This window comes from Zeus faber (genome assembly GCF_960531495.2).
Source record: "Zeus faber genome assembly, chromosome: 10".
NCBI classification, from domain to species: Eukaryota; Metazoa; Chordata; class Actinopteri; order Zeiformes; family Zeidae; genus Zeus; species Zeus faber.
Window position 1 is genome coordinate 32,692,269 of NC_137199.1, and position 71,556 is coordinate 32,763,824.

General features: G+C 46.3%; 3 protein-coding genes across 6 annotated transcripts in view; all 3 read right to left on the minus strand.

Moving 5' to 3' along the window:
• The window catches only part of fgf24 (fibroblast growth factor 24), a gene marked incomplete at both ends in the record, with an annotated part of 17,500 nt that extends 1,063 nt beyond the window's left edge, over positions 1 to 16,437 (minus strand). The window contains 4 exons of the mRNA XM_080008083.1: positions 10,178 to 10,284; positions 12,895 to 13,072; positions 16,270 to 16,306; positions 16,406 to 16,437. Coding sequence (XP_079864209.1) covers positions 10,178 to 10,284; positions 12,895 to 13,072; positions 16,270 to 16,306; positions 16,406 to 16,437 — 354 coding nt within the window. The remainder of the gene's footprint in view (positions 1 to 10,177; positions 10,285 to 12,894; positions 13,073 to 16,269; positions 16,307 to 16,405) is intronic.
• A 14,751-nt stretch (positions 16,438 to 31,188) lies between these two features.
• Positions 31,189 to 54,187, minus strand: npm1b (nucleophosmin 1b). 2 transcript variants are annotated; one of them, XM_080008076.1, is made up of 13 exons: positions 54,128 to 54,187; positions 50,966 to 51,048; positions 50,710 to 50,829; positions 49,915 to 50,008; positions 45,468 to 45,559; positions 45,115 to 45,179; positions 44,950 to 45,013; positions 44,663 to 44,728; positions 43,148 to 43,243; positions 37,122 to 37,199; positions 36,883 to 36,957; positions 32,670 to 32,724; positions 31,189 to 32,578 (listed from the first exon to the last, which is right to left on the minus strand). In XM_080008076.1, exons 1-12 carry the CDS (start codon positions 54,171 to 54,173, stop codon positions 32,671 to 32,673), a joined length of 933 nt encoding a protein of 310 aa, XP_079864202.1. In that variant the 5' UTR covers positions 54,174 to 54,187; the 3' UTR covers positions 31,189 to 32,578; position 32,670. The 2 variants fall into 2 exon arrangements, with proteins under 2 accessions (XP_079864202.1, XP_079864203.1); XM_080008077.1 differs by lacking the exon at positions 44,663 to 44,728 and having other exon boundaries at positions 31,189 to 32,724.
• Positions 54,188 to 60,547: 6,360 nt separating this feature from the next.
• The window catches only part of tlx2 (T cell leukemia homeobox 2), a gene marked incomplete at its 3' end in the record, with an annotated part of 13,856 nt that continues 2,847 nt past the window's right edge, over positions 60,548 to 71,556 (minus strand). The window contains exons 2-5 of one of the 3 annotated variants that reach the window (XM_080008074.1): positions 66,720 to 66,944; positions 65,243 to 65,480; positions 62,440 to 62,620; positions 60,548 to 60,856 (exon numbers count right to left, since the gene is read on the minus strand). In XM_080008074.1, the coding sequence (XP_079864200.1) occupies positions 60,845 to 60,856; positions 62,440 to 62,620; positions 65,243 to 65,480; positions 66,720 to 66,944 (656 nt within the window). Of the gene's footprint in view, positions 60,857 to 62,403; positions 62,621 to 65,242; positions 65,481 to 66,719; positions 66,945 to 71,556 lie in introns of those variants that run through there. The other 2 variants (XM_080008073.1, XM_080008075.1) reach the window with 2 other exon arrangements.

Genomic DNA, 71,556 nt, shown 5'->3' on the forward strand with positions numbered 1-71,556 from the left:
GTTGGTGTGTGGTGTGTGGTGTGTTGGTGTGTTGGTGTGTTGGCGTGTGGTGTGTTGGTGTGTTGTGTGTTGGTGTGTTGGCGTGTGGTGTGTTGGTGTGTTGTGTGTTGGTGTGTTGTGTGTTGGTGTGTTGGCGTGTGGTGTGTTGGTGTGTTGGCGTGTGGTGTGTTGGTGTGTTGTGTGTTGGTGTGTTGGCGTGTGGTGTGTTGGTGTGTTGTGTGTTGGTGTGTTGTGTGTTGGTGTGTTGGCGTGTGGTGTGTTGGTGTGTTGTGTGTTGGTGTGTCTTGTGTGTTGGTGTGTGGTGTGATGGTGTGTGGTGTGTTGGTTTGTGTTAGTGTGTGTTGTGTGTTGATGTGTGGTGTGTGTGGTGTGTGATGTGTGTGGTGTGTGTTGGTTTGTTGGTGTGTGTTGTGTGTTAGTGTGTGTTGTGTGTTGATGTGTGTTGTGTGTTGATGTGTGTGGTGTGTCTTGTGTGTTAGTGTGTATTGTGTCTTGTGTGTTGGTGTGTCTTGTGTGTTGATGTGTGTTGTGAGTGTTGTGTCTTGTGTGTTGGTGTGCCTTGTGTGTTGGTGTGTCTTGTGTGTTGGTGTGTCTTGTGTGTTGATGTGTGTTGTGAGTGTTGTGTCTTGTGTGTTGGTGTGCCTTGTTGTTGGTGTGTCTTGTGTGTTGGTGTGTCTTGTCTGTTGGTGTGTGCTGTGTTTTTTGTGTGTTGGGTTAGGGTTAGGGTTATGGTTAGGGTTAGGTGTGTCTTATGTGTTGGTGTGTGTTGTGTGTTGTGTGTTGGTGTGTCTTGTGTGTTGGTGTGTCTTGTGTGTTGGTGTGTGTTGTGTGTTCGTGTGTTGGTGTGTGTTGTGTGTTGGTGTGTGTTGGTGTGTCTTTTGTGTTGGTGTGGGTTGTGTGTTGGTGTGTGTTGTGTGGTGTCTGGTGTGTGTTGGTGTGTCGTGTGTGTTGGTGTGTGTTGTGTGTGTTGGTGTGTGTTGTGTGTGTTGGTGTGTGTTGTGTGTTGGTGTGTGTTGGTGTGTGTTGTGTGTTGGTGTGTGTTGTGTGCTGTGTTTTTTGTGTGTTGGTGTGTCTTGTGTGTTGGTGTGTGTTGTGTGTGTTGTGTGTTGGTGTGTGTTGTGTCTTTTGTGTTGGTGTGGGTTGTGTGTTGGTGTGTGTTGTGTGTTGGTGTGTGTTGGTGTGTCTTGTGCGTTGTGTGTTGGTGTGTGTTGGTGTGTTGTGTCTTGTGTGTTGGTGTGTGTTGTGTCTTGTATGTTGGTGTGTGTTTGTGCGTCTTGTGTGTTGGTGTGTGTTGTGTGTCTTGTGCGTTGGTGTGTGTTGTGTGTCTTGTGTGTTGGTGTGTCTTGTGTGTTGTGTGTGGTGTGTTGTGTGTTGGTGTATCTTGTGTGTTGGTGTGTGTTGTGTGTGCTGTGTATGTTGTGTGTTGGTGTGTCTTTTGTGTTGGTGTGGGTTGTGTGTTGGTGTGTGTTGTGTGTTGGTGTGTGTTGTGTGTTGGTGTGTGTTGTGTGGTGTGTGTTGTGTGTTGGTCTGACTTGTGTGTTGGTGTGTGTTGTGTCTTGTGTGTTGGTGTGTGTTGTGTGTGCTGTGTATGTTGTGTGTTGGTGTGGGTTGTGTGTGGTGTGTGTTGGTGTGTTGTGTCTTGTGTGTTGGTGTGTGTTGTGTCTTGTGTGTTGGTGTGTGTTGTGTGTGTTGGTGTGTGTGGTGTGTGTTGTGTGTTGTGTGTGTGGTGTGTGTTCTGTGTTGGTGTGTCTTGTCTGTTGGTGTGTGCTGTGTTCTTTGTGTGTTGGCGTGTCTTGTGTGTTGGTGTGTTGGTGTGTTGGTGTGTGTTGTGTCTTGTGTGTTGGTGTGTGTTGTGTGTCTTGTGCGTTGGTGTGTGTTGGCGTGTCTTGTGTGTTGGTGTGTTGGTGTGTTGGTGTGTGTTGTGTCTTGTGTGTTGGTGTGTGTTGTGTGTGTCTTGTCTGTTGGTGTGTGCTGTGTTTTTTGTGTGTTGGTGTGTCAGTATGTGTTGGTGTGTCTTGTGTGTTGGTGTGTGTTGTGTGTGTTGTGTGTTGGTGTGTGTTGTGTCTTTTGTGTTGGTGTGGGTTGTGTGTTGGTGTGTGTTGTGTGTTGGTGTGTGTTGGTGTGTCTTGTGCGTTGTGTGTTGGTGTGTGTTGGTGTGTTGTGTCTTGTGTGTTGGTGTGTGTTTGTGCGTCTTGTGTGTTGGTGTGTGTTGTGTGTCTTGTGCGTTGGTGTGTGTTGTGTGTCTTGTGTGTTGGTGTGTCTTGTGTGTTGTGTGTGGTGTGTTGTGTGTTGGTGTATCTTGTGTGTTGCGTGGTGTGTGTTGTGTGTTGGTCTGTCTTGTGTGTTGGTGTGTGTTGTGTCTTGTGTGTTGGTGTGTGTTGTGTGTCTTGTGTGTGGTGTGTTGTGTGTTGGTGTATCTTGTGTGTTGCGTGGTGTGTGTTGTGTGTTGGTCTGTCTTGTGTGTTGGTGTGTGTTGTGTCTTGTGTGTTGGTGTGTTGTGTGTGTTGGTGTGTCTTGTGCGTTGGTGTGTGTTGGCGTGTCTTGTGTGTTGGTGTGTTGGTGTGTTGGTGTGTGTTGTGTCTTGTTTTTTGGTGTGTGTTGTGTGTCTTGTGCGTTGGTGTGTGTTGGTGTGTCTTGTCTGTTGCTGTGTGCTGTGTTTTTTGTGTGTTGTGTGTGTTGTGTGTTGGTGTGTGTTGTGTCTTTTGTGTTGGTGTGGGTTGTGTGTTGGTGTGTGTTGTGTGTTGGTGTGTGTTGGTGTGTCTTGTGCGTTGTGTGTTGGTGTGTGTTGGTGTGTTGTGTCTTGTGTGTTGGTGTGTGTTGTGTCTTGTGTGTTGGTGTGTGTTTGTGCGTCTTGTGTGTTGGTGTGTGTTGTGTGTCTTGTGCGTTGGTGTGTGTTGTGTGTCTTGTGTGTTGGTGTGTCTTGTGTGTTGTGTGTGGTGTGTTGTGTGTTGGTGTATCTTGTGTGTTGCGTGGTGTGTGTTGTGTGTTGGTCTGTCTTGTGTGTTGGTGTGTGTTGTGTCTTGTGTGTTGGTGTGTGTTGTGTGTCTTGTGTGTGGTGTGTTGTGTGTTGGTGTATCTTGTGTGTTGCGTGGTGTGTGTTGTGTGTTGGTCTGTCTTGTGTGTTGGTGTGTGTTGTGTCTTGTGTGTTGGTGTGTTGTGTGTGTTGGTGTGTGTTGTGTGTTGGTGTGTATTGTGTGTGGTGTGTGTTGGTGTGTTGTGTCTTGTGTGTTGGTGTGTGTTGTGTCTTGTGTGTTGGTGTGTGTTGTGTGTGTTGGTGTGTGTTGTGTGTGTTGGTGTGTGTTGGTGTGTGTTGTGTGTTGGTGTGTGTTGTGTGTGGTGTGTGTTGGTGTGTGTTGGTGTGTTGTGTGTTGGTGTGTCTTGTGTGTTGGTGTGTGTTGTGTCTTGTGTGTTGGTGTGTGTTTGTGTGTCTTGTGTGTTGGTGTGTGTTGTGTCTTGTGTGTTGGTGTGTGTTGTGTGTCTTGTGTGTTGGTGTGTGTTGGTGTGTGTTGTGTGGTGTGTGGTGTGTTGTGTGTGGTGTGTGGTGTGTTGTGTGTTGGTGTATCTTGTGTGTTGGTGTGTGTTGTGTGTGCTGTGTATGTTGTGTGTTGGTGTGTCTTTTGTGTTGGTGTGGGTTGTGTGTTGGTGTGTGTTGTGTGTTGGTGTGTGTTGGTGTGTCTTGTGCGTTGTGTGTTGGTGTGTCTTGTGCGTTGTGTGTTGGTGTGTCTTGTGTGTTGGTGTGTGTTGTGTGGTGTGTGTTGTGTGTTGGTATGTCTTGTGTGTTGGTGTGTGTTGTGTCTTGTGTGTTGGTGTGTCTTGTGCGTTGGTGTGTGTTGTGTCTTGTGTGTTGGTGTGTGTTGTGTGTCTTGTGTGTGGTGTGTTGTGTGTTGGTGTATCTTGTGTGTTGCGTGGTGTGTGTTGTGTGTTGGTCTGTCTTGTGTGTTGGTGTGTGTTGTGTCTTGTGTGTTGGTGTGTTGTGTGTGTTGGTGTGTGTTGTGTGTTGGTGTGTATTGTGTGTGGTGTGTGTTGGTGTGTTGTGTCTTGTGTGTTGGTGTGTGTTGTGTCTTGTGTGTTGGTGTGTGTTGTGTGTGTTGGTGTGTGTTGTGTGTGTTGGTGTGTGTTGGTGTGTGTTGTGTGTTGGTGTGTGTTGTGTGTGGTGTGTGTTGGTGTGTGTTGGTGTGTTGTGTGTTGGTGTGTCTTGTGTGTTGGTGTGTGTTGTGTCTTGTGTGTTGGTGTGTGTTTGTGTGTCTTGTGTGTTGGTGTGTGTTGTGTCTTGTGTGTTGGTGTGTGTTGTGTGTTTTGTGTGTTGGTGTGTGTTGGTGTGTGTTGTGTGGTGTGTGGTGTGTTGTGTCTTGTGTGTTGGTGTGTGTTGTGTCTTGTGTGTTGGTGTGTGTTGTGTGTGTTGGTGTGTGTTGTGTGTGTTGGTGTGTGTTGGTGTGTGTTGTGTGTTGGTGTGTGTTGTGTGTGGTGTGTGTTGGTGTGTGTTGGTGTGTTGTGTGTTGGTGTGTCTTGTGTGTTGGTGTGTGTTGTGTCTTGTGTGTTGGTGTGTGTTTGTGTGTCTTGTGTGTTGGTGTGTGTTGTGTCTTGTGTGTTGGTGTGTGTTGTGTGTTTTGTGTGTTGGTGTGTGTTGGTGTGTGTTGTGTGGTGTGTGGTGTGTTGTGTGTGGTGTGTGGTGTGTTGTGTGTTGGTGTATCTTGTGTGTTGGTGTGTGTTGTGTGTGCTGTGTATGTTGTGTGTTGGTGTGTCTTTTGTGTTGGTGTGGGTTGTGTGTTGGTGTGTGTTGTGTGTTGGTGTGTGTTGGTGTGTCTTGTGCGTTGTGTGTTGGTGTGTCTTGTGCGTTGTGTGTTGGTGTGTCTTGTGTGTTGGTGTGTGTTGTGTGGTGTGTGTTGTGTGTTGGTATGTCTTGTGTGTTGGTGTGTGTTGTGTCTTGTGTGTTGGTGTGTCTTGTGCGTTGTGTGTTGGTGTGTGTTGTGTGTTGGTGTGTGTTGTGTCTTGGGTTAGGGTTAGGGTTAGAGGTTAGGGTTAGGGTTAGGGTTAGGGTTAGGGTTAGGGTTGGTGTGTTGGTGGTGTTGGTGTGTCTGTGTTGGTGTGTCTTGTCTGTTGGTGTGTGCTGTGTTCTTTGTGTGTTGGTGTGTCTTGTGTGTTGGTGTGTTGGTGTGTTGGTGTGTGTTGTGTGTTGGTATGTTGGTGTGTGTTGTGTGTTGGTGTGTGTTGTGTGGTGTGTGTTGTGTGTTGGTCTGTCTTGTGTGTTGGTGTGTGTTGTGTCTTGTGTGTTGGTGTGTCTTGTGTGTTGGTGTGTGTGTGTTGTGTGTTGGTGTATCTTGTGTGTTGGTGTGTGTTGGTGTATCTTGTGTGTTGGTGTATCTTGTGTGTTGGTGTGTGTTGGTGTATCTTGTGTGTTGGTGTATCTTGTGTGTTGGTGTGTGTTGGTGTATCTTGTGTGTTGGTGTATCTTGTGTGATGGTGTGTCCTATGTGTTGGTGTGTGTGTTGTGCGTTGGTGTGTGTTGTTTCAGTATGTGTTGTGTGTTGGTGTGTGTTGGTGTGTGTTGTGTGTTGGAGTGTTAGTGTGTGTTGGTGTGTGTTGTGTGTTGGTGTGTGTTGGTGTGTGTTGGTGTGTGTTGGTGTATCTTGTGTGTTGGTGTATCTTGTGTGTTGTTGTGTGTTGGTGTGTGTGTGTTGTGTGTTGGTGTATCTTGTGTGTTGGTGTGTGTTGGTGTATCTTGTGTGTTGGTGAATCTTGTGTGTTGGTGTGTGTTGGTGTATCTTGTGTGTTGGTGTATCTTGTGTGATGGTGTGTCCTATGTGTTGGTGTGTGTGTTGTGTGTTAGTGTGTGTTGTGTCAGTATGTGTTGTGTGTTGGTGTGTGTTGTGTGTTGGAGTGTTAGTGTGTGTTGGTGTGTGTTGTGTGTTGGTGTGTGTGTTGTGTGTTGGTGTGTTGGTGTGTGTTGGTGTGTTGGTGTGTTGGTGTGTGTTGGTGTTGTGTGTGTTGGTGTGTTGTGTGTGTTGGTGTATCTTGTGTGGTAGTGTGTGTTGGTGTATCTTGTGTGTTGTTGTGTGTTGGTGTGTGTGTGTGTGTTGTGTGTTGGTGTATCTTGTGTGTTGGTGTGTGTTGGTGTATCTTGTGTGTTGGTGTATCTTGTGTGTTGTTGTGTGTTGGTGTGTGTGTGTGTGTGTGTTGTGTGTGGGTGTATCTTGTGTGTTGGTGTGTGTTGGTGTATCTTGTGTGTTGGTGTATCTTGTGTGTTGTTGTGTGTTGGTGTGTGTGTGTTGTGTGTTGGTGTATCTTGTGTGTTGGTGTGTGTTGGTGTATCTTGTGTGTTGGTGTATCTTGTGTGTTGGTGTGTGTTGGTGTATCTTGTGTGTTGGTGTATCTTGTGTGATGGTGTGTCCTATGTGTTGGTGTGTGTGTTGTGTGTTGGTGTGTGTTGTGTCAGTATGTGTTGTGTGTTGGTGTGTGTTGGTGTGTGTTGTGTGTTGGAGTGTTAGTGTGTGTTGGTGTGTGTTGTGTGTTGGTGTGTGTGTTGTGTGTTGGTCTGTGTTGGTGTGTGTTGGTGTATCTTGTGTGTTGGTGTGTGTTGGTGTATCTTGTGTGTTGGTGTATCTTGTGTGTTGTTGTGTGTTGGTGTGTGTGTGTGTGTGTGTTGTGTGTGGGTGTATCTTGTGTGTTGGTGTGTGTTGGTGTATCTTGTGTGTTGGTGTATCTTGTGTGTTGTTGTGTGTTGGTGTGTGTGTGTTGTGTGTTGGTGTATCTTGTGTGTTGGTGTGTGTTGGTGTATCTTGTGTGTTGGTGTATCTTGTGTGATGGTGTGTCCTATGTGTTGGTGTGTGTGTTGTGTGTTGGTGTGTGTTGTGTCAGTATGTGTTGTGTGTTGGTGTGTGTTGGTGTGTGTTGTGTGTTGGAGTGTTAGTGTGTGTTGGTGTGTGTTGTGTGTTGGTGTGTGTGTTGTGTGTTGGTCTGTGTTGGTGTGTGTTGGTGTATCTTGTGTGTTGGTGTGTGTTGGTGTATCTTGTGTGTTGGTATATCTTGTGTGTTGGTGTGTGTTGGTGTATCTTGTGTGTTGGTATATCTTGTGTATTGGTGTGTGTTGGTGTATCTTGTGTGTTGGTGTATCTTGTGTGATGGTGTATCTTGTGTGTTGGTGTGTGTTGGTGTATCTTGTGTGTTGGTGTATCTTGTGTGTTGGTGTGTGTTGGTGTATCTTGTGTGTTGGTGTATCTTGTGTGATGGTGTGTCCTATGTGTTGGTGTGTGTGTTGTGCGTTGGTGTGTGTTGTTTCAGTATGTGTTGTGTGTTGGTGTGTGTTGGTGTGTGTTGTGTGTTGGAGTGTTAGTGTGTGTTGTGTGTTGGTGTGTGTTGGTGTGTGTTGGTGTGTGTTGGTGTATCTTGTGTGTTGGTGTATCTTGTGTGTTGGTGTATCTTGTGTGTTGTTGTGTGTTGGTGTGTGTGTGTTGTGTGTTGGTGTATCTTGTGTGTTGGTGTGTGTTGGTGTATCTTGTGTGTTGGTGAATCTTGTGTGTTGGTGTGTGTTGGTGTATCTTGTGTGTTGGTGTATCTTGTGTGATGGTGTGTCCTATGTGTTGGTGTGTGTGTTGTGTGTTAGTGTGTGTTGTGTCAGTATGTGTTGTGTGTTGGTGTGTGTTGTGTGTTGGAGTGTTAGTGTGTGTTGGTGTGTGTTGTGTGTTGGTGTGTGTGTTGTGTGTTGGTGTGTTGGTGTGTGTTGGTGTGTTGGTGTGTTGGTGTGTGTTGGTGTTGTGTGTGTTGGTGTGTTGTGTGTGTTGGTGTATCTTGTGTGGTAGTGTGTGTTGGTGTATCTTGTGTGTTGTTGTGTGTTGGTGTGTGTGTGTGTGTGTTGTGTGTTGGTGTATCTTGTGTGTTGGTGTGTGTTGGTGTATCTTGTGTGTTGTTGTGTGTTGGTGTGTGTGTGTGTGTGTTGTGTGTTGGTGTATCTTGTGTGTTGGTGTGTGTTGGTGTATCTTGTGTGTTGGTGTATCTTGTGTGTTGTTGTGTGTTGGTGTGTGTGTGTTGTGTGTTGGTGTATCTTGTGTGTTGGTGTGTGTTGGTGTATCTTGTGTGTTGGTGTATCTTGTGTGATGGTGTGTCCTATGTGTTGGTGTGTGTGTTGTGTGTTGGTGTGTGTTGTGTCAGTATGTGTTGTGTGTTGGTGTGTGTCAGTATGTGTTGTGTGTTGGTGTGTGTTGGTGTGTGTTGTGTGTTGGAGTGTTAGTGTGTGTTGGTGTGTGTTGTGTGTTGGTGTGTGTGTTGTGTGTTGGTCTGTGTTGGTGTGTGTTGGTGTATCTTGTGTGTTGGTGTGTGTTGGTGTATCTTGTGTGTTGGTATATCTTGTGTGTTGGTGTGTGTTGGTGTATCTTGTGTGTTGGTATATCTTGTGTATTGGTGTGTGTTGGTGTATCTTGTGTGTTGGTGTATCTTGTGTGATGGTGTGTCCTATGTGTTGGTGTGTGTGTTGTGTGTTGGTGTGTGTTGTGTCAGTATGTGTTGTGTGTTGGTGTGTGTTGGTGTGTGTTGTGTGTTGGTGTGTGTGTTGTGTGTTGGTGTGTGTTGGTGTGTGTTGGTGTGTGTTGGTGTGTCTTGTGTGTTGGTGTATTTTGTGTGTTGTTGTGTGTTGGTGTGTGTGTTGTGTGTTGGTGTATCTTGTGTGTTGGTGTGTGTTGGTGTATCTTGTGTGTTGGTGTATCTTGTGTGTTGGTGTGTGTTGGTGTATCTTGTGTGTTGGTGTATCTTGTGTGATGGTGTGTCCTATGTGTTGGTGTGTGTGTTGTGTGTTGGTGTGTGTTGTGTCAGTATGTGTTGTGTGTTGGTGTGTGTCAGTATGTGTTGTGTGTTGGTGTGTGTTGGTGTGTGTTGTGTGTTGGAGTGTTAGTGTGTGTTGGTGTGTGTTGTGTGTTGGTGTGTGTGTTGTGTGTTGGTCTGTGTTGGTGTGTGTTGGTGTATCTTGTGTGTTGGTGTGTGTTGGTGTATCTTGTGTGTTGGTATATCTTGTGTGTTGGTGTGTGTTGGTGTATCTTGTGTGTTGGTATATCTTGTGTATTGGTGTGTGTTGGTGTATCTTGTGTGTTGGTGTATCTTGTGTGATGGTGTGTCCTATGTGTTGGTGTGTGTGTTGTGTGTTGGTGTGTGTTGTGTCAGTATGTGTTGTGTGTTGGTGTGTGTTGGTGTGTGTTGTGTGTTGGTGTGTGTGTTGTGTGTTGGTGTGTGTTGGTGTGTGTTGGTGTGTGTTGGTGTGTCTTGTGTGTTGGTGTATTTTGTGTGTTGTTGTGTGTTGGTGTGTGTGTTGTGTGTTGGTGTATCTTGTGTGTTGGTGTGTGTTGGTGTATCTTGTGTGTTGGTGTATCTTGTGTGTTGGTGTGTGTTGGTGTATCTTGTGTGTTGGTGTATCTTGTGTGATGGTGTGTCCTATGTGTTGGTGTGTGTGTTGTGTGTTGGTGTGTGTTGTGTCAGTATGTGTTGTGTGTTGGTGTGTGTTGGTGTGTGTTGGTGTGTGTGTTGTGTGTTGGTGTGTGTGTTGTTTGTTGGTGTGTTAGTGTGTGTTGGTGTGTTGGTGTGTGTTGGTGTGTGTGTTGGTGTGTTGGTGTGTGTTGGTGTGTGTGTTGGTGTGTTGGTGTGTGTTGGTGTTGTGTGTGTTGGTGTGTTGTGTGTGTTGGTGTGTTAGTGTTGGTATGTGTTGTTTGTTGGTGTGTGTTGGTGTGTGTGTTGGTGTGTGTGTTGGTGTGTGTGTTGGTGTGTGTGTTGGTGTGTGTTGGTGTTGTGTGTGTTGGTGTGTTGTGTGTGTTGGTGTTGTGTGTGTTGGTGTGTTGTGTGTGTTGGTGTTGTGTGTGTTGGTGTGTTGTGTGTGTTGGTGTGTTGTGTGTGTTGGTGTGTTAGTGTTGGTATGTGTTGTGTGTTGGTGTGTGTTGTGTGTTGGTGTGTGTCACGTGCAGCACCTGGTGCGACCCTGTGATATAACCTGGGTGTGTTTCCTCCTCAGTGACCATCATGTGTAATTGACTGATGGAGTCAGGGCAGCTTACGTAAGGGGGGGAATGGCGGCCGCTTATCAAAGGGGTTTTGTTCACACAAACCACAGTGCGGCCTGGACCAATCAGAGAGCGGCTTCTAAACGCTCCAAGCCCCATCTCCTCCGTTGGGAACATGAACTGTGTTCACAGGTGGAACTCACCCTCCCGACGATCTTCCCCTTGTCGTTCATGCAGATGTAGTGCTCGCTCTCCTTCCCCTTGATGCGGATGTGGCTGCCGAACGTCTCCGTCTCCACCACCAGAAGAGCTGTGGAGGCAGAGAGGAGGTGGAGTCAGGCTCACCCGGTCCCGTCTAACTCCCGTTTAAACATCCGTCTGTTTGTCACATCGCAACGCGGTGCGACAGGATTCAACTTTTTTTCTCAAGGGTTAACATAAAACAATGTCCATGCCGACACGCCTTGTTTGCTCTGAAAAAACGAATTCAAAGTTGTTTCGTTCACGTAAAAAAACATAAGAATCATCCTCGACGACGTCTGCTCGGGATTTTCAAAATAAGAGTTGGGCGAATTTGCAAATCTCCAAACAACAAACATTTGTGAAGCGTTAAAACAACTTTCATTTGTGCGTGACTCCTTCCTGTCGTTTTCCAAACCCTTAAAACGCTCCTGGTTCTTCCTCTTTGGTGTTTTTCTCGCACCCGTCAAAGCCTCCATTTTAACCCCACGTGCGCCGACCCTGGTTGGCTGAACCGGGGTCTGATCTGAGGAACAACAGCAGGAGGTTTTGTGTTCCCTCCTCTCTGTGTTGGCTCAATCAGGAGTTAAGACGATCCATTTGTTTAACACACAGAAGCCATTCAGCGGCTCGGGGAACAGAGGATGAATGGAGGGAGGGAGGGAGGGAGGGAAAGAAAGACATCCCCTTAAAATACGACCGGAGGGCAAACTGGTGGAGGAGAAATCAGAGAGAATCCACCTGCTGCAGAAGGTCCAGCTACACCTCAAAAACACTGAATTGAATAAAGCCCATGAAATATACAGTATAATGACGGTGTCTTCCTTGTCTCGTCTTCAACAGAAAAGTGGAGAATAAATGCCCAAAAGTTAAAACATGCAAGGAATAATTAATAAATAAACACAGATAGAAGCTGCTGCATCATGCAAGAAATTGAGCATTTACTGAAACAATTTCCTGAATTTCCCCCATTAATTAATATTTATGTGGTTGATAAAGTCTTATCTTCAATACGGACTCTCCGCCCTGAGATCCTCAGACCTCTTCAAGACTAAAGTGTCCTTGTGGTGCCTGAAGGACTCTAATAAATGAAAGGTTTCTTCTTGTGGAATGAAACAGATACACGAAATAGGATCTTTCTCCATTTCAAAAGCTGTGTTCGCCCGTCACTCTGGTAGAAACGTCGTCACCCGGACCCTCGTAAAGAAACCGCCTCATTTCTTTAGCTCATCACCTAAATCCACCTCACCACAGACTGCCATTCTCTCTCACACTCAGGACCCGCCAAAGTCCTATAGAGTGCAGTCGGAAGTGTGCACGGAAGCAGGTGCGAGGCGTTGGCTGTGGAGCAGCAGCTTCAGGACGCCTCCGCCCGCTCAACCAACCCCCCTGGGCTTCACCAAAACAACACAAAGACACCACCGAGGCCCATCTTCCTGCTTAGCTGCGGCCGAGGCCAAGGCTCATCCTTCTGCACAAAGTTGTTCAGTGTCAAGAGTCACCCCGGGTGCCAGGTGCTAGGGGTGCGGGGTGCCAGGCTGCGGGGTGCCAGGGTGCGGGGGGCGGGGTGCCGGGGTGCCGGGTGCCGGGTGCCGGGGTGCCGGGTGCCGGGTGCCGTGGTGCAGGGTGCCAGGTGCCGGGGTGCCGGGTGCCAGGTGCCGGGGTGCAGGGTGCTGGCTTGCGGGGAGCCGGGGTGCAGGGTGCTGCCGGGTACTGGAGCATGATGGATAGTGGGGGGGTTGGATCTGCTTCCACTCAAACTCCAAGAATAAGAGGAAGGTTCAGCTCCATGCAACAGGTCGCAGCAAGGACGCAGGCGACATGCGACGCTAGAGAAGAGTATACCATGAAGTACGAGTACTGTGAAGTACGAGTACTGTCGAACACCACAGGAAGAGCTCTGTGTACTCGTTACACCTGGGAGTAACCTCCATGGGTCCTGCCTCAGATTCGTTTTTGTTTCACTCTGAACCTACATCCTTCCACCCGACTCCAAGCGTCGTGTGGCTTTATCTGAAGAAAGGTTCACATCTAATCTTCTCCATCAGACACTTTTCATAATCATGGGATCAACATGGCAGCTCAGTGACTTTGTGTTTCCACTGTGAGGAGCTTCTACAGCCGAGCTAAACCATCCCGAACATCATGACAGACCTGTTACCGCTTATCTTACTGGAGGTACTACCATCCAGGACAGAAGAATGCTTCATGCCACGCCCCGAGGTTCATTTTATGGAATCTTTATTTCCCAATGACGTCTTATTTAGATCCTTATCTCAAAGATCTTCTGACGTAGTTCTGAGACGGAGCAGGTGTCTCCATCAACTTTCCTCTGAACAGTGAGGTCTGAAATCACGTTCTCAGTAATATATACTACATACTATATACTAATACTACTACATACTAGTACAGCCGCTCCACTTCCTGTCAGGACATTGCCATGGCGACGCTGCATAGCCTTCGTCTCACCCTCACAATGCATTGTGGGATATGCTCGCCAATGTAGTGAGCCGTGTTTGATACTACAATATTTCATCAGCTGTAGAACATCCTGGTACTTTTGGCATTCTGTCTGATTCATGCTATGGTTCTAAAACGCTCCCGTGCTAACTTGGTGTGCTACGTAGCATGATGGCGTGTGATGGGGGAGGCAGCGGGTGAGGTGCAGGGGGTCTCGTACCATTCTTGCCGCCATCATCCCCGTTGGCGTTGACCTTCTTGCCCACGATCTGCACGTGCTTCCCAGTGGTCCGGCTGTACAGCTGGTAGATGCGGATCTGCTTCCGACTCAGGTCGTCGGGGTTCCGTGTGTGGTTCTCGATGTAGAACCTAAAATCTGCCGAACTCTGCTGGGACTCCTGGGAGGGGGGAGAGAGAGGGGGCGAGAGAGGGAGGGGGATGGAGGGGGAGAAAAGAGAGGTCGTCATGACGCAGGTGTTGATAGGAACTCTCTCTGCTGCTTTTATGGACGCCACGTTGTGCTTCAGGGTCTAAAACCTGCAGCTTGATTCAGTCGCAGCTTTCATCTGTGTCGCATTTATGAGCAGTAATGAAGCTCCTTTATGGGCCCGCAGCTCACTAAGGCCATCGAAATGCTGCTTGTAATGTGTCAGAGCAGCATGCGTCGCAGCGACACGGCAGCGTGTTGCCCGGGCCCGGGGCCGCATGGGGGATGGGGGCAATTATCCACCTGAAGCCTCCAACCCGCTCCGCCGACATCAAACAAATATCTGCCCGCGGGCGACGAGCGCCGTAAATTAGGAGGCAGCGGTGAAAACACTGCGAGAGAACAGAGAGAAAACATGGAGTTCCGGATCCTCTGGATCCAGGACCGTCGTGGACCCGGACCCGGACTAGACCCGGATCCGGACCTGACCAGGACCTCTGGGAATCGAAATGCGTCGCCCGGCAGCCGAGACCGGACGGGAAACGTGCGCTTTGGGACGACCTGCAGCCGCATTTCCAAGCCAAGACTCATGCGCTTCCACAGCTGCACGCCGCAGTAATTGCACAGTAATGGCTTTTTATGTGGCTGCTCTCAGGTGGCTAATTACACACACATTACACACACATTACACACACATTACACACACATTACACATGACATACCAACTCCTTGTTGTTCTAACCTCAGCAAATTAACAGCATTCAGAGAAGTGGCGGGAAATTACAGGAGAAAGAAGCTGAAACCTGGAGAGAAATCAGAAGATCTGAGAGCAGATCCTGAAGAGAGCCTGGTTCAACTGATATTCAACTAATATTCAACTAATATTCAACTGATATTCAACTAATATTCAACTAATATTCAACTGATATTCAACTAATATTCAACTGATATTCAACTGATATTCAACTAATATTCAACTAATATTCAACTGATATTCAACTGATATTCAACTGATATTCAACTGATATTCAACTAATATTCAACTAATATTCAACTGATATTCAACTGATATTCAACTGATATTCAACTAATATTCAACTGATATTCAACTGATATTCAACTAATATTCAACTGATATTCAACTGATATTCAACTGATACTCAACTGATATTCAACAAATATTCAACTAATATTCAACTGATATTCAACTAATATTCAACTGATTTTCAACTAATATTCAACTAATATTCAACTGATATTCAACTGATACTCAACTGATATTCAACTAATATTCAACTAATATTCAACTGATATTCAACTGATATTCAACTGATATGCAACTAATATTCAACTAATATTCAACTGATATTCAATTGATATTCAACTGATATTCAACTAATATTCAACTACTATTCGACTCATATTCGACTCATATTCGACTCATATTCGACTCATAGTCATCTCATATTCAATTGATATTCAACCGATATTCAACTGATATTCCATTGATATTCAACTCATATTCAACTCATATTCAAATAATATTCAACTGATATTCGACTCATATTCAACTGATATTCAACTAATATTCAAATGATATTCAATTGATATTCAACTCATATTTGACTGATATTCGACTGATATTCAATGGTTATTCAACTGATATTCGACTCATTAAACTGATATTCAGCTCATATTCAACTGATATTTAATTGATATTTTATCGATATTTAACTCATACCTGACTCATATTGATCTCATATTGAACTTGTATTAGAGGGAGTGCTGTGGATTCCTGTGTTGGGGATGAAGAACCCTTCCAGAACACAACACATGTTGTTTCTGTCTAATCTGAGGGGCTCCCTTAATCACAAGCTGGAGAGAGACGTAGAAAGCTCATCTTAAGATGGAGAGACGGAGAAAAGCGTTCTGCGGCAGGAGGAAAATAAGTTGCGATGGAGCACCTCGACGGAGCAGCCGCTACAGCCGCTCGACGGAGCTGATCTGCAGATCACCGCCACGGCTTGTTCACCTCGCGCCCAGCGATGAGCGTGATACCACTGAGTTCAGGGCTTTACACAATCAGGAAACTTTTCAATGCAAGAACATGTAATATTCACAAATAACTGGACAATAAAGAGCAGGCTGTTCAGCAGCTTTTGTCTTTTAATTCCATATTAAAGTCACGTATTAAGACGGCTGCAGAGCCTCGTGTAAGGAATCCAAATCCTCAAAGCTTCAGACTTAGCGGCCGTTGATTCGTCCAAAGCTCCTTCATCTCCGAACAAACATGGAGGAGCGTTTGGACGCTGCACGCCGCCGCACATGGCGACAACGCGGCAACACAACAACACGGCAACGCAGCAACACATGGTTTATCACTCCCCCCTTCAGAGCCTCGCAGTGAGAAATACTTCAAACATCGGCCACTTGACCCAAGCAGCTACAGTTTGGCCTCTCCACACACACACACACACACACACACACACACACACACACACACACACACACACACACACACACACACACACACGCACACACGCACACACGCACACACACACACACTGAGTCTGAGCCTCAGTGGAGTCTCTACAACGCAGCTCTGTGGAGATGGTCTCGGATGGTTTCAGATGGTTCTCTGGATCCAGACTCTCCATCGTCTCGGAGACATTTTGAGTTTGGGAGATTAAAGAGCTGAAGCGTAGGAGTTGGAACCTTAGAATCATCTATTTCACAATCTTGTTTCATAATGTTTCAACACAGAATTCAAACTTCCATCTAGTCTGAAGAAACTTTATGCATAATATGCATTAAATGAACAACTGTATTTCACTAGTTACATCCTCATGAATCCATATGAACTCTGCAGGTTCCTGCTGCAGGTTCCTGGTGTCAAGCACACAAACTGAAGCACAACGTTGCATTTAACGCCATTCATTCCTCCGGACAATCATTTCGAATTTGCAAACATTTACATTTAAAATGCATTTAGAATTTTTAAAATAACCCAAATTATTTTTGCTTGCGTATTATTTAATGGAGCACTCTGTCCATTCTGATGCCTCCAGAACTGGAAAGAGGGGAGAACGACCACAGAGCAAACACGATCTAAACACACACACAGAGAGAGAGAGAGAGAGAGAGAGAGAGAGAGAGAGCTGAACATACCTGTAGTTGGAAATATAGAACCAAAAAATGTAAACACCTGGAAAGAGAGAGGGTGGGGGTCAGTCAAAACACCTGGATGACACAAATACACAAATATGAAGTTTTTGGCGACTTCTGTTGGTAAGAATACACTTACAGGTAGATGAACCTGGAGGGAAAGAGAGACATGTTGGAGGGAGACACCTGCCTCCACCGCGGAGGGGCCTGGGGAGCCTGGAAACCTTGGAAATCCTGGAGAGCTTGGGGAAGCCGGGGGTCTGTTGGGAGCGCGGAGCCTCCAGTGCGCACTTTACGCGCGGCGCTCCGGAGGATCCTGAGAGTCCCAGTGCGGCTGTGGATCACTGCAGGGTGACATGAGGCGCTCCGTGGGGCCAATTTATATGGATTTATATCCAACAGATCAGTGCGCTCCTCCCCAGAAATCCAGAGATCTGCGTAAAGCGAAACCAAGTAGTGGGAAAAAAAAATATTTATTATTCTTTAAAATTCACCCAAAATCCTCCAGCGGCCAGAGAAGCTCCTGCGGGGTCCCGGGCTCCTCCTGCGGGGTGGGGAACACACCTTGCACCGCGCCTCATCCACTGGACGCTCCTGAACAAACCAGCAGGACGCGGCAAACCCAAAACCCGCGTGTCCGTCCCCACTCTGCGCCGATCCACGCACTGAGCTGAGGATCCGCTGCTGTCAGGGTGTGCGTGCGTGCGTGCGTGCGTGTGTGTGTGCGTGCGTGTGTGTGTGTGCGTGCGTGCGTGCGTGCGTGCGTGCGTGCGTGCGTGCGTGTGTGTGTGGTGTGTGACTCTGGTCACACGGAGCTTTTTTCCTGGTGGGTGGACCGAGCACCTGATAGGGCGAGAGAGAGAGACAGAGAGAGAGACAGAGAGAGAGACAGAGAGAGACAGAGAGAGAGACAGAGAGAGAGAGGGAGCCTCATTTAACTCTCATTATTACTCCATTATATACTAAATATAATTTTATTAATCATTATATTAAATTCTATTAATTACATGAATTTGTATTTGGAGGGCGCGCGAACAAGACGCGTAAAAATATCTCAACTTTATTGATGATTCATGGATTTACAAAAGTCCACTTTATGAAATGAAATGAAAACATTTTTTACTAAAGAGAAAATGTATCTCCGCTTGAAGCAAAATGTATTTCTTTATTCTTTAATTCATTAAATTTTTTATTTGATCATGAGAATTATTTTTGTTCTTTATTAATATTAATAATAATAATAATAACAATAATAATCATCATAATAAAAATTATAATAATAATAACAACAACAAAATACGAATACGGCTGCTTACTACGGTTATTATAGGTTAGATTTCATTTAATAATAGCAGTGATGTTATTATTATTATTATTATTATTATTATTGTTATTATTGTTATTATTATTATTATCATAATAAAATAAAATATTCTTCCAATGTACTGACATGTCTTTCCTCTGGTTTCTGTGTGTTTAAAGTCAGTTTTCTGGTTTTGTGGATTGGCTTCTCTCTGCCAGACACCATTCAAATGCAGCTTAATTGTTTTTGCGATAATGCGCAATAACTGATGTTCCATTGAAATCCGAGGTGTGAATGTGTTTACTAGCGCCTCGCAGGAAAAGCTTTGTGCTTCTTCTTTATTGTCCCGTTAAAACGGGGTTCTCTGCATTCCAGCTCCATTGATATTCAGATCATAACTCCGTGTTCCCCGCAGCACGTTGTCATTTACACTTTTATGATCTGATCCCGACGCAGGAAACAGGGTTGACAACAAACAGTAATTATCAGATATAATGAGTGAAGTCTAATGGATCAAACATCTTTCCTTTGGGTGTTTGCACCAATAAAATATAAAGATGCTTTAAGAGCTTTGAAAGTCCAGAGCAGGTCTTCCTCCAGCTGATTAAAGCGGTTTGAGCATAAACAGCAATTACCAGAAAACCTGTAAAGTCTAGTGACATAAATGCACAAAAGTGCGGTTTGAAGAAGAGCAGAGACACCTGCAGCTGCTCCTGCAAACGGAGGAAGAAACCTGCGTCCTGACACCTCCAAACGGCTCCAGGTTCAGTCCAAAGGTGAAGATGGGATTGCAGGAGAGACTTTATCTTCCATGTTATTCTCAGAGACAACTCAACCATGATGTCACTGTAAACAACGGTGAAAATGAAGTGGATGCAATCTTCAAACAAAAAAATATTTTTTTAATTTTCAGTGGAAATCACAGAATTGTAAGATGCATCTTCCCCCGGTTGGGTCTCCCCATGTGGTCTCACTCTCCCATCTGCAGCAACACTGTTCTGCAGAGTGATGGAGATCAGGTCTGAGGTGGAGATGCTGCCTTTCCCTGCACACTCAGCACACTGCACACTGCTTGTCCACTCCTCAATCCATAAAACAACAACCAGCAACAACAAAATTGTTCAATAATGTTTGTTTAGACGACAACAGGCTTTGTGGGCACGCTGGCACAATGTTTCCTCGGATCAGCGGGCATGCAGCAGTGCATGATCAGAATCAGAATCAGAATCAGAAATACTTTAATAATCCCAGGGGGAAATTACTTTGGGATGGGAATTACTGAAATTACTTTTTGGATGGGAGTCGGAGCAGGTTCGACCCCTGACCCCACGCTGCACACGGTGAGTGATGCTGCTGGTAAGGCTTTGGAAGTGAACCTCCTGCACGGTGCACGGGGCATGCTACATGCTACATGCTGCATGCTACATGCTGCATGCTACACGCTACACGCTACATGCTACATGCTGCATGCAACATGCAACATGCTACATGCAACACTCTGCATGCAACATGCTACATATTAAATGCTACATGGTGCATGCAACATGCTCCATGCAACACGCAACAAGCTGCATGCAACATGTTTCATGCTACATGTAATATATGCAGTGAGATTACATTTCACTGCATATATTACATTTCACTGCATATATGTATGGAAGTATGTATATGTATGTGACAAATAAAAATCTTGAATCTTGAATCTTGAATGTTACATGTTACATGCTACATGCTACATGCTACATTCTGTGCAGCTGAGTTTGTCCATGTGGGGGTGGGGGGGCAGTGTGAGCGCTGGGCGGTTCAAAGCCTCACGCAGCATTTCAGTCCCGACAACAGAAGTTGACAGAACGTTAAGTGAAGGCCAGTGTACCTCCCCCCCCCCCACACCCACCCCACATACACCCACCACCCACCCCCAGCCCTCCCACTCAGCACTTTCATCTCTGACACGTTGCATCAACTCAAAGGAGGAGGGTGGGGGGGGTGCACCCCACCCATCAGTTTACCTTTAAAACCCAGAAGCTTCATCAAGACAAACAAGCAAACAGGACAAACTCCTTCCTCTGATCTAACACACACACACACACACACACACACACACACACACACACACACCTCCCTACTGGAAGCTCCACCCTGTACTGGATTGTAAGGGCGGGGGGGGGGGGGGGGGGGTGCAGCACCTTGACCCTGCAGGGTGAGAGAGAAAAGATCCAGAGAACCCCCCCCCAGTCATTTGTCCCCCACCACACAATGTTTGCATGGAGTCATTAGCACACACACATACACACACACACACACACATACACACACATACACACACAGCCTGAACAGCCACCCAGCGCCACTTCAGCACTGACTCCAAAAACCAGACGTGAGTGGCGGCAGAGTCGGAGCGTCGGAGTCGGAGTTGAAGCGTCGGAGTTGGAGTGGGAGTTGGAGCGTCGGAGCGTCCGAGTCGGAGCATCAGAGCGTCGGAGCGTCGGAGCTTCGGAGCGTCCGAGTCTGAGCATTGAAGCATCGGAGCGTCCAAGTTGGAGCATCGGAGCGCCAGAGTGTCCGAGTCGGAGCATCGGAGCGTCGGAGCGTCCAAGTTGGAGCATCGGAGCGTCAGAGCGTCAGAGCGTCGGAGTGTCGGAGTCGGAGCGTCGGAGCGTCGGAGCGTCCGAGTCAGAGCGTCGGAGCGTCAGAGTGTTCGAGTCAGAGCATCGGAGCGTCCGAGTCAGAGCATCAGAGCGTAGGAGCGTCCGAGTCGGAGCATCAGAGCGCCAGATTGTCCGAGTCAGAGCGTCAGAGCGTCCGAGTCAGAGCGTCGGAGCGTCCGAGTCGGAGTGTCGGAGCGTCGGAGCGTCAGAGCGTCCGAGTCAGAGCGTCGGAGCATCAGAGCGTCCAAGTCAGAGCGTCAGAGCGTTGGAGCGTCCGCATCGGAGCGTCAGAGCGTCCAAGTCAGAGCGTCAGACCATCTGAGTCAGAGCGTCGGAGAGTCGGAGCGTCGGAGCGTCCGAGTCGGAGTGTCAGAGCGTCAGAGCGTCCAAGTCAGAGCGTCGGAGTCAGAGCGTCGGAGCGTCCGAGTCGGAGCATCGGAGCGTCAGAGCGTCCAAGTCAGAGCGTCGGAGCGTCGGAGCGTCGGAGCGTCGGAGCGTCGGAGCGTCGGAGCATCGGAGCGTAGGAGCGTCCGAGTCGGAGCATCGGAGTGTCAGAGCGTCAGAGCGTCCGAGTCGGAGTGTCGGAGTGTCGGAGTGTCGGAGCGTCCAAGTCAGAGCGTCAGAGCGTCGGAGCGTCCGAGTCAGAGCGTTGGAGCGTTGGAGCGTCGGAGCGTCCAAGTCAGAGCGTCAGAGCGTCCAAGTCAGAGCGTCAGAGCGTCCGAGTCAGAGCGTCGGAGCGTCCGAGTCAGAGCGTTGGAGCGTTGGAGCGTCGGAGCGTTGGAGCGTTGGAGCGTCGGAGCGTTGGAGCGTCGGAGCGTCCGAGTCGGAGTGTCGGAGCGTCAGAGTGTCCAAGTCAGAGCGTCAGAGCGTCCGAGTCAGAGCGTCGGAGCGTCGGAGCATCGGAGCGTCCGAGTGTCAGAGCGTCCAAGTCAGAGCGTCAGAGCGTCCGAGTCAGAGCGTCGGAGCGTCGGAGCGTCCGAGTGTCAGAGCGTCCAAGTCAGAGCGTCAGAGCGTCCGAGTCAGAGCGTCGGAGCGTCGGAGTGTCGGAGCGTCGGAGCGTCGGAGCGTCTGAGCGTCGGAGCGTCGGAGCGTCCGAGTCGGAGTGTCAGAGCATCGGAGCGTCCGAGTCGGAGCATCGGAGCGTTGGAGCATCTGAGTCGGAGTGTCGGAGTGTCAGAGTGTCCAAGTCAAAGCGTCAGAGCGTCTGAGTCAGAGCATCGGAGCGTCCAAGTCAGAGCGTCGGAGTCAGAGCGTCGGAGCGTCCGAGTGTCAGAGCGTCGCAGTGTAGGAGCATCGGAGCGTCCGAGTGTCAGAGCGTCGGAGTGTCGGAGCATCGGAGCGTCCGAGTGTTCGAGCGTTGGAGTGTCGGAGTCGGAGCATCGGAGCGTCAGAGCGTTCGAGTCGGAGCGTCAGAGCGTCCGAGTCGGAGCGTCAGAGCGGCGGAGTCGGAGTTGGAGCGTCGGAGTCGGAGCGTCGGAGTCGGAGTGTCGGAGCGTCCGGACGCTTCCAGAGTAGACGGCGTCGCCGTGGACTCATGTGAATGAAACCTTGACACCGCGTGGAGCCTTGGCCCCCGCGGCCGGGGAGCGTTTTGGGAAGGGAGGTGATGTCAGCTGTTTTCTCAGCTTTGTCATTTTCCGTCTCCCTGAACTGGACGCTCTGTGATTATTTGTGGGATGGTTTTAATAACGACCGAGCGGAGCAGGTCGCTTGTTTGTAATGCAGCGGAAAATTGGGGCTGGACCTTAAAGGTAGAGGCCGCTGCGAAGCAACGTTTATCTCATTTAAGAAACTGGGGCATAACTGATGAAGCCTCTTTGTGACTGGCCAGAGCAGTAATTTAGGGATAAATCTCAGGAGTAATGATTGTGAGCTCATTGTAATCTGTAAGTAATCAACGTTTCAACTAATAGAGGAAAGAATTTACCTTTAGGCTTGACTGCTCACGCTGTTCCACAAACGTGCAGCTCTTTGAAAGATGTTCTGATAAACTGTCCCGCGGTTCTTCTCAAAAACCAGGTTTTTTTAAGAGTTGTGTCTTTGGAGAAGTGGTGTTTTACAGACCTAGGAGCCAAATTCATTAAACAATCGCTCTTTAAAAAGTCGCTTTGAAGAGGCGCGGCACATGGAATCAAAGGGGGCGACGGCCCACCAGGCCGCTGCACCGGCCTCGCCCACGTCACTTGATGAGGACTTTGATTTTCAAGTCATTACCTTCACGGTTTCGGGTGAGAAGTACTAAGTGAGTGTTCAAAGGCGGCGCCTGTCAGAGGAACGTTGTTCTGATTATCACACGGAAAAGGAGTCGCAGGTCTGAGGCCGCAGAGCTCTTTCATCTCAGGTATCCGGATTACTTTTAGAGACCTTCTCACGGTTTACGTGACTCAAATATACGACCTGAACTATTACCTTTTATGCCGGTGAGACACCACAGCGCGTCCTCGGGCGGAGCCGCCTCGGAGAACGTCGGGCCCTGGTTCATAATCAACGTTTTTGGGTGAAGAATTAGGCGACCGGACGCCGTGGTGGTTAATGAGGTGGTGCCCCATCCGGGGGCTGGGGTCCGGTCTCTGTGTGGTCATACCTGCTCAAGGATCCTTGGCAAAGGTAATTAACCCCTTCAGGGAAGCCTCTCGCTCTGGCGGTGGAGAGGATTAAGAATCGTGTCAAGTCGGCAGCGACGATGCGGCAGCGACGATGCGGCAGCGACGATGGGGCAGCGACGATGCGGCAGCGATGGCGGAAGGTTTTGAAAAGATGTTCAGCAAGTTGCAAAGCAGCTTCTGCACCAAGTTCCTTCTCCAGATGAGGTCCGACAGCAGCTCGAGAGGACCCCCCCCCCCACCACCCACCACCCACAGAAAGCCGGTCTGAACCTGCAGTTCCTCCTAATGGCTTCTCCCAATCCATCCCCCTGTCTAGCACCTCTTCATGGGCTGCCCCCCGCCCTCCCCCCTTTGTTCTGACAATACACAAACGAGCGTTGAAACGTTGCAGCTCTGTAATCAGTGAAACATTAGCCTCCGGGCTTTGTAGAACGGAGAGAAGTGGGAGGGAGACAGAGAGAAAATCCATCCATGACCAATCACCTCTAACTACCTGTCTCGCGTTTTAGCTGCAGATGTTATTTGAAAAGCGAGGAGGGGACCAGATGAAGGCCAGCGCCGAACCTCCACCCCGCCACCACCGGGAGGAACCTTCCGCTGCGGGACGGAGCGGCCCGTCCTGGGAGGTTGTTTCAGCGTCCGTGTTCCTGCTTTGATAGAACAAGCGACACGCGGCGGCACATCCGGAGAATTTTAAGTTGAAATGAAGCCGAGGCCCGAGCCCGTTCGTCTCGCTGCCTTAGCGCAGGATCCAGGTTCGGAAAGTCAAAGCAAGACATCCAACCCATGAGGAAAATCTGGGGCGGAAACGTGGCGGAACTTTTACTTCCTGGATCCGGAATGCGTCCGTCTCAGGCCGGCTGTGACGGCTCCTGGTTATGGTTTCAGGTTGAGAAGGACATATGATGGAGGAGCGACTGGTTTTGTGGAGGACTCCTGGAGGAATGGTGACCGGGGTGTGTCCAAGGTATCTCCAAACCTCTGCACCTGCCAAGCACTAAATCAAGTTAAAAAAAAGATCCCTTTAACCCCGAAGGAGTGTTTGTTCTGTGGAGGTCATGAAATGCATTAGCAGGGGGGAACGGCGCAGGTCGGCGCTGGGCGGCAGGTAGATGTCATCCCTCCTCCTGCCTCCGCTTCCAGAAGCATCTTCTTCTATAACTCACAGGTTCCTTCCCTCCTCCCGGAGGAAGGGAGGACATGTCGTGAAGAGGCCGCTCTCAGATCCACGTTTACAAGATTGATTCCCGGACACGCTGCATGTTCATGGAAGCGTTTAACTTTGGTGTTACAACCCGTGCACAGCGTGCGTGACTGCCATGAGGGTTTAGTAGAACGTAGAGTTTCAACTAGTTTTTTTTATATTTTTTGGAATCATAAGTGGGTATGTATGCATCCCAAAACATTTGAACCCCAGTAAATCTGCCCGGCCCATAAATCCTGTTTAAAAGGCGTCATAGTTCCTGTAAAAGTCTTTCCGGGCTGCGTCCCTCAACGTTGTCCTGATGTTTCTTCTGGTGCATAAAGAGCTTCAGACTCTTGCATTGCACATTCATTTTATAATTAGGAGAATTCAACTTCAAATTCTGCTTCTGATTAGGTGGAATTAAACTGGGGAATTAGGGAAATGGAGCTGCTTTTATGAAGAGGCTTCACACAAGGAGGCAGAGTATTGGTGGACGTCTACACCAGTGAATAAATCAATTAGTAAAAAAAATATACGAACAGTGTCTTCAAAACTAGAGTTGTCACCATCGTCATTCCAGGGACTTTCAGAAATCCTCCTGCAAGTCAAATCTGTTGAATTAGATTTACATTCCATTTTTGTCAATTGGTTCCGTTGAATACATGTGACTTTATTTAGATCAGAGAAAGGACGAGCGATCCCGTCCAATTCCTTCATCTGAAAAGGGAATTTGTTGTGTTTTTTTGTTTTTGTTTGTGTTTTGTGGGTTTTTTTCGGCGAGGCAAAGTGCAGCTGAGCCCCGAGTTACATGAAGAGAGACACCACGCGAGGCGCTCGGGGCTCCCGTCATTAGCAGCGTCTCTCTCTCTCTCCCTCTCTCTCTCTCTTTTTGGAAGCGTTTGAAACTGACAAATTGCCTTGTCGAACTACATTTGTCTGAGTGAGACACCTTCGCCAAGTATCCAGAGAACCTGCAGCCTGGGGCCTGGAGGTGAGATGTTGGAGAGACGATAATCCCTGTCCACAGCCACGCAGCCAGAAGAGAAGAAAACACTTTTATCACTGTTGTACTGAACACATGGAGCTTGATGAAAAGGAATTTCCATCACAGTTGATGCTCTTTGGTTCAGAATAACCAGTAATAAGCCACAAAAAGCCAATACCAACAAACTTGTCAGGACTTTGTACAACACTGTTGTGTGTTTGTTCTTTGTAGAAAGACATTCACATCATGTGCCTCATGACATAACATGACAGGTGTTAACCCTGCTGCCTGCCAGTGCCAGTGATGCATCTAGACAGACCTGCGAAAAAAGAACTCTCCTCGAATGATCTTTATGCATAAACCGCGTCACTTGGCACTTCGTTATTCCTCCTCAGTCGAATGGTCGAACCCCATGACTAGTATTACTACTAGAGATAGCCTCCTTTGAGCTGGCAGGCCAATTCCTATGTATTAAACGGTTAGGAGGCTTCATAATAATATACGTCTTGATTAGAATAGAATAGAGTAACTTGAGGTTTACTTGTCAGTGGGGTTCCTGGCTCTTTAAAGGTAAAGATCTCGACCTTCACGTCTCATGTGATATGAGGATCTATTGGAGGATCCATCATTTTTTCACTTTTACCTGGATTCTACTTCTCTGCACTACCACCCTTTCCAGTTTCGTCTTCCAGATGTTGATGAGAGAACCACACCGAGCTGAAGGTCAATACTGGAGCAGGTGTAAGATGCACTGAGGACAGACCGTGGGCCCCCGCGCTCTGTCCGTTGTCTCAGATGGCACCAGGCTCTGCTCCGTTTGGGTTCATGTGGTTAGATACTTGTCTGAATCCAAATCCTCGGAAACTGGCAGGAAACCATGACTGAAACTGCTTTCAATGATTGAAGTGTGTCGTCAAAGTTGGAGGCGTCAATCGGTGTCTTCCAAGCACCTAATTAAGTCGTTTCAGGGCGGTTTCTCAGGCATCTGCAGGGTGGAAGAGCACTGAACCCTGTGGCTAACCAGGAGATGCAGATCTGATGGTTCTGCATTGCCGTCTGTATCAAACCCAATGAGGACTTTGAGCTTGTCCACAGAACAATGTGAGGGTCGAGCTCCGTCACTTTGTGAGCCCTTCAACGGCATTGCACTGCTGCCTCACAGCAAGAAGGTCCTGGGTTCGATTCCCGCCTGGGGCGCTGTTGGCACCGTGCTCCGGTGGGTTATCTCCCAAACAGGAGCCTTTCTGTGTGGAGTTTGCATGTTCTCCCCGTGTTCACATGGGGTTTCCTCCACCTCACGTCAGTAAGGACCCCCACCAAAAACATGCACCCATCATGGTCTGACCAGCGATGGACACTTATCACCTGGTCCCCGGGCGCGTCCACGTACGCTGCCCACTGCTCCTGGCTGTGCCCCCAGAGGAAGGACAAGCCAGGATGGTTCAAAAGCAGAGGAGCCATTTCACCGGCACCATCAAGCATGTGCATGTGTGTGTGTGTGCAAGCATGTGTTGTGGAGTGTCGTGTGACGATTAAAGACTGTTTCTTCTTCTTTCTTCTGATGGGACCTTGGGGCTTCCCAGTGAAAATGAAGGCCACATGAAGGTTCTTCAACTCCAATATTGTGTTGAGAAACAAACTGAAGAGATCTGTGAAGGCACAAAACGATCAAAAGGTTTCATGATGGTAAGTGGACGCCTCTTCTAGTCCAGGGGACTCAAGCGCTTCCAGGCGCTTCCAGACGCTTCCAGATACTTCCAGACGTTTCAAGACGCTTCAAGACGCTTCCAGACGTTTTAAGGCACTTCCGGACGCTTCCAGACGCTTCCAGATGCTTCCAGACGTTTCAAGACGCTTCCGGACGCTTCAAGACGCTTCAAGACGCTTCAAGACGCTTCCAGACGCTTCCAGATGCTTCCAGACGCTTCCGGACGCTTCAAGACGCTTCAAGACGCTTCAAGACGCTTCCAGACGCTTCCAGACGCTTCCAGACGCTTCAAGACGCTTCCAGACGCTTCCAGATGCTTCCGGACGCTTCCGGACGCTTCAAGACGCTTCAAGACGCTTCAAGACGCTTCCAGATGCTTCCAGACGCTTCCGGACGCTTCAAGACGCTTCCAGACGCTTCCAGACGCTTCCAGACGCTTCAAGACGCTTCCAGACGCTTCCAGACGTTTCAAGACGCTTCCGGACGCTTCCCCATCCTGCCTCATGTTCACACACGTTCATACATAAATGATGGAAGCAGCCATTCACGACCCCAACCTGCTAATCAAGGGTTCAGAGGAGCAGGGGATTGATGCCCCTGATGATGATGATGATGACCATGATGATGATGAGATGTGGGAGGGGCTTAAGAGGTTTTGACCAATCAGGGAGGAAGGTCCAGAATGTCTGACCAGTGGGGGTGGGGGGCTTGTGTTTACATGGTTTAGAGGAGGGAATGTGCACGAGCTGCTTGCCCCACACCTGCTGTTTTTTCGATGTCTTACATTTAAGACTTTAACCAAGAATATTTATTCCATAAACATGGAAAGAAGCCGAGTCGTTCACCGGCCCCGGTTCAGAGAGCTCCTCCCCCGGCAGGAGGGGAGCCGGGCTGTGGGTTCATGGGCAGAGGAATGCGGCTGACATCCTTGCCATATCCCGCCGTGGAGGTAATGCAGCAGCGTGTTGGCGCACGTCAAGCGAGCGCCTCCCCCCACCTCCACGCTTTAATAAGCGTGTGCCGCCGCCGCCGCCGTGGTGGAGTGGGCCGAGCCTCGCCACGCCGGGCCGCGCTTACGGGAAGACAGATGATCCACTTCCCCACGCCTCTTCCTCTAATTTAGACAATTACTTCCTTTCCGATGTCTGTTTCTCTCACACACACACACACACACACACACACACACACACACACACACACACACACACACACACACCTCGAACCCCTGCCCTCCCAGGTCTCCTGCCAGGAGTTTCCAGGTTCTCCGTCAGCAGCTTGGAGGGAGTGAGGAGGTTTCACTGGGTGGTGTTGGAGGTTTGATTCCCTGTGCTTCACAGCTTGAACGCATGCACCCCCCCCCCAAACGTGTATGTAAAGGCATCGGACCCGGAACGAGTGGAGCGCTTTGGGACGGGGACGTGGAATCCACAGATCAGATCCCGACACGACGTGAGGCCTTGACAGCTGCAGCCAAGCAGCAAGATGTTTGTACAAGGCGCTGAGAAGTGACGTGCGCGTTGCCGAGCTGTTATGAAGATACAGGCAACTGTCAAAAGCCAAAGCCTGGAAAGCAGAGAACCACAGACGATGACAATGACGGCTTCCTCTCCGTCTAACGTAAACATACCAGCGTGATCACCCCTTCCCCCGGGGCGTTGCTCATTGTTCCACGGCCCCGGCGCTGGAGACGTTGCTCTGACATTTTCCTTCACCCGCCCGGACCGCAGCCACGCCCCCCCCCAACGAGGACACCGGCCCGTCCGCACCCGCCTGCGAGCGCCTGCGAGCGACCGCGCCTGCAAGTGACCGCGCCTCCGTCTCAGAAGGAGCCCGTGCACCGCGGATGTTGTCGACATGGAGACCATTCGGCCCCTTCTTCCCAAAAACACTTGAAAAATCGAATATTTGAGGAAGGTTCCGGTTGAATGGGCGGCCAGCGGTGGCGGGAAGGCTTTCCACACAGGAAGTGATGTCATAAGAACATCAGGAAAACACAAGGTGAAGGACAACTTGACTGTACCTGCGAAAAGACATTTGACGGTGTGATTCACCAGCCAGTCAGTGCATTTTGGAAAGAATGACGGGGACCGGGCGTCAACACGACGCTGATGTTTCTCAGGGATCTCAGGAGAAAACACCTGAAGGGGTTGTTTGTACGCCCGCTCCTTCCTCTTCCCGCTCTCTGCGCTCAACACCCTCCTCTCAGTTTATTCCAGCGCTTTTGGTTTCTAAGCGAAAACTGGTGCAACAGCGCAGAACTGAACGGTTCTGGCCACACCTACGCTCCTGGTTCTGATGTTTTACTCTGTTTATGGTTAATCTGCATGTTTGAATGTGGTTCTGCCGGTTAAAAAAAGGTTTGATTGATTGACGGTACTTTATTGATCCTCAGAATCAGGAGAATGTACATGATATTTATGTACGTTAATGAGCCATCAACAGTACAAAAATAGAATAATAAAGTCATAATATTAATAAACAGCTCAAGACAGTATAATTGTTTTCATGAAATGCAAGAGATGAGGTTTTTTTTTTTTGAGGTTTGTGCAAAGCGGCAGTGTGGAAATACCTGCTGGCAATGACAGCAGGTATTTCCATCGTTAATGCTTCATTATAATACAAAATACATTAAAATATTTTATTATGAATATTAATCAATAGCGTTGATTCTCACCACTTACACAGCAAACTTAGCTGCATTGTGCACATTCAAAGAGAGATTTTTATATTCAACACGTTTGTATTTTTCATTTATCTTTATGATCCTGAATAGTAGCTCCTTAAGTCAGAACCCAAATGAGGAGCCCTGTATTTATTTTATATTTATTTATAAACCCTTATCAGTCCCACAACGGGGGAAATTGGCAATTTCTCTGCATTTACCGTCCTAGTATCTCAGGTGTCTAGGAGCAGTGGCTGCCGTGCAGAGGCTCCTGGGAGCAGTTATGGGGTCAAGTGTCTTGCTCAAGGACACATCAGCATAATTGCAGCAGTATAATAATAATAATAATAACAACAATAATAATAATAATAACAGCAACATCAGGGCTTGTCCCAATCGTACTGTGGCAGAAGCGAACACATTGCTTCCCTGGCAGTGACGGAGCTCACAGCGCCCCCTGATGGACGGAGGTCTGGACTAAGTGCTCCAACGCACCTGTTCCAGACACAAATACAAAGCAGGGAACGGTGAACCTGCCTCCCAGCAAAACACCTCCTCGACGCCGCCCGTCTCTCCCCGACCCCCTCCTCCCCCTCTCCAGACTGAGGCCGTCCTTTTGGGGTGAGACGCTCGTGCCGGTGCTCCCTTGGGCTCCAGGAGGAGGAGGAGGAGGAGGGGGAGGAGGGTGAAGTTGCATCATTGCCGCCACAGAAACGCCCGCCGACACTTCCAAGAAGTTCAGGAAGTGAAGAGCAGACGACGCTGAAACGTGGAATTTTAACTTTGCAGCTTAATCGGTACCGACGTCTAAAAATAAATGAAGTTGAATCATCTTCCACTGGGCTGAGGAGGTGGTTCTGTGTTTGAATACCACCGTGTGGACCACGGCGTCGGGAAGAATTCTGATAGTTCCATGAAGGAGGTTCTTCAAGTCCTGAAACAAACTTGAACTGGGACCTGAACGCATCCTAACTCCCCCTGGAGGTCCTTGAAGACTGTTCCAGGATCCAGGTCCAGGATCCAGGCCTTAGTACCTGAACAGGTTCTACCACCACTGTGGTTCTCACCATCTCCACGTCCAGGCTCCTCAGTTTGATCCATTTGGTCAGATTTGGTCTCCAGGTTCAATCCGATCAATATCTTTATCATCAGATCTGACCTTCAACAGCTTTCTTCCTCCACCCGTCTCAGCAGATGACTCCTGTCATCTTCATGAAGACTTTATTCCACGATTCCAGGACCTGGAAGCTTCTCAAGGAATTCAGGGAAATATACTGAAAGCCTCCAAGGCTGAGATGGAAATCAAGGTCCAGATGGTGTTTCCCCTTCAGGTCCAAACTGATTGATTCAGCATCACGGTCTCTGCAGGATGGACTGGGTATTAGCACCACCCAGTGGAGACACCACCCCTTATAACAAGGCGGTTTCTAATAACAAATACTGCAGCAGATTAGGGTTAGGATCCGTCGGCAGCGCCAGAACAACCACGACGGCCGAGGAAGTTTGGGTTTGGAAAAATGTCTTGATTTTGGGAGAATTTGAGGAGAACCAGCCGGAGAGGGCGGGTTTGGAACAACGTGGTGCTGCTTGTTCTGAAGAAGACGTTGGGCGACGGAAGATGGAGCTCTTCTCTTTTTCTACGTCATCGGGACACATGCACCACAACAGCCACTAGGGGGCGTTCCTCTGGGCGGAGGTGGCACCGAGAGTCCGTAAGTAAGTCGGGAGGTTCTCCGCCTCCTTAAAATGTGAGGTACAATCCTGAAATAAATGTTCAAAGTGACCGAAAAAATAAAGGAAAGTAACGACAACGTGACACGGAGCTTCTTGGGATTCACTTTATTGAGGCTAAAAGAAGGTTTTTAAAAAATACAAACAAGATTCAAACGACTGGAGGAGAGGACGGTTTGATGAGCACTAACTCCACCAGCGTCCTCATGCACCAACGGAAAACACACATTTAAAAAATATTAAAGAAGAAAGAAATGAGAGAAAAAGCTTCTTTGCACCAGAACCTTAAACGTTGGATTTTAGCTTTGTTACGTCTACACGTCAGATCACCAGGGTTTAGAACTGAATCACAATCAGCTGATCTCAAATCAAAAACTTAAATCATGAAGAACGGACGTCACTGAAAACAAACATCTTTCATCACGACAATCTGAGTGGAATTTAGAAACAGAAATATCAAATACAGTCGTTTCGAAGCGACGTTTTAGAGAAACAGCTCAAAAACAATGTCAATAAAACGCTCAAAATGCAGTAAATTCAGAGGAATTCAAGCAAACACAAGTTCTAAAGCTGCCAAACACGTCAAACAGACAATGGGAATATTTACAGGAAACGTTCAGACTCAGTTTGAACAAGGAAACAGATTAAAAAAATGAAAAAAACAACAGTTGATCTTTCCACGTTTCAAACAACGTATTGAGTCGTTTTGACACCGTTAAGATGCAGAAGATTTGAATTTTGTGGATTATTTGGGTGATGGATGCAACGTTTAAGTCATGACAACAAAATACACTTCACTCTTCTTCCTTAAGGGCTTCCGTAGAAAACCAAAAGGGTCAAAATGAAAATAACCTTCTGTGTCCGACGGAACAACTGGACCAGACTCTGTTTCCATGTTCATCAAAAAAACATCATCTGCATGGAAACACCAATCGCCGGGTGGAGACCTCCTGACCTCTCATTTTCAACAACTTCCTTGGTTCCATTCCAGATGTCAATTTTACAACATTTCGGGAGCAGTTTGGGACCATTGAGCTCAGCTGCTAAATTATCTTTTTTTTTTTTTTTTAATCATAAAAATGTGCACAACAAATAAAATACAATAAAGAGAAATAAAATAAAAAGTTCTACAGACGGAACTGAAAGCAGAAGCAACATTATCCTTCAATTATTTGTGTCATTCAGGGAAAACTGTTTATTTGGTTCGGCTTCTCCAAAACCTAAAAAGAAAATCCAAATGCAGCTTTTTACTCCCTTTCCTGTTTCATCTCTTTAAAACAACGTCCATGTGAAGTTAACAAAGAAAATCAAACATTAAACACAGGAGACGCTCTGGACCAATCAGCTCGCAGCGCAGCAGACCGACCATCTGATTGGACGTCAGGTATCGTTCACGCTCGAGTCACACATTCATATTTTTGGGAAACGTTTCTAAAGACTGTTGGTTCATAAAGTGAAGCTCGTCAATGTGCGGCGCTGCTTCCTGCCAAAGAAGAAGCAGAAATGAACGAAGGAGACAAAAAGATTTGAAGTAGAAACTGTCTGTGGCTGAGCTCCACCTGGACCACGCCCACCTCACTTCTTCACCTTCATCAGAGTTTGGAGGAAACCCCAAAGATCCCTGATCACCTGAGGGGGAGAGAGGGAGAACATTCATCTCTTTTAGATGTTCCAGACAGACAGATGACAGACAGACAGATGAGAGACAGACAAACCATGTGACCCATGAGTCACTGTGTGTGTGTGGGGGGGGGGGGTCACATGACACACACACACACACACACACACACACACACACACACACACACACACACACACACACACACACACACACACACACACACACACACACACACACACACACACACACACACACACACACACACACACACACCGGGATTAAAATCCCACTATTTCCTCTGTCGTATAACTCGTAACAAATGAGTTGAAACAAAAGGAATTGTCGTCCATCGTTGTTTATTTCATATTTAGTAGGAATTTGACTTTGCTTTTGATTGTTGATTCAACAGGATATTTGACAGAACTAAAGGGAGGAAGTGTCCTGGACGGAGATGATGCGACGCTCAGCCTCATGTGATGCTGTACAACCTGCAGAGTCAATCCCTACAATCAAGGGAGTGAGACCTGTGCACCTGTCAACAGGTAGTTTGGTCCACTCTTCCTGAGCAAAGCAGTCCAGCTGTGCCAGGTTTGAAGGGCCTTCTCCAGGCTGCATGGTCCAGCTCTTTCCCTAGATGAGGTTTGTTCTTACAGTGGGGAGAACAAGTATTTGATACACTGCTGATTTTGCAGGTTTTCCTACTTACAAGGCATGTAGAGGTCTGTCATTTTTATCATAGGTTCACTTCAACTGTGAGAGACTGGATCTAAAGCAAAAATCCAGAAAATCACATTGTATGATTTTTAAGTAATTAATTTGCATTTTATCGCATGAAATAAGTATTTGATCACCTACCAACCAGTAATAATTCCGGCTCTCACAGACCTGTTGGTTTTTCTTTAAGAAGCCCTCCCATTCTCCACTCATTACCTGTATTAACTGCACCTCTTTGAACTTGTTACCTGTATAAAAGACACCTGTCCACACTCAATCAATCAGACTCCAACCTCTCCACAATGGGCAAGACCAGATATCTGTCTCAGGACGTCAGGGACAAGATTGTAGAGCTGCACAAGGCTGGGAGGGGCTACAGGGCAGGAGGCAAGCAGCTTGGTGCAAAGGCAACAACTGTTGACGCAATTCTTAGAAAATGGAAGAAGTTCAGGATGACAGTCAACCTCCCTCGGTCTGGGGCTCCGTGCAAGATCTCACCTCCTGGAGCCTCAATGATCATCAGAAAGGTGAGGGATCAGCCCAGAACTACACGGCAGGACCTGGACAATGACCTGAAGAGAGCTGGGACCACAGTATCAAAGAAAACCATAAGTAACACACTACGCCCTCATGGATTGAAACCCTGCAGCGCACGCAGGGTCCCTCCGCTCGAGCCAGCGCACGTCCAGGCCCGTCTGAAGTTTGCCAATGACCATCTGGATGATCCAGAGGAGGAACGGGAGAAGGTCATGTGGTCTGATGAGACCGAAATAGAGCGTTTTGGTTTAAACTCCACTGGCCATGTTTGGAGGAAGAAGGTGATGAGTACAACCCCAAGAACACCATCCCAACCGTGAAGCACGGAGGTGGAAACATCATTCTTTGTGGATGCTTTTCTGCAAAGGGGGCAGGACGACTGCACCGTATCGAGGGGAGGATGGATGGGGCCATGCGTCGAGATCTTGGCCGACAACCCCCTTCCCCCAATAAGAGCATTGAAGACGGGGCGTGGCCGGGTCTTCCAGCATGACCACGACCCGAAACACACAGCCAGGGCAACGAAGGAGTGGCTCCGTAAGAAGCATCTCAAGGTCCTGGAGTGGCCGAGCCAGTCTCCAGGACCTGAACCCAATAGAAAATCTTTGGAGGGAGCTGAAAGTCTGTGTTGCCCAGCGACAGCCCCCAAACCTGAAGGACCTGGAGAAGATCTGTGTGGAGGAGTGGGTCAAAATCCCTGCTGCAGTGTGTGCAAACCTGCTTAAGAACGACAGGAAACGTTTGATCTCTGTAAATGCAAACAAAGGTTTCTGTACCAAATATTAGGTTCTGTATCCGTTCTTCGTGCTTTTCGCTGTGTGTTTTGGGTCATTATCCTGTTGGAGGACCCATGACCTGCAACTGACACAGAGCTTTCTGACGTGGGCAGTACTTGGCTCCAGAATGCCTTGATAGTCTTGATATTTCATTGTGCTCTGCACAGATTCAAGGCACCCCGTGCCAGACGCAGCAAAGCAGCCCCCAAAACACAAGCAAGTCTCCTCCATGTTCCACAGTAGGTGTGGTGTTCTTTTCTTTGAAATCGTAATTTTTTCATCTGTGAACATCGAGCTGATGTGACTTGCCAAGAAGCTCCAGTTTTGACTCATCTGTCCAAAGGACATTCTCCCAGAAGCATTGTGGCTTGTCAATATGCATTTTATTAAATTCCAGTCTGGCTTTTTTATGTTTTTCTTTCAAAAGTGGAGTCCTCCTGGGTCTTCTTCCATGGAGCCCACTGTCACTCAAAAAGCGACGGGTGGTGCGATCAGACACCGAACCTTGACCTTGGAGTTCAGCTTGTACCTCTTTGGACGTTGTCCTCGGCTCTTTTTCTACCATTCGCACTATCCTTCTGTTCAATCTGGGGTTGATTTTCCTCTTGGGAGGTTGGCTACAGTCCCATGGACCTTAAACTTCTTAATAATATTTACAAGTGTAGTCCCAGGAAAATCAAGCTGCTTGGAGATGCTCTTTTCACCTTTACCCTTAACATGCTTGTCTATCATGATCTCATTAGACAACTCTCTGCTTTGCTTTCTCTGGTTCATGTTCAGTGTGGTGCACACCATGATACCAAACAGCAGAGTGACTACTTTTCTCTATTTAAATAGTTATACAATATATAGTTATATAAATAATTTAAATAGGCTGAATGACTGATTATAAGATTGAAGACATGTGTGATACAAATTAAAGAAAACAGTTAGTTTGAAATATCACTATAACCCAATTATTTATAGTATTTTCTAAGAGGTACCAACAAATCTGTCCAGGCCATTTTAGAATATAATTGATCTCTTTAGCAATAATTGATCTCTTTTCACAGTGTCTTTGCTTTACTCCATGACATACCAAAGGCATGCAGGGAAACATGAGAACATTATTTTTAATTTCATCACTTTTCAGGAGGAATGAAGCCTTGTTTCAATGAGCTGTAAGAGTACGCGCGCGCCCGCCCGCCCGCCCGCCCGCCCGCCCGCCCGCCCGCCCGCCCGCCCACACACACACACACACACACACACACACACACACACACACACACACACACACACACACACACACACACACACACACACACACACACACACACACACACACACACACACTTTCATTGGGGTGATTTGAGACCATCACAGTTGGATTCTCCATTGGTGCCAAGTTTGACTTTCATCATCTGACGCTTTACAGAAATATTTCATGGAACAAATTCAGTTTGATCCAGAAATGGAATATTTCAAATAATTTGTGACTGTGGTGGCCTATCACACCGATCTATTCTTGGTATCGGAGAATAGATTTTACAGATCGACGATGATGATGATGATGAAGCCACGCCCTTAGCCTCCCCCGGGGGACGTTCAAACCTCCTCACACTCTTTACTCTTCATTCCCGCTCCCTGGTTGAACAATAAAGCAGCGTCCTCGCTCCGAGAAGCATTCAAGTTTAGTGAAGTAATAAAGATGGACCTTTTAAGGACCAAGGTGCATTTTGGGAAGGTGTTCAAACAGCAACGCTGTCCCCATTTACTGTTAGAATGGAGATGAAAAAGACATCTTGTACAACAAAATACAAAGAACACACTGCCCCCCGCTGACTCTGACCTGAACCAGCATTCACTCAGTCATCCCCACTCTCACCCCGTCATTCCCACTCTCACTCCGTCATCCCCACCCTCACCCCGTCATCCCCACCGTCATCCCCACTCTCACCCCGTCATTCCCACTCTCACCCCGTCATCCCCACCGTCATCCCCACTCTCACTCCGTCATTTCCACTCTCACCCCGTCATCCCCCCACTCACCCCGTCATCCCCCCACTCACCCCGTCATCCCCCCACTCACCCCGTCATCCCCCCACTCACCCCGTCATCCTCCCACTCACCCCGTCATCCCCCCACTCACCCTCTTCTTACCTTTGTGTCAGACAGTTTGAAAGCACTCTTGGCGTAGTTCTGGAACTTCTGCTCGGTCCTGGGCAGCGACTTCCCCTGAAAGCAGAGCAGATCGTCATGGTGACGAAAAGCAGATCATCATGGCGACGAGAGGCAGATCGTCATGGCGACGAGAAGCAGATCGTCATGGCGACGAGAAGCAACTAAGGTTTCAAACTGCGAACATGTTGGTGAGGAAGAGGTTCCGATGAAGACTTTACCTCCTTGACAGCTGTGGTCAGTTTGTTCTTTATCTCGGCCACAGGGAGAGACTTGGAGGCAGCGCCCACAGCTGGAGGCTGAATTTGAATAAAGAAAAAGGATTTGAAGGATGAGACAGACAGACAGACAGACAGACAGACAGACAGACAGACAGACCCTTCTGACCCATGACGTGCTTTCTATCGTGGACTCCCGCGTTAACCACCGAGCCATTAATACTGAGTTATTAACTTCTCTGTCCATAGTTTGTGAATTGGACGGGACACTGTGACCCAGTTATTTTTTTGGGTGGGTTGAAGCATCATGGGAGTAAAGAGGGAGCGGAAGGGCTCACTTTGGTTGTCATAGCAACTGCTGAGCGCCCGTTGTTGTTGTTTATTTTGAGCTGAATGAATGACATTGTTTGGTTGTGTTCATGAGAAATTCATAAACACAAGCAATAGATAGAACAACACACACACACACACACACACACACACACACACACACACACACACACACACACACACACACACACACACACACACACACACACACACACACACACACACACACACACACACACACACACAGCTTGTTGCTGCATGCAGGGCTCCGGCTGGAATTCAGTCAAATTGCAGGGTTTCATTGATAGTCAGAGACGTAGGAGATGGAGTTCAGAGGAACAGCCTCCTGGCAGAACAACACCTTCACCATGTCACTGATAGAACAACACCTTCACCATGTCACTGATAGAACAACACCGCCACCACTTCACTGCTAGAACAACACCGTCACCATGTCACTGATAGAACAACACCTTTACCACGTCACTGATAGAACAACACTATTGGGGATGGTAGCTCAGGAGGTAGAGCTGGTGGTCTAGTAATCTAAAGGTTGCTGGTTGGATCCCAGGCTCCTCCTGCTAGCATGCTGTAGTGTCCTTGAGCAAGACACTTAACCCCTCATTGCTCCTGATGGCTGCGTCCATCGCTGTTTGAATAATTGTAAGTCGCTTTGGATAAAAGCGTCTGATCAATGTAATGTAATGTAATGTAATAACACCTTCACCACGTCACTGATAGAACAACACCTTCACCACGTCACTGATAAAACAACACCTTTACCACGTCACTGATAAAACAACACCTTCACCACGTCACTGATAGAACAACACCTTCACCAGTCACTGATAGAACAACACCTTTACCACGTCACTGGGAGAACAGTCGTACAGCCTGTAGAGCTGGAGCAGAACTCAGGGTGACAGGTCTAATGGAGCAGTTTCACACTTGGGATCAATCCACTCAACAGAATGTTTGCAGGACAGAAAACAGTGAAAGGTTGAAACGCTGAAGCATTGAAACAGTGTTTCCACCTGTGAGAACATCTTGACGCTTTAAGCCAGAAGTGACAGTATTTTTCGATCGGGATACGATGAGGAATTATAACTTGAAAGGCTTGAAAAGCTTCTTTTTTTCAACCACTTTATGGGATGAAATCATCGTCTTTTTCCATTATTTTATAGCGGAGATCAAAAGGAACTGGGGGAGAAGAAAAACTTCTAAAAACTAAAAAAGCCAATAACATAAGCGCCTGGCTCGGGGCCAGACCAACGCACTACGTATTTATTATAAAGAGGCGGCACCCCTCGCAGGACAGCTGTGGCCCCAAACAGCTGACAAACAGCCTTTTCATCTGCCCCAGACGCTGATTACAGATGGAACTCAATAACTAGCACGCTATCATTTGATGCGAGCGCTCGTCTGCCGTGCTCGGCAAACACATGCCTGCGACACCTCTGCCCGCCAAGTCTCAAGTCTGGCCAGGGACGGTAATTGCCACTTTGCTGGAATGAAGGAGGGGGTCGCTGAGGAACCGTATCTCCATCCTGTGATCTGTTTACAAGGTGGAAGAGTCAGGGCGAAGGCATCACCGTCGGGGGCAAAACAGGGTTCGGTGTCCATGGCCAGCGGAGGAAGAACTCATGAAAATACTCTGACAGTCTAGTGAAAGTGAAAGTACCACATCGACTTTCTACTCAAGAAGAATTGGTGCCCGTGATGTCCTCAGTGTTCTCCACACGTAGACCTTACTCGGGCGGGCCTCCCAGGTATATTAACGGCCCCCAAAGTATATTTGGCGATTCACTTTAGCATTTTCTTTTTTTTAATCCGCCCAAGGGAAGGACGCCATCCGTGATGGATGAACTCGTGGACCCGTTCTCTGGTATTACATCAGAAGACGCTGACATGGCTCTCTGGTTAGAAAGCGCTCTAAAGCAGGATGTGATGGAAAACTGTAATTCGTGTTGAAAGCAATTCTGCGTTCACGAGAACTCGGAAAACTGTAGTTTGTGTCGGAATGTTGGAAAACTGTAATTCCCCCCCCCCCCCCACTAGCAACCACCACAAGTATATTTCAGACCTGTGGGAAACACTGGCCCTGATATAACAGAGCTGAAAACACGTCATTAAGTACTACTGAACCCTTTTTTCTGCAGATGATGCTCATGCAAATCCTGATTATAATTTACAATAAAATATTAGGTGGAGTCAGTCATTTCCAAGGGTCTGTAGTAGATTAATCATTGATGAGGAGTCCCAAATAAAATGTCATAAATCCAGTCCCTGATAGATAGAGATAAAGAGATATATTAAAACTCACTGAGAACTTTATTAGGAACACCTGAACACCTTCTTATTCATGCAATTATCTAATCAGCCAATCGTGTGGCAGCAGCGCAAGTGATACGTAACATCATGCAGATAGGGGTCACTAGCTTCAGTAAATGTTTACATCATCCATCAGAACGGGGGAAACAATGTGATGTCAGTGTTTTCCACTGTGGCACGATTGTTGGTGCCAGACGGGCTGGTTTGAGTATTTCTCTAACTGCTGATCTCCTGGGGGTTTCACTCACAACAGTCTCTAGAGTTTATTCAGAATGGCACCAAAAACAAAAAACATCCAGTGAGCGGCAGTTCTGCAGACGGAAACGCCTTGATGATGAGGTCAATGGAGAATGGTCAGACTGGTTTGAGCTGACAGAAAGGCTACGGTCACTCAGATGACCACTCCGTACAATGTGGTGAGCAGAACATGTCAGAATCCACAACACGTGGAACCTTGAGGCAGATGGACTACAACAGCAGAAGACCACGTTAAAGTTCCACTTGCGTCAGCAAAGAACAGAAAGCGGAGGCTGCAGTGGGCACAGGCTCCCCAAAACTGGACAGTTGAAGACTGGAAAAGCGTTTCCTGGTCTGATCAATCTCCATTTCTGCTGAGTCACACGGACGTAGGGTCAGAATTTGATGCCGAGAGCATGATTCCATGGACCCCACCTGCCTTGTGTCAACAGTCCATGCTGGTGGTGGTGGTGGTGTCATGATGGGGAATTGTTTGATGGCACACTTTGGGTTAATACCAATCCATCATGGCTTGAATGCCACAGACTATTTGAGTGTTGTTGCTGACCACGTTCATCCCTCATGGCCACAACCATCTTCCAGTGGTTACTTCCAGCATGATGATGCACCGCGTCACAAAGCAAAAGTCGTCTCAAACCGGTTTCATGATCAAGGCAATCAGTTCAGTGTTGTTCAGTTTCCTTCCCAGTCACCAGATCAGAACCAACAGAACCTTCAAGATGTGATGGAATCCGTTCGCAGCATCAATGTGCAGCTGACAAATCTGCAGGAACTGTGTGATGCAATCATGTCAACACAGAGCAGAATGTCAAAGGAATGTTTCCAACATCTTGTGGAATCCACGCCAAGAAGAACTGAGGCTGTTTGAGAGCAAAAGGAGGCCCTACCCAGTATTAGTATAGTGTTCCTAATAAAGTGTGAAGTGAGTGTGTGTATAATATATATATATATAGCCTTTTTTTTTTGCACAACTGTAACGAGACTGTTAAAATGTAGCACACTATAAAAGATATTTGCTTTGAAATAAAGTTGAAAGTCTCTGAAACTGAATATATTCATTGAAGTACAGATACTTGAAAAATGTACTTAAGTACAGTAAGAGGAAGTACTTGTACTTGGTTACTATCCAACAGCACTGGACACCTGCTACAGTGCTTGTCGCTCAGTTTCCTGGAAGCGGCGGCTGGGCCGTTTGGGAAGAGGGACCAGGTGAGGTGGCTATCAACTTTACGACTGTGACGTCTGCTTTCAGGCATCAATGGAGGCCCTGCGGCCGTGGCGGGATCCGCCGCTCGCAGGACGCCAGCTGCAGGAGAAAGCTGCGCCTAGCAGCAGCTCTGATCCACCGCTGGATTACGCAAGAGGGCGCAGAGCTGCACGCTGTGATGCGAACGCTGCGGCGCTGGCAGGAGATCTGAAGATCTGAGGATCCCATCTAATGACCAGTCACCTGGAGCTCCAGGGCATCGGGGAGGACGAGCCGCTCCAGACTTCAAACACTGGTAATGAGAGCAATTGAGAGAGGGAGGATCCAGGAAGCCGGGGGTGTCGAGGTGTTGTCAAGAGGGAACAGACGTGGACGAGAGGAGATGGGTGGAGAAGGGTGGAGGAGTGGAGGACTGAGACCAAACAGGCTTCTTCCCAGCAGAGGATGGTCAGTGCATCTGCAAAGGTCAGCGTCGCAGTTCTGCATAAACCACGGGCGCCTCCGCCTCCAGAAGTTCTGTTCAGGTCAACTTGTAACCCTGCCCGTACCAATGCAAGTGAATGGAGGACAGCCCCAATTAGAATCAATCAACACTGGATCAGTTCAAAAGATTGCAATACCTTGAATCGAATCCCTTGGGTCCCTCTCAATGACCGAAAAATAAAGGTTGAGGTTATAAAACTTTTCCATTCGCTCTTTTTTCCCTTTTCACCAAGTTTGGTGATGTTCCAAGGGGGGTTACCAGGCCTGTGTATGAATTGATCGACAGTTGTCACGGGCTGCCTGTAGTTCAGGTTACCATGGAAACGCTGTCCCGTCTCCCATCCATCCCTCGCAGGTGACGTGTCCAATTTGCATCTATGGCACGAGTGGGAACAAGATGGCCACCACCAGGGAGCCATGTTTTTGGCCTCAAACCTTCCATCCGGTTCAGTCAGTTTTGGCACAGTGACCTCTGCATGACCCCTCTCGTGCACATTCTCACACTACATGCAAGTGTGTTGGTGTGCACTCGCAACCACCACTCGCAACCACCAAGTCTGAATAAGTCGTTCCAGAAGGGAGTCTATCAGTGGTATGGACCAGTGTTTCTCAACGTGGGGTCCGGGGACCTCCCCAGGGGTCCTTCCAGAGCTTCTAGGGGTTCTGCAGCAACATGATCACCAGCTAAACTTCGTTGTTATTTAATTTCCAAAACACTGGCACCATAACAGAACGTCAGGCGACGACTGTTTGGATCCTAGTTTCACTGTTATCTCCCCGACGAAAGCAGAGACACTGACCCACATCTCACAATACGAAGTTGAATCCAAGGTGGTCCACTGTGCCGGAGGGCAAGGGCCAAGGTCAGGCCAAGGGGCGCGGGTTCAAACCCCCACCTCCCGGGAGAGGAGTCTGGGTGTGTGTTGCTTAAAGCCGACACATTCCAGCAGAGAAATTAAGCATCAGTGCAGCTAATTACACTGAACCGTTATCACAGTCTGAAGTATGTGGAAGTGTTCAGTAGTGAAGCACACACACACACACACACACACACACACACACACACACACACACACACACACACACACACACACACACACACACACACACACACACACACACACACACACACACACACACACACACACACACTTTGCAGGTTTCTGAGATATTGTATAGCTTCGGTGATTACATTCATCTTTAATAATGTTATTTTAGACATTAATAGATTTGATCAATTCTGTACCTCCATGTGTGGCTATTAGATTTTCTTAAAAGTTGAATTTAATAGATTTCTAAATAGTTCTCATTTGATAGCTTTCAGCTGATAGCTGACGTCCGCCCGCCTCAGAAACGGGACGTCTTTATTTCTTAGACATATTTATTAAATCTTCTTATTTATCAGATCTTTGTTTCTTACCTTGGTCTCAGGTTTCTGCGCAGATCCTCCAGGTTTTCTATTGGAGGCGTTTTGTTTCCCTGCACTCTTTGACTTCTTGATGGAAAGATCTGGAGTCTGTGGTACGACACAAACACAGAACATTTTGAAGCCACAGCACCTAAAAGAGTCCATAACACATCTTCATGAAATGAAAAAAAAAAAATGTATATTTGATAACCCACAATGTCCCAGTTTCATTAAAACCTCCACAAAGAGCAAATACAAACATTCTGAAATCTGCCCAGGTCGATATATCAATATAATACCACTTTCCTGATATGAGACTTAGTTTTGGTTGGACTTTGATTCAGGTTGTAGTATTATAGTGATATATAGAATATGTACGATGCCAATTCCACTTCCTGTGAAACTTCCCCCGAATTTTTTGTATTCACATGACACTTCCTCACAACCTCTGCAGTTTTCTCTGGAATGACGAGGATGTAAATGTGCGTCTTGACACAAGGCAATTACACAAGAAATTTCCTGTAGCGGGCATGTGCACGGTGTTTCCAGGGGGCGTGCACGGTGCCTCCAGACAGGTTGCGTGCACAGTGTTACCAGAGGGGTAGCGTGCATGATGCCTCCAGGGGGAGAAAGTGCACGGTGCTTCCAGAAGGAGAGCGTGCACGGTGCTTCCAGAAGGAGAGCATTTTTCTCACTTAAAGCACTTTCAGCTCTCGCTGCCCTAAGGCCTAATTAGTGAAATCAATGGAGTGGATCGGAGGGGACGCTGACGGTCCTACGATGTAAATCCAGTCTGGACAGAAGCTGAAGCAGAACAAAAACTAGAACCTGAAACTGCAAGATGTAACAGAATAAATAAAGAGGAAATGGTACATGCTTGTCTTATATATATCTTATGTACAATAAAATCCAGGCTCAGAAAGAAAAACATTGCTCCAGGATTTAGAGTCAAGCTTGTTGATTTATTCATCAGCATAAACCCAGAGCTGATCAGTGCGCAGAGACAGGGAAAACGTGGAAACAACACTTTCCTTCCTGGACAGGAGTTTCTTTGTCCGGTTAGAAATCCGACGGGAAAGACTCAAACACAGAAAAGATGAAAATGAAGAAGGATATTGACAAGTGAGGAAGAGGAGGAGGAGGTTGTTTGCTCATCTGCAGCTTTGATCTCTCTCTCTCTCTCACACGTTAACACACAAAACTATTTTCCCTGCAAGATGTGTATTTTAGTGTGTGTGTGTGTGTGTGTGTGTGTGTGTGTGTGTGTCACACAGATTACAGAGCAGAGCTCTATAATCTATTTTAGAAACAGATGGAAGAAGGAACGCAACGGAAAAGTTCCATGTTTTTTGTCTGAAACTGAACTCTGACTGAAACGGACGTTTAAACAAATTCCCAGAGATTTTTTTTTTTTTTCCCTTCGAGTTTCACCATTATTGTGCCACAATGACGCAGTCAGACAGACGTCTGTCTGTCTCTCTCTCTGTCTCACTGAGCTCAGCACAAACTTCACTAAAGAACCCGGACCTCAGCAGCAGAAGGATCAGCCCACAGCACCCCCTGGTGGACGAGGAGATTCAAACCAGCAACACACTGATTTGAAAGCAGAAAGTGAGAACGAACAGAAACAGAATTCAAACCCACAAATGAAAGATTCAACAAATAGAGATTTAATCAGCGTAATTAAATGAATTCAAACATTTGAATCAGTAATTTACTCCAAAGAATTGAACAATAAAACAACTACCCTGACACTGGGCCAGTGATATCACAACCTGAGATGCCTTGCTCACAGGCACCGCGGCAGCACTCACCTTGACAGACGGCTTCTTCTGCAGCTTCACCACATCTTCATCACTTTCATCGTCCTCATCATCACTAGGGAAAAAATTATGAAATGAAACAAATGAAGAGAGATACCAATAAAAAGACAGATGCTGTATTTGAGCTCTAACGATAAAAACTGACGGATAACTTACTCATCATCTTCGTCGCTGTCTTCATCTTCGTCTTCATCATCATCTGACTCCATCTTGAGTTTTTTCTACAAAACAGGTGCCACCATCGGCTATTTAAAATGAATAATCTATAATTCATCCATCTATCAATCGATTAACCCATTAATCAATAACTTCAACAATAACTTCAAAGATCCCAACAGAGTTTAATCAAGTTCCAAATCAGATTAAACTCTTATCCAGGTCAAACTGCAAAAAAATTGCAAAATCTATATTTCTGAGACACTCAACTTGAAATTGAATAAATTAAGATGAAAATTTGAATCTGCTAAGGTGATCAAATGACAAATGTTCCACAGCGTTTCACCGCGTACAGAGGACGGCTGCTTCCCAGGGAGCAGCCCCGCCGGCCTCTTCACCGGAGACGAGTTGTTCTCCTCCTCTTCATCGTCTGAGTCCTTCACACCTGCACACGCACACACACACACACACACACACACACCATTTTTGCGTGCAACTATACAACAAACTGCTCCACTCCAGTCCAGCACTCATCAGATATCGGACTGACGTCACCAATCCACATGCCGATTCAAATTCCATTCCATAGGTTGCACTCGAGCAGGAACCTGCCATTTTATTTTGTTAAATTAATGGTCTGCCTCCTCGAGAATTCAATTTTTCAAATAATTAACTTGTAAAGCCCAATGCGCGAATAGGAAATGGCAGTTGGAGTCTGGCAAACAGTCACTGCAGAGCAGCCATTCAGCTGTGTTGTAGGGCTGCAGGAACGAAAGTCGCAATTCTAATAAAATTTGTTTATTAAAAAAAATTGAACTAATGCTGAAATTGCCATACAATTGTGTATTTTATTTTTATGAAGTTCAATAAAAGTTGATCCAGTTTGTTGCACAGTGAACGAACATTAGAGAGAAATATTCCTGGTAACGGTGTTTGAAGTGGGTGGAGACGCACTACGCACCGGGTGTCTCCCTCTCCTCCGGTGTTTCACTGTGTACATGGGAGAGTGCACCTTTGACCACAATGTCCAGTGATTACACAGATGTGGCCATGAAAGTAGGAAATGAACCCGACCATCAGCGAGGGAATGTCCACTAGTGCAGAGGTTCCCAACCATCGGCTCGTGGACCGTGCCGGACCGTGGTGCATTTGCCACCGGGCCAATGAGAATGCGTACAGGGTTTTTTTCAGAAGGGATCTGCAACGTACGATTGCGGCGCCGCCCCTTGCGGTCGCCTGCGCAGGCGCTCCGTGTCTGTTACGCACATTTTAGTATTTTTTTCCCTTTTATAGCACTATGTCCTACAAAAACTCATCAGCAGTGATCTCCTACGACTGCGATGCACTCATGGATATAAAAATTTCCCTGAAAGATCAGGTTTGGGACTTTTTATCTGCGGATCCAGAGTGGCCATCGGAGATTTTACATGCCAACACTCTCAACAAGCAAAACAACAACAACAAAAACAACAACGGCGCCGCTGTTCCACAGGTGGGCCCACGGAGGAAGCACCGCGGTAAAAGAGGCGGCATTCGGGTCAGAGAGAGGACGCAACCCTACCGTCCACATCTGCCAATCATCATTCATGCCAATGTCCAGTCTCTGGAGAACAAGATGGATGACCTTCGAGCGAGGATTACATTCTAACGGGAAACGAGAAACTGTTGCGACCTGCACAGACAGGTCGGAGGAGTCGGGGAAATCCAAGGGTGGAGAGGTCTGCCTCATGATAAACAGCCGCTGGTGTAACCCCAACTACATCAAGACTCTCTCCCGCTAACCAAACCTGGAACAGCTGACCGTCTCATGTCGTCCATTCTACCTCCCCTGGGAATTCAGCACAGTCATCATCTCAGCCGTTCAAATTCCACCGCAAACACTGACAGCACTATCGGACTTATATTATGTGTTGTGCGGACTTCAAAACAAACAACTCGATGCAGCTGTGGTGGTGACTGGGGACTTTGACCTTAAAAAAGTTCTGCCTAATGTCCATCAACACATCATGTGTGCCACCAGGGGAGATAGAACTTTGGACCACTGCTACACACCTTATAAGAACGGATACAAGACCGTCTCGCTCCATGCTTTCGGGAAATCGGACCACGCTGCTATCTGGGTACTTCCTGTTTACAAGTCGTGCATCGAGCGTGAAACAGTAGTGACGAGGGACGTAAACTGGTGGTTGGACAAATCAGAGACCGCACTTGTCGACTGGGACATGTTCCAATCAAGTTCCAGTGACGTCAGCGAGTTTACGGAAGTAGCTACGAGCTTCATCGCTGCATTAGCGGACAGCATCGTTCCCACGGTGAAACCCATCCGCGGTGCACTGAATGTTCGTACGGTCTTGTATCCGGAAATATGGACAATTAAAAAGCAGCATCGTACAAGCTGCGGGGGGCGGTGAAGGACACTAAATGGACGTACAGAGACACAGAGCGACAGATGGAGCAACGGGACACCAGACGCTTGTGGCAGGGGCTGCAGACTATTACGAACTACAACAGCAGCTCCTCCCCAGCCACAAGTGTGGACGCCTCTCTAGCCAACGAACTGAACTCCTTTTTTGCACGGTTTGAGGCTAGCAAAAACACCACAAGCTCGCCGGCTAATTGGAGTTACACCGCCGGGGATGACTGGCACTCTCAGTGTCCGAGCATGATGTCAGGAGCGCTCTGATGCCTGTGAACACCAGGAAAGCCCAGATGGCATATCTGGACAAGTACTGAAGACCTGTGTTAACCAGCTAACCGCGGTGCTCACTAGGATAATCAACACCTCCCTGGCTGAGTCGATGGTCCCGTCCTGCTTCAAGAAGTCCACCGTCATTCCTGTACTGCAGATCGGTTCGCCAGCCTGCTTGAATGACTACCGTCCGATGGCCCTCACCTCGGTGGTCATCAAGTGCTTCGAGAGGCTGATTAAGGATTACATCTGGGCCTCCCTCCCCCGCACCTTGGACCCCGCTACAGTTCACGTACCGGCCGAACAGATCCACGGACGACGCGGTCTCCCAGGTGCTGGGCACCATGCTCACACACCTTGATGGCCGGAAGGTGGCTTATGTGAGTGTTCATCGACTGTAGTACAGCTTTTAATACCATAGTCCCCAGACTGGCTCTCAAGCTGCGGGAGCTAGGACTGAACACTCCGCTGTGTGCCTGGATCCTGGACTTCCTCACAACCATGCCCCAGGTGGTTAGGGTGGGGAGGCACATGTCAAGCTCCCTCACCCTGAACACAGGATGGCCCCAGGGCTGTGTCCTCAGTCCCCTACTGTACTCCCTGTACACACATGACTGTGCGGCCAGGTCCAGCTCCAACACCATCTTCAAGTTTGCTGACAAAACAGTCGTGGTGGCCTGATCAACGACAACGATGAGAAGGCCTGCCGTGAGGAGGTGACGGATCTGTCACTCTGGTGCCAAGACAGCAGCCTTCTCCTGAACTTCAGCAAAACTAAGGAGCTGATTGTAGACTTTAGGAGAGGATTACAACTAAAGACACACGTGCCATTTGTGATTAATGGGCCTTCTGTTAACAGGGTGAGCAGCTTCAAGTACCTGGGAGTCCACATCACTGAGGACTTAACATGGACTTTACACACAGACACTCTGGTGCAAAAGGTGAGTCAAGTCCTTCTACTGTGGAGCGGTGGAGAGCATCCTGACAGGCAACACCCCTGCCTGGTTTGGGAACTGTATTGCTCAGGACAGGCGGGCCCTGCAGAGGGTGGTGCGTTCAGCCCAAGGTTCCACTGGAACTACACTCCCCTCCCTGCAGGACTTATACACCAGGAGGTGTAGTAGCAGAGTTGCTCAGGGTCATGAAGGATCCTCACCACCCCAACAACGGACTGTTCCAGCTGCTGTGGTGGAGCAAGAGCCTCCACAGCCACACAACGAGAACAGAGACTGAGATCAAGAAGAAGAAACAGTCTTTATTAGTCACGCAACACACCACACTACAACACATGCTTGCACACACACATGCACATGCTTTTGATGGTGGCCGGTGAAATGGATTCTCTGCTTTTGAACCATCCTGGCTTGTCCTTCCTCCAGGGGCTCAGCCAGGAGCAGTGGGCAGCATACGTGGACGCGCCCGGGGACCAGGTGATAAATGTCCATTGCTGGTCACACCATGATGGGTGCATGTTTTTGGTGGGGGTCCTTACTGACGTGAGGTGGAGGAAACCCCATGTGAGCACGGGGAGAACATGCAAACTCCACACAGAAAGGCTCCTATTTGGGAGATAACCCACCAGAGCACGGTGCCAACAGCGCCCCAGGCGGGAATCTAACCCAGGACCTTCTTGCTGTGAGGCAGCAGTGCAATGCACTGCGCCACCGTGCCACCAAGACATAAGGACTGTCAATGCTGACCTCACCAGGGGTCCTCACTGAGACACTCACATAGGCTCCACTACCTTACTGTACTGTATGTAGCGTACTGTACTGTATACTGTATCAATGCACTGGGTTACTGCATACTGCGCTGTATTGCTGTTCTGTTCAGTGTTACTGTATTGCTGTGCCGTATTGTTGTATACTGTACTGTATATCTCAGCACACACTACCTCACTTTATTCACATGCAACTTTACTGCACATATCTGTATAAACAAAACAGCCTATTCCATATACATAACTCGATTCCCTTTATTTCTATTTTGTAACCCCAATCATCATATGTTTGAAAGTATGTATATGTATGTGACAAATAAAAAATCTTGAATCTTGAATCTTGAATCTTGAATCTTGAAATGTGGCTTGTAGTAGTTGGGTCAGTACTTACTGACAAAGTGCTGCCCGCTGATGTAGACAGGTCCAGACCCGGACTGGAGGCGGAAGGTGACCGGGGGGGTGATCTCGAACCCCCCCAGACTCATCTGGGGAAAGCAGAAGTGCCACGGAGCTTTAGAACCCAAAAGGCACATTACACAGTGATGCGGCGCTAGTTCTGTCAGACAACTCGACCGCGCCACACGCTGCCACACCCTCATGGGCCGGCCTTTGCCGGCTGCTCTGCGGCTGCTTTGCTGCACTCCCTTTCACCTCCCCCGCATCCACCTGTTGGGCTCTAGTCTTCTATCCAACGGGGGGATTTGAGCTCATCACTCCTATATTTCCACCTCACTCAGTGTTTGTGTTTGCTGAACACCTCATCTAGACACCAAACTCAAACCATGCTCAATAAATACGGATCATTTTTAAATAGATCTAAGAGTTGTCTGTCAGAACTTGCACTTACAAAAATACAAACTGTCAAAATGTGAAATTAAAAGATTCAATGATTTAAAAAAAAAAAACAGCTCAGTTGTAAGATTATCTATTAAATGACTCCAGACCAGCATTGCTGCTTTAAACAGTCCAACAGGAAAATGAAAAATATCAACATCTAGATATGAAGAGAAATATAAACGACTGGTCGGAATGAATAAAGGGGAAAAGCAGCCAATTCAGGAGATTTAATGACAAAGAGCAGACCCTTTGCATGATAAATGAAATGTTATAATGATAAAAATTATTATTAATAATAATAATAATAATAATAATAAAAATAATAATAATAATAATAATAATAACTGACCGCCGGCAGCACGGATGGCTTCAGCACGGCCAGAGGGACGGTGGTCTTCTTCCCGTCGAACGTCAGACCCTCGACCTCAACCGTGTGAAACTGGTCCTCGGCATCTGTTCCCAGACAAACCTGGAAAACATTTATATGAAACACATTTTTGTAACTCAACTGGATGAGGAAACTGCAATAAGATCTGATGTATTAATACTGTAGAGCAGCAAAAGCTGAAGAAGAAGATCATGTGGAGAACATGGGGAGTCCTTACAGCTTTGAGTGACAGCTGCTGCTCCGTGTCGTCGTCCTCTGTCTCCACCTTGAACTCCTTCCTGTCCGACCTCAGCGCACAGCCTGTGGAGTACGTAGAGATAGAGAACATAGATATAGAGCTCTTCCCGTGTGCGGCGCGGCTGCATCTCAGGATGCTCCGTTTGTGTTTTGTTTAAATGTCGTCTAACTTGTTGCGTCTGTAAGGTCTGTCTTCATGCAAAGTGTGAGATAAGTGTCCAAGAAACTTTGCGTCTGATTCTGTGCTTAATTCGCCTACGTGGACCATGTCTGTTGGTACAACAGCACACCTGAGTGGCAACAGGGACAGATGTGGAGTCATAGCTTACACGCTCGTCTAGCTCAGGGACTTTGCTGGAGCTACAATCCGAGCTGACATGATATCAAGCCACTTCTATCGTTGGATGTTGGATAACATCCCTCGGGAACTGATCAGATCTAAAAGGAAAAATAAATGAGGAAGGAGAGGTGGTATTCGGAACCGCCTACGTCCGAGGTTCAATCGGCCACCCTTTCCATTTATCGTTCTTACAAAGCTGCGCTCTTTAAGCAGCTAAGAGGACGCTATACGGACATAATCAAGGTATTGTAACAAATTTCGTGAGGCATAACAGAAAACTGACCACAATCTACAGTGACAGACTCCCTCTTTGAGGTCCCTGGATCCACACTTGCGCGAGCAGACAGGGATGCAGACTTGGGAAGAACCAAGGGAGGCGGTATTTTCATCTACATAAATGATCAACGGTGCTGATTGCACTCAGTAAAATATAAGATCTGGGATCCCAATGTAGAAATTCTCGGCATGATGGTAAGACCTTTTTATCTGCCCGGAGAATTTTGCATCGTATAGCTGACTGTAGCAAGCTACAACTCTGCTACCCCGATGCACCGGCGATAGTGCTCAGGGACTTGAACCAGTGTCACTTGTTCAACAGTGTGTTATGACCGGACCAGAAAAGACTAAATCCTGGACAAGCGTTTTGTAAATGTTATGTGTAGGTCACCCATACTAAATGCTGTCATAACGTTGTGCACATGTTCCCAGAGTATGAGACCAAACTGAAGAGAAGCAAACCAGAAAAGAAAGAGATAAGGACAGCCTGTCCACAAGCCTGGGAAATCTTTCAGGAGGAGTTAGAAATGATTATATAATTTTTTGCGTATAGCTGGTTGTCCCCCACAAAGGAGATTAAAATTGATCCAAATAATAAATAATACGTGAACATAAAAACAATGTTATAAATACAATGACAAACACAAGTTGCATTCAAAAACAAGGATACTGGAGAACTTAGACAGGAAAAGAGCTGAAAATCAAATTGAGGGAAGCGACATTGGCACAGACAGCGTCTGGAAGATTCCTTTGAAGCCAACAACCCCAAAAATGTACAGGATTCCATGAAAACTATGACAGCAATGTCATCTCCAACTGAACCTATTGTGACGGACAATGAATTTTGATTTGTCAATAACCTAAACACTTTCTTTACCAGATTTGAATCACTAATTAATTCTTTAAAGTGCACTGAAATACTTCAAACTATTCAGACAGAGTTGTCATCACTGTCCAGGATGAAAGAGAAAATATTTCAGTTTACAATGAACAAGAAAGCTGTTGGACTGCATGAGTGCAGCGCTTTTCTTTTGAAGAACTTTGCAACTGAGCTGGCTCCAGTGTGCCAACCAATCTTTCAGGCTTCCGTAGAATAGGGCTGAACGATTTGGGAAAAGAATCCAATTGGGATTTCTGTAGACCAATTTTGCGATTACAATTTAGTATGCGATTTTTTGTGCCGGGCACCCAGGGTTGTCCAAGCTATACCGAAGACTGCGGTACAGATACACCAAATCAAAACATTCAAAACACAAGCGCTGTGATGATACAGCTCTAATATCTCTGTGAAGTAACTCAGGTGACCCTGCGCTGCACCAACAAGGTGCTCGAGTGGAGTGGAAATAATGCTCTTGAGATCGACACAAAGAAAACGGAAGGTATTCTGTTTGGATTTCCTATTGTTGTCCATAAAGAAGAAAATCAAGCAGGTCTTTTCGTAAAAATACGTGGGTGTAATGATAGACCATCTGTTATCCTGGAAAGACCACATTGAGATTGTCTGCATGTCCTGAAGAGTGAAAACACAGTGTTGGCATCAGAGCGCAGACACAGCGTTCCAGCATTTAACAGGGCTGGACTGAGGCGCTCTGTCGTACACCAGTCAACCCTCAAATCAAATACGGAGCCTAATCCCAGATGTAATCTACCTTGAAGGGCCTTGTGCAACACGCTAGCACTCTGATCGCTAGTTATGGGCTTTTTTCCTATATATTTTTTATTGTTTATAGTGCTTACCCTTATATGCTCCATTTCCTGCTGTCCCCTTTTTCGCTGCTGAAACAATGTAAATTTCCCGTTGTGGGACTAATAAAGGTTTATCTTACATATAGAAACCATATAAATATTAAGCAAAGACACAGAAACCATATCAATATTAACCATAGATATAGAAACCATAGAAACCATGAAACCGCTTGTCGGGGAACGTACATAGCGCCGCCATCTTGCAAAGGTGTCTAACTGTGAGCGCTGCAAAGTACTGCTGTACAATGTGTTTTATACCGAACAATGTATAATAACTAGAATTATATATCATTCTATAATTAATAATTCATTATAGAATTACTGGTAAAGTATATCTATTATTGAAAGATCTGTATAGAGTCCTGCCGTGACCTCCCGTCCACTAGCTTTCGCTACGGAAACCGATGTGTGCCCCAAATGCTGCACACAAGCGCGACAAAACGTGTGATTACAAAGTTTTGATGACGAGTTGGTTTTCACTTCATTGTTTTTTCATTTCACTTCATTGTTTTTTCATTTCACTTCTTTCAGTCGCTGCCAGTGCTGCGGTGATAGCGCAAACCGGACCAAGATGGCGAAGGTTTTGACGTGTCTGTGTCGGCGCAATCGGGATCTAGGTCTATATCTACGGGTAACAAAAGGACTGTGTGGCTGCAGAATGTTTGGCCTCAACCCGCGTTATGCGTGATTCAAACCCTCACCACGCGGGACGGTGTGTGCATAAGAAGTTCATCGATCTGAAGGATCGGACTCCTAATCGATAAGTTAATCAGGTCTCACCGAACAGGAACATCTGCGGTCTGCTCTCAGACAGGCTGTCCGCCATGTTGGCTATCTGCACTTCCGTAAACCGCTCTGACGGACAGGTCAATCAGCCAATCGGCAGAGGGAGGGGGGGGGGGGGGGATATCGCGAGGGCCAATAGGGTTCAAGGTGGTGGGCAGGGTTTCGTACAAAGCGTCTCCGTGAACTTCCCCTACGTCGTCACTAGAGGGGGCTGCTGGAGCAGGTCACAAACCCTCCTCCAGTTTGGACCAAAGGGGATTTTAGTTTTTAATGGAGTTTTGAATTGAGTTTTGAATTTATTTTTAACTGAGTTTTTAATTGAGTTTTTAATTTATTTTTAACTGAGTCTTTAATTGAGTTTTGAATTTATTTTTAACTGAGTTTTTAATTGAGTTTTTAATTTATTTTTAACTGAGTCTTTAATTGAGTTTTTAATTTATTTTTAACTGAGTTTTTAATTGAGTTTTTAATTTATTTTTAACTGAGTTTTTAATTTCGTTCTTAATTTAGTTTTCAATTTAGCTTTCAATTTAGTTTTTAATTTAGTTCTTAATTTATTTTTCAATTTAATTTTCAATTTAGTTTTCAATTTAGTTTTCATTTTAGTTTTCATTTTAGTTTTCAATTTAGTTTTCAATTTAGTTTTTAATTTAGTTTTTAATTTAGTTTTCATTTTAGTTTTCAATTTAGTTTTTAATTTAGTTTTTAATTTAGTTTTCATTTTAGTTTTCATTTTAGTTTTTAATTTAGTTTTCAATTTAGTTTTCAATTTAGTTTTTAATTTAGTTTTCATTTTAGTTTTCATTTTAGTTTTTAATTTAGTTTTCAATTTAGTTTTCATTTTAGTTTTCATTTTAGTTTTCAATTTAGTTTTCAATTTAGTTTTCAATTTAGTTTTTAATTTAGTTTTTAATTTAGTTTTCATTTTAGTTTTCATTTTAGTTTTCATTTTAGTTTTAGTCTTAGTAGTTAGTCTTAGCTTTAATTGTAGTTAGAATTTTAGTTGAATTCCAGTTATAGTTTTAGTTATAATTTTAGTTTTAGGAAGAATTCAAATTTTTGCACTTTAAACATATCTTATCTTATCTTATCTTATCTTATCTTATTTTATCTTATTTTAATCTTATTTTATCTTATTCAATTTTATTTAGTCTTGTTTTGTTCTCATGTCGGTGGTGGAATAAAGAAGTTATTTTTCGGGCACCATACGAGTGGAATGGTCATGGAATATGTGGAATATTATGATGATTATTTGAACATTAGAATAGTCATCATAATAATACAAATCTCCTAGATTAAACTTTCCTTCCTTTTAGGTGGAGGAGCTTCGAGCAGCAGGAGGATTTAACAGAGGGTTTAAGAATAAATCATTTTTTAGATGAAATTCATTTTCATTTTTAATTTAATTTTATAAAATTAATTAATGCAGTCAGGAATTTAAAATGCAGGTTGGAGACAATATTACGATCGCATTTTGATCCCTTCGTTCTAGTAGAATGAATAACTGTCTGAATAATGTATGTAATAATCTAAATAATTATCACAGACTTGCACAATCTCCTTATTTACATTCATCTATCACAGACTTGTTTTGTGAGTTCTTTAAAAATAATTATTGATCACAGCAAAAACAGTCTGAAGTTCATAATTTAATACATAGTTATATTAGTAATATTTTGAGGGGATGGTATCTCAGGAGGTAGAGCTGGTGGTCTAGTGATGTAAAGGTTGCTGGTTGGATCCCAGGCTCCTCCTGCTAGCATGCTGTAGTGTCCTTGAGCAAGACACTTAACCCCTCATTGCTCCTGATGGCTGCGTCCGTCGCTGTTTGAATAATTGTAAGTGGCTTTGGATAAAAGCGTCTGCTAAATGACGAAATGTAATGTAATGTAATTTTAATTTCATGAAAGGTAATCCTGCATCCTGTCTCTTAAGCTGCATTTCTTTTAACTGTTCCAACGTTGTTTACACTTAGAGCGAGCCAAGACAGGAACCCCATTGTTTTCAGCTTGGATTCTTCTTCTTCTTCTTCTTCTTTTTCTTCTTCTTTTTCTTCTTCTTCTTCTTCTTCTCCTTCTTCTACTTCTTCTTCTTATTATTATTATTATTAGCTGGGATAAAAGTAGCTTGGTAGTAGCTTTCGGATTTAGGAGAAACTCTTGAAAATAATGGGCATGTCAGTCCTCATTTTAGGACTCCTAAATGCTTGGTCTAAGAGTATTTCACAAAGTGTTTTGGTGTTAAAACTAGATCCTAAATGTTTGAAAAGTTCAGACACAAACAAACCATCCAAAAAACAATCCTTCTCGTGACCGCGTCAACGTTTCAGAAACATTTAATGACACTGAGCTTTTAAGAAGGTACGGCCTTAATGGTCAGGGTACCATGATGATAGTAGAGCTGGGCGGGGGCGGGGTCACTTCGCCAACACACAGAAACAACCTAAAAAACAGCGGAGATCCAGGTTCTGACAACTCCACGCTGCTTGACCACAGCACTGAGCGATCATCCAGGAGGCACACGGACATGGACGGGGCTGCTGACCACGTACTGGCGCATGGATGCACTGCTGCCTCACAGCAAGAAGGTCCTGGGTTCGATTCCCACCTGGGGCCCTGTTGGGGTGCTGTTGGTGAGGGGGGGCCTTTTTGTGTGGAGTTTGCATGTTCTCCTTGTGCTCACATGTGGTTTCCTCCATCTAACGTCAGTAAGAAAGCACATCATCATCATCATCATCATCATCGTCTGACCAGCGAAAGACATTTGGAACCAGGTCCCCGGGCGCGTTGCCGAACATTGCCCCCTGGCTGGGCATCCTGGCTGCCCCCCGGAGGAAGGACAAGCCAGGATGGTCAAATGCAGAGGCCACATTTCACCAGTACCATCCAAATGTTGTGTGATGAGTAAAGATTCTTCTTCAATGTGGGTGTAGCAAATCAGCTTGTTCATCAAACGTAACATCATCCATAGTAAGGAGGTCAGCCCCGCCCTTCCTCCCCATTCCTAAGTAAAAGTTGGTCTGATCAGCTTTGTGAATGGGTTCGAAGAGGAAACCTTTGCTGCAATTTGGGAGACGTCTTAGTGTCAGGATCAAATGTTTTGTGAACACGGGCCCTGCCCATCATTACATGTCTCACATGTCAAAGTGTCGGGTGCTCAGAAACCATCGAACCCACGAACACGAATAAATACGATTTGTATTCGTGGCAGTTCACACACACCGTGGTCCAAGTTTGATCCAAATCTGACTATATTTGTAGGAGTGGTTATAAATAAATTGTTTTTCCATATATTCAGTTTAACTGGACTCAATTTTATTATATAATATATATAATAATATAATAATATTATATAATAATAATAACAATAATATCCATATATATCCATGCTTGGTGGCGGCCAGTCAATAGGCGGTGCTAGCCACGCCCCTCTCAATTCAAGTCAATTCAGGAACAGAAATGACTTGTGACCCCTTGACCTCCAGCTGGTGCCGCAGTGCATTGTGGGAGTTTCAGTTATGTCTGTTCCACTTTTTCATTCAGAATTTGCTGGTTCTCTTTAATTCTAAGTCATATTATTGTGAGTTTACGGTTGATTTGGTATCTGTGTTCTGGATTGAATTCCCACTTGAGCACTCACAGCTGGATTCATTATCCGTCCTAATAATGTTTTGCAGTATTATTTACATTATATTTTGAAAGTGTTTTGGACTTTTAAATTTGTTGTGAGAGTATTTGTATTCAAACTGCTGCATCTCTGCATTCTATATCGTTTAATATTTTATGTTACACGTTGCTTTGCCCCGGGTCTAATTTTCAAACTGGTTTGTGTGATGATGAAACTTTTACTTCAGTGACTTATCGAGGGAGGATTTGCACAAAACAGTGTGTGTGTGTGTGTGTGCGTGCGTGCGTGCGTGCGTGCGTGCGTGTGTGCGTGTGTGTGTGTGTGTGTGTGTGTGTGTGTGTGTGTGCATGTGTGTGTGTGTGTGTGCGTGTGTGTGTGTGTGTGTGTGTGCGTGCGTGTGTGTGTGTGTGTGCGTGTGTGTGTGTGTGTGTGTGTGTGTGTGTGCGTGCGTGTGTGTGTGTGTGCGTGCGTGTGTGTGTGTGTGTGTGTGTGTGTGTGTGTGTGTGCATGTGTGTGTGTGTGTGCGTGCGTGTGTGTGTGTGTGTGTGTGTGTGTGCATGTGTGTGTGTGTGTGTGTGTGTGTGCATGTGTGTGTGTGTGTGTGTGTGTGCAGACCCTTTCCATCCTCACATTCCTTGTCGTCACAATCAGCACTTTTCTTTTCTGGTCCTGTCTCTGGAGCCAGATGTTTGGCCTCGTCTCAGCTCTGATAAAAGGGTTAAAAACCAAAACAAACAAGTTGAATCGGAGCCGGAACCGATCGCAGCAGCGTCTCCTTCTGCATCGTAACATGTTTATCAGAACTCAAGCCTTTTAATCCTCCAAATAATCAGAATCAAACAGGAAGTGTTTTGTTTTGAGAGGGAGAGAGATTTTATTTGAATGTGGGGGGGGTTGGCGAGGCAGGGTGGGGTGGGGCGAGGCGGGGCGGGGCGAGGTGTGGTGGGGTGGGGCGGGGTGGGGGGGGTTGGCGAGGCAGGGTGGGGTGGGGCGAGGTGTTGTGGGGGGAGGCAGGGTGGGGTGGGGCGAGGCGGGGCGAGGTGTGGTGGGGTGGGGTGGGGTGGGGTGGGGCGAGGTGGGGCGGGGTGGGGTGGTGGTGATTTAGCGGCTGGAGAACGCCTGCGTGACCTGGAAATGTTGCTTATTTTTGGGTGAGGTATCGTTGACTCCGCTGCAGAGAAATACGTTTGTGTTTGATCCTGGAACTTTACGGTTGTTACAGCGTGACGGGGGGGGGGGGCACGTGGGGGTTATAGGTTATAGAAGATCCTCCCAGAGCCCCTCGCTACGACGCTCCGGGTCCACGTCTGGTTTTCCAGCTGATAGCGTGCGTCTCATCGAGCCCCAGAGCATCATGGGAGATCTGCTGCGCGGCTCAAAACAAAGAGCTTGATGGGAAGTGTGATATACTCCAAGCCTCTCGCTCCCATTCATCTCGTGTTGTGACATTTTATTGGATTAGGACGACGGGGGGGGGGGGGGGGGGGGGGTGAATGGTATGATTCAGGAGGAGGAGAAAGGCGTGGCCGGGGGGGGGGGGTCTTTAAGCACCTGTAGCAGAACACAATGCAGGGTTTGAAAACAGCGCAGAGAGGAATTTCTCTGAAATGGGCCAAGTCACGTCTCCGTGGAGACAGGGAGATGAAAGCAGGGCGGGGGGGGGGGGGGGAGGGGGGGTGTCACCCAGAGACAACACGCCCCCTGCTGACAGGATCCCCCCCGGGCGGGACGAGCAGCTGCCTCCAGACCGAGCCCCCCCCCCCCATGGCGGCGGAGGAGCGACGGCGTCCAAACACGACGGGAGGAGGAAGCTCGGACCCGCAGCCGCACGAAGCGGGGCCACGTCCTGCGGGGGGCCACGTCCTGCGGGGCCACGTCCTGCGGGGCCACGTCCTGCGGGGCCACGCCCTGCGGGGCCACGTCCTGCGGGGGGCCACGTCCTGCGGGGCCACGCCCTGCGGGGCCACGCCCTGCGGGGCCACGCCCTGCGGGGCCACGCCCTGCGGGGCCACGTCCTGCGGGGCCACACCCTGCGGGGCCACGCCCTGCGGGGCCACGTCCTGCGGGGGGCCACGTCCTGCGGGGCCACGTCCTGCGGGGCCACGTCCTGCGGGGCCACGTCCTGCGGGGCCACGTCCTGCGGGGCCACGTCCTGCGGGGCCACGTCCTGCGGGGCCACGTCCTGCGGGGGGCCACGTCCTGCGGGGGGCCACGTCCTGCGGGGCCAGCCGGGGAACTGCACCTCTGTCGTCTTTGAGATCAGATCCGCTTCCTGCTCCTTTCACGGAGGAAGTTTTTGTTATGGCGAGAGATAAGCGATGGAGGATAACGGTGTTTACAGCCGTCTGGTGCGTAGGTGGCCATGTTACACAAGACAACACAAAGCATCATGGGAGTGGGATCTCAAACATGGGGGTGTGTCTGGGTTCTGAACAGGTGAAGGCAACACAGTGGAACCTGCGGAACCTGTGGAACTTATTGCTCCAGGATCGGAGCTGGGCGTGTTCCATCGCAGCATCTGCAGCTCAAACTAATGTTTTACTCGTGTTGTCTCATGAAAAGCCCCCAAATTCATCTTCTCCCCTTCAGCACTAACGGTGTGAGCCACCATGTTGCCGTGACGACAGCTCTGTTATATGGGGGGAAATCGCCCTGTCCCAACCACCTGTCTCCGTGGGACGTCCCACAAGCAGAGGGAGTGAGCAGCCACGCTCAGCGTGAGACGATTTACTGCGGAGGAGAGAAAGTGGAGCAGACACAAGAAGAAGACGCAGAGAGACCATCATCATCTTTTCAAAAAAGTCACAATATCATTTAATATAAAACACTTTTAAATCAGGGAGGTGAGGATGCACTACCATGGGGGGAGGGGTGCACACAGAAAAAGGTTTGAAACATGCGTTTTACTACATTGTACAAAGTCAAAAAGCAAAAAAAAAAGATCATCTCTCTTGTTTTTGCAGGTAGGGGGCGTCGCCGGCCACAGCCCTGGTGGCTCCACGGCAACAGACCACGCAGAGCGACAGCTTCAGAGCGACAGCTTCAGAGCGACAGCTTCAGAGCGACAGCTTCAGAGCGACAGCTTCAGAGCGACAGCTGAGGGGGAGAGTGCAAACATGGGGTCAGACAGGAAACCGCTTCTCACACACACACATAACACACACACACACACACACACACACACACACACACACACACACACACACACACACACACACACACACACACACATAACACACACACACACACACACACACACACACATAACACACACACACAAAACACACACAGACATAACACACACACACAAAATACACACACACACACACATAACACACACACACAAAACACACACACACATAACACACACACACACACACACACACACACACACACACAACACACACACACACACACACACACACACACACACACACATAACACACACACACAAAACACACACACACATAACACACACACACAAAACACACACACACACACACACACACACACACAAAACACACACACACATAACACACACACACAAAACGCACACACACACACACACACACACACATAACACACACACACAAAACACACACACACATAACACACACACACACACACACACACACACACATAACACACACACACACACACACACACACACATAACACACACACACAAAACACACACAGACATAACACACACACACAAAATACACACACACACACACATAACACACACACACAAAACACACACACACATAACACACACACACACACACACACACACACACACACACAACACACACACACACACACACACACACACACATAACACACACACACAAAACACACACACACACACACACACACACACACACATAACACACACACACAAAACACACACACACACATAACACACACACACAAAACACACACACACACACACACACACACACACACACACACACACAAAACACACACACACATAACACACACACACACACACACACACACACACACACACACACACACACATAACACACACACACACACACACACACATATAACACACACACAGACACACACACACACACACACACACATATAACACACACGTAACACACACAGACACACACACACGCATCCAAGCTGTGGCTCGGGGTCTGGCCAACGGCAGAGCTGGTCGTGGTCGGTCCATAACTCTGCTCCCACAGTGAGTTGGATTTAATGTTTTCGATGAGAAATACCCTCCATCCATCCACCACCCACCCTAACCCTAACCCATCCATCCACCCATCATCCATTCACACATCATCCATCCACCCACCCATCCATCCATCCATCCATCATCCATCCAACCATCCATCACCTATTCATCCATCCACCCCTCCATCCCTCCATCCTCCCATCCCTCCATCTTTCCATGCTCCCATCACTCCATTCCTCTGTGCATCCATCTCTCTCCCTATCGCTCCCTCTTCCCTCTCTTTCACCCCTCTCTCCTTCTTCCCCGCTCTCTCTCTCTCTCTCCCTCTCCCCCATCTCCCTCTCCCCCTCTACTCCCCTCTCTCTCTCTCTCTCTCTCCCCTCACTCCCCCCCCCCCCCAGCCCCCCCCTCTCTCACCCTCTCACCCATCACACCACGGATGCCAGGGAGGTGAGGGAGGTCACCTTGCCGTCGTCGGCCCAGGGCTGCAGGTTCTGCAGGGCGTAGAGGGAGGAGTTGTGCAGGCACAGCGGGTCCTGCTGCAGCGGCTGGCTCAGCGTCTTCTGGAACGCCTCCTGCTGCAGCTGCAGCATCAGCCGATTGGCCTGCTGCCGCTCGGCCTCGCGCTCCTCCGCCGTCTGCCGCCTGCGGGGTGACGCAAGGCACCGCTCAAAATGAATAACTAAGGGAAACTAGCTCTTCTGTTGCAAGATCAAAATTGGAGAAAAAATTCTGAAATTCTGGCTGGAAGGGATGAATGAGTCCATCGAGCAAATCAGGAGCATCGCCTCCAGGTGTCCTGTCGAGGCGTCGCTCCTCAGTTTCCCACGGTATAAGGTGTAAGGTTTTCGTTAAAATGGTTCAAAACTAAAATGGAAGAAACTCACAAGACACGAGAAGAAGACAACCAGAGAGAGTGTCCTCATCTTCAACTGGATGACAGACTGATTGATCAGCTCTGTGTTCATCACATTCTGTTCATTCTGAAATGATGTCATGAAAGGAATTTGTCTTGGAAAGGATTGAACCAGGAGCATAAAAACAGTCTAAAAGTGTAGAAATGTTGTTCTCTGCACAGGTTCAGTTCAATGAACGGCTGTTGCAGGAGTGGCCGTCTGGTTGCTCGTAGGGCTGTGGATATAAATATGATTATAAATATAGATCAGATATTTCTGTCCAGGATGAATTGTTCATCAAAACAAGCTCAAGTTTCATCCTGAAAGTGAGAACTGTTAGTAGTACTATAATTAGTACTATTAGGAGGTGCTATGTGTTCGTGAGGTTTGCACTGGTTAACAGGGCATGGTGTTCCGCAGAAATTCATTCTAAAAAGACGGATGTGGAAGCTACCGACGGGTCAAAGTCTGATTAGTATTCCAGTTTGTTTAGAACGATGCGACCGGGTCAGCCCGTCTCAACTGGAGTGTCGTCAATTTCGTGAACTGCTCCAAACGTCACTCAAAATGTTAATACACCTCAAAACGGTTGAATACCCCATCGTGCAAAGCGGTTCTGCAGGAGAAACATAAAGAGATCATTTCATACTAATGTGAAATAACAGCACTTTCATGTTTAAATGGAAGATTACCATGAAATATGTACCAAATTATTACTACTATGAAATTATTACTATTTTTGGACAAACTGTCGTTTTGTAGTTTTAAATGCAGATGCTATTTTTTTCTTTTTTACTTTTTCTAAACTATGGATATTATGGATTTGGATCAGCAAACAAGATGGAGAAATGTAATATTAGATATAAACAATTCCTCTGTGCACTTTATTATCATTCGTCTATGAACTCCACTATATTTATGGATCATTTGTTGTGATTATGATACAGTTTATTTCACATTGGGGCTGTGTAATTTCCTCCTGTCTGAGTGACAGAGAACAGGAGCAAACTGTTGGTTAATTCAGGATTCTCAGGTAGAAACACGTTGTTCATGTCGTTGCCTCCATTATCCTGCGTTGCTCCAAACAGAATTATCATAATGTGATTCTCCGTCTGTTAATCTGATCAGGATCCTGTTAGCTGCACAGACACCCCCAGGTGAACACGGCAGAGGGGAAACGGATGAAATACTAATATAATACAACAGATTTTCATATTTTTTTTGTTGGGAGATGTGTTCTGGTTTCTCTTTTACCTGTAATTGTTTTTATTGCGCTACGTTTTCCGACAGTTTGAATATCAAGAGGTTTAATAAAGAGGGTTTCTATTAGTATCCTTTAGCTGCCATCGTTAGCATCTGTTCTTCCTCAAATGCTCAAGTCTAAATGTTCAATTCTGCACAAAAATCTTCAGTTTCAGCCAGTTAAGCTCCATATTGAAGCTCTCGATCAGGATCGCAAAGCGGCTCCGCCTCGTTTAATGCCATTTGGCAATGAGTGCACTGCACCTTTAAGTAAGTGCAGCGTATTATAATTTCATTTCCTCCTCGTTTACCTCCAAATGGCCGTAAACAACGGTCAGAAGGAGGAGATGCGTTTCTCCCTGCACGGCCTCGCGCCGCTCCCCTGTGAGCGCCTGGATATTGCTTTGGCAGCAGTTTGGGAAAAGGCTTTTAGGGCGTCGGAGTAATTGTGCTTGGTCGAGCCGAGCTAAGCACAACCCCCCGCCGCACTCCGTCTCACTTGTGTCCAGAGTAAAAAATAAAAGCTGCACTAAGTGTTTCAAAAGCTGCACGGCTGAACTGTCGGCAACTTTCAGCCCTGTCACAGCAAATGAGATCAGAGAAGATAGGATGATAAGTAAGACACACGATGATGAAATGTAAAACAGGATGGCACCCGGTACAGCTCCAGGTGGGACGCCACACGACTGTGTGTACTACCTGCACTGAGAATTTGGAGGGGGGGCGGGAATCGCAACTCTTCACAATTAGTGTTTTTTTTGTTATGTACTTATGACTATTTACCAGTATTATCCAAATTACAAAGAAAAACTATTTAACAGTGGTTTGTAATAGGTGCTCAAAAGTCCTCTGATATCAAGGCTGAAAGGAGGATTATTTGAGTATTAAATAGTGGCTGAAAATAATAAGCCTTTTTATTTTAATTTCATATTTTGCATACATGAAGACTTTAGAATAAATCTATTTCCAAGAGCGACATCGAGAGATTGAGAAGGCATCTGTACATGCACGGAGCTTGTGGACGGTACTTTGAGCTTTGTTGTGACCAGAGGTAGAACTCGGCTCAAAAGGTTCATTAAGCTTTAGTCATTGCTTTATCTGGATGTTCTGGCACAGGAAGTGGACCTACCGCCACTTGGTTCTGCGGTTCTGGAACCAGGTCTTGACCTGTGCGTCGGTCATCTTCAGCGCCTTGGCCAGCGTGGCTCGCTCGGCCGACGCCAGGTACTTCTGCCGGTGGAAGCGCTTCTCCAGCTCGCAGATCTGCACGCGGCTGAAGGACGTGCGCGGCTTTTTCCTCTTGGGGGGCGTTCGGTTCTGGTAGGGGTGGCCGATGCGACGGGTCACCGAGAAGGGCGACAGGGCGGCTAGAAGGATGGAGAGAAAGAAAGAGGAAACAGAGATGTAGAGTTTATATTTTCTGCTCCGCATCAGGATGAAACACCAAAATATCCCTCCTGCCCAACAGGCGGCAAGCTACTGGCGGAGTCCATTTCCACATTGCGGGGTTTGGATGGAGACCGCTTTATCCAAAATGTTGATAATGGAAAGGATTGATCGTATTGATCGGCTCAGTACTTCCTGGTGACAAAAAAACACTCTTGTACTTGTTTATTATCTTATTAATGCAATGAACCAGCGCTGAATAGAAATAGAAGAATAAATGATCATCAGCCTTAACAGAAGTACAGAACGTCTCCAGTCGGTATTATCTTTCCTACTTGCAGGTTTAGACCCATCCCTAACCCTAACTAATCCAAACCCTAACCCTAACTTACCCTAACCCTAACCCTAACTAACCCTAACTAACCCAAACCCTAACCCTAACTAACCATAACTAACCCTAACCCTAACGCTAATCCTAACTAACCCTAACTTACCCTAACCCTAACTAACCCTAACTAACCCTAACCATAACTAACCCTAACTGACCCTAACGCTAACCCTAACTAACCCTAACCCTCACTAACCCTAACTAACCCTAACTAACCCTAACGCTAACCCTAACTAACCGTAACCCTAACTGACCCTAACTGACCCTAACTGACCCTAACCCTAACTAAGCCTAACTAACCCTAACCCTACTTAAAGGACAGGTTTATCATTTTAACTCGATTCAATTTGTGTCCCATGCACTTCCTGTCAGCCTACTTCCTGTTTGATGAACCAAACAGTCGTTGCAGCAGATGCACTGGATGAGATGTGAGACATAGAGTTCAGTAGAAAACCAAGTTTCAATCATTAACGATGCTTTTTTATTTTAAAGGCAACAGAAGACGTCAGAACAGGTAACGTGAACATTCCAACTAAATCTCATCTGCTTCTGAAAGTGTAATGTGTTCGATAAAACAGAACAATCCTTTAATACAGTGGTTGTCAATGTGGGGGTCCTTCCAGAGGCAAAATGATTCATAGTTAAACAGTAACGACTGTTTGGATCTTTCACAACTACAGCAGAGACGCTGAATCACATCTTAAAATAAGATACAATGAGATAGTACTTTATGGATTTCCCCCAAAGGGGAAATTCAGATGGGCTCCGACTGAGGAAAACATTGAGAACCACTGGATTAAAGGAGCGACGGGCCCCGCGGAGCTCGACTCACCTGCACACGCCCCCTTGGGGAAAGGATAGTCTGCTAGGGGGTCTGGAGCCCCCCGCAGGTGAGCCAGCTCGGGGTAATAGCATTTGGCTAGTGTCTCCACAGTGCTCCAGGCAGGGACCCTGGGGGCCAGGCCGCCCCTGGGCAGAGGGCAGGGGCCCGGCAGGGACCCAGCGGCCCCCGGCTTCCCAGGGGCCTCTCCTGCTTGGCTCTCCTCTGCCTGCTCCTCTAGAGAGAAGGGAAGAAGGTCAAGGGTCCACATCTGGAGCACATGCAGAGTCACCACTACTACTGGTACTACTACTACTACTACTAAAAGTTCTACTTGTAGTGCTAGTTATACTACTAGAAGTAGTACTACTGGTACTACTACTATGAATAGTTCTACTACTCGTACTGCTAGTTATACTACTAGAAGTAGTACTACTGGTACTACTGCCTGCTCCTCTAGAGAGAAGGGAAGAAGGTCGAGGGTCCACATCTAGAGCACATGCAGAATCACCACTATTACTAGTACTAGTACCACTACTACTACTACTACTACTACAATGATACTACTACTGTTGGAAGAACATAAAAGTAAATCTGTATTTTTCAAACTCATTAAACGTGTATTGAGGATTACTTGCTTTTAGAAAAATGAGATATACTGTGGCCCCGTGCCTCCAGTCGTATCTAAAACCCCGCAAAGTAAGTAGTGAATCCTGTGTATTTTGTCAGCGCTGGGTAAACAGAGGATCGATAGTGGAACCCGATCCTTTCTGGACCCGTCTCCGTTTGATCCCGAATGGAAGGCTGCAGCGTCGGAGGCGTCCTTCCCCCAAACAAGCTGTTTGTTTATCTGCTCTACACTCTGTTCCTCCGCCACCCGGAGCCAAAATGAATATCAACACATCTGCAGGGGCCCACGAGGGCCACGCTGCACTCGGTTCAGAACCTGGAAACTAATTTCCACACGTAGACGATTTGGATGGAAAACGGAACATTATTGGCGCGCTGAGGTGATTCCCAGGGAGCAGGTCGTCCTCCGCAGACAAACAGACGACGGAGCCCAGATTAATGCAAAGTGAGACTCCAACGCTTCGTAAAGATGAAACATTTAACGCTTTGACTTGCTTCACTGTATTCCAGCCTAAAAACAACATTTAACTACATTACAATACTATCATTCCCAAAATTCCCAGACAATAGCTCGTCAAGATATCAATATTATATTGATGCACTATCAACATATTAATGTATTGATCGTGATATGAGACTAGATATTGGCTGGGAATTTTGATTTTCTTTACTTTACTGTAAAGCTCCTTAAAGACAACATCTTTAACATGAGAATATATCACCATGTGACCAGAGCCACCGTCCCAGACCAGATCCAGTCTCTTGTTGTGATGTTGATATCATTGATAAACAGTATTTCTCGTGAGGCTCTACATATGACCAGGACAAAATCTGTGCAGTTCTGGTCCCAGCAAGACCCGTGTGTTACTGGGAAACATCCCAGTAACACCCAGTAACATCCCAGTTCACCCTCCACACTGAGACCAGTTCACGTTCCACACTGGGACCAGTTCACCCTCCACACTGAGACCACACTGAGACCAGTTCACCCTCCACACTGAGACCAGTTCACCCTCCACAATGAAACCAGTTCACCCTCCACACTGAGACCAGTTCACCCTCCACACTGGGAACAGTTCACCCTCCACACTGAAACCAGTTCACCCTCCACACTGAGACCAGTTCACCCTCCACACTGGGAACAGTTCACCCTCCATACTGAGACCAGTTCACCCTCCACACTGAGACCACACTGAGACCAGTTCACTCTCCACACTGAGACCAGTTCACCCTCCACACTGGGACCAGTTCACCCTCCACACTGAGACCAGTTCACCCTCCACACTGGGACCAGTTCACCCTCCACACTGAGACCAGTTGAAAGGGTGAACTGGTTTCCACATTTATTTAATTTCTTTTATTTTCATGTATTTGTATTTTATTTCATTTTATTCTGGTTTATAATAAGGGCAAATGGGACTATGTGTGTGAGCTGTGTTTCCTGCAAATTACCACGTAGAAGAAGAAGAATCTTTAATCATCACCACTTCTCTACCACGTATTTATATATGATGTATTTATACATGATGTATTAATGCGTTTTATATTTCTACATTTTGTATTTATATATGATGTATTTATACATCATGTATTTATACATTCTGTATTTTTATATTATGTATCTATACATCATGTATTTACAAATGTTATATTTATATATTTAGTATTTATACATTGTGTATTTATACATTAGGTAGTTACACATTTTGTATTAATAAATGTTGTATTTATACATTTTGTATTTATAAATGTTGTATTAATGCATGATGTATTTATACATTGTGTATTTATACATGATGTTTTTATACATTTTGTATTTATAAATGTTGTATTTATACATGATGTATTTATACATGATGTATTTATACATTGTGTATTTATACATGATGTGTTTATAAATTTTGTATTCATAAATGTTGTATTTATAGATAATTTATTCATACATTTCGTATTTATAAATGTTGTATTTATAGATAATGTATTTATACATTTCGTATTTATACATTTGTATTGATATATTGTGTATTTATACATCATGTATTTTTACATTTCGTATTTATAAATATTGTATTTATACATTGTGTATTTACATACATATGATGTATGTATATCACACTGATTGTAGATATGAATTAGTGAGCGCATCACATATTCATAGGACGGATCTGAATGAGTGTCTTTGCAAAATCACTAGTTTGGACTGAATTTAAGGTTAAAGATCCATGTCGGAGGGATGAGGCATCTCATTAGAACGAACCAGAACAAAGTACAAACCAATTGGAAACTAAGATCAAAAATAGATGTAAATTCCTTTAATCATAATATCCCATTTTTTGCAATGCTAAGAAAACTAATAAGAAATAAAACGTAAAATATAAAGCTCCTGAAATTGAGAAATTCTATAAATCAAATGTATTATTGCATGATATAATTATTATTATTATTATTATTATTATTATTATCATTATCATTATCATTATCATTATTATTATTATCATTATCATTATCATCATCCCTATTATTATTATTATTATTATTATTATTATTATTATTATCATTATCATTATCATTATCATTATCATTATCATTATCATCATCATTATTATTATTATTATTATATTTTATATTTTAAATGTGGCCCCTTGTTCTTCTGTATCCAACATATCCAACAAAGTGCGTTTCCTTCTGGAACCGAGAAGCAGTTGAACCCAGAATGTTCTGTAACTCAGTTGAACCCAGAATGTTCTGTAACTCAGTTGAACCCAGAATGTTCTGTAACTCAGTTGAACCCAGAATGTTCTGTAACTCAGTTGAACCCATTTTAACAGCATATAAGAAACACAGGATCCGTCTCCATAGAACCAGCAGCTTCTATTCCCTCCAGATCTAATAAATATCCTGCAGGGAAATGGAAATTCAGCAGCAACACATATTACTATTTATTACACCGAGCGACAAAACGGATCCGTCCTCAGTGAAAGCAAGTCACAGATGTGGGAAATAAAATCTACATTCATGCCATTTGTCAAATAAAAGCAGCTGGAGCAGGGGAAGAGGATTTACTGAAAGAAGCTGCAGGAAGAAAGCTGTTTTAATCATGGGTTTGTTGCTTCGGATAATAAATATAGACATCATTTAGATTCATTTCATATACCAATATCATATCATTATCATTTGTTTCCGTGCGTCTTGTATAGTCCAGCAAAATAAAACCAAACACATAAATATTAAGATGAGATAGGACTTTCAATAATAATTTTCTTCTTTCGACTGCTCTATTGTTATTATTATTATTATTATTATTATTATTATTATTATTATTATTAGTAGTAGTAGTAGTAGTAGTAGTAGTAGTAGTAGTAGTATTATTATTATTATTACATTTATATATATTTCCATATTAGGAGCAAACAGCTTTAAAAATATATCCGCAGATCTTATAGAACTCAATAAATCCTATGTTATTAAGTTGGTCTAAATGAAAGATAAGATAACAGTTTATAAATATAATATCTACATGATGTAACCATTGATATGATATTATAAAGTATGAACGTATATAATACGTTCATAAATTAGATGATACTGGGCTTAAGTCATTCTATAAAATAATAAATATACAATTATGACATGGAGGTGTAATTACAATAATAATAATAATTATTATTATAATATAATTAATATAATAATTGTTATTTATATAATAATTATATTATTATAATAATTGTTATCTATATAATAAAACATATTATTACTCTTATTATTATTATTGTTATTATTATTATTATTATAACTACTTATAAACTTATTATGTTCGGGGTGTTATAATAAACAGACCGCGGCTCAAAGCGGGTCCGGTTCCGTTCCGAGCTGTGACCCGAAACTAAGACAGTGGAATTCAACAATTAAATATGATATCGCGGTGAAATTCCATCCTCGGGAATGTAACACCGGGCGCACCGTCATTTTAAAAACAGATCTAAACGGAAAAGTAAAAACAGGAAAAATGGAAGAAATGTGCAGTTTGAATTCTTTGGGAGGAGGTTGGTTTCACGGCGCTTTCAGGGAAACACAATCTCCCAAACACCGAGGCTGGATAATCAATAGAGCTGAGAGATGTGCGGAATAATTACAGAGAAATTAAACGAGAGGCCCTTTGAGTAAAGCTGATAAGACTCTTTACACCATATCTGCCCCTGCTTTTAATAATTCATGCACT

Coding starts and splice junctions, on each gene's coding strand:
- npm1b (XM_080008076.1), bottom strand. CDS start 54,173: ATGGCGGACAGCCTGTCTGAGAGCAGACCGCAGATGTTCCTGTTCG. Junction 50,830..50,965: donor AGCAGCTGTCACTCAAAGCT/GTAAGGACTCCC, acceptor AATGTTTTCCAG/GTTTGTCTGGGAACAGATGC. Junction 32,725..36,882: donor TCAAACTGTCTGACACAAAG/GTAAGAAGAGGG, acceptor TCTCCCCCTCAG/GTGATCAGGGATCTTTGGGG.